The sequence below is a fragment of the Chlorocebus sabaeus genome, chromosome 8 (genome assembly GCF_047675955.1).
Source record: "Chlorocebus sabaeus isolate Y175 chromosome 8, mChlSab1.0.hap1, whole genome shotgun sequence".
NCBI lineage: Eukaryota > Metazoa > Chordata > Mammalia > Primates > Cercopithecidae > Chlorocebus > Chlorocebus sabaeus.
Window position 1 is genome coordinate 17,669,709 of NC_132911.1, and position 72,089 is coordinate 17,741,797.

Below are 72,089 nucleotides of genomic sequence, written 5' to 3' on the forward strand. Positions count from 1 at the left end.
TAAGAAACAGAGACAGAGCTTGTTGATATATGTGTGAGTCATCCTTGTGTGGTTCCGTGTGTGATGAATGGCTCACTAGTGCCCTGGGGTCACTAAGAAGAGAGAAAAAGATGATTAGAAGAAACTGAACATTTTGCAATAAAATAAATTGCTGTCAATAGCCGAGCAAGTGTATGACTAGATAAGCCACAGGAATGTCTGTTTCCCAGGGTGAGGGAAAAGCTGTGAGGTAAGGCTGTTCAGTGACTGGACCTACATCCACTATGATTGATTAGAACATTCTCAGCAAGCCGTATTTCCTCTGGACACATTCGGTCCCTACCCTTGCTGATGAAGATTAAACACATCATTATTTTAGCTTTCCACTCATTCACTGATATCCCTTCCAGAAGTCACCTTACCCCTTGGTTTCCTCCTCCTTAAAGTTCCTACTGTTTTCTAGCTACCTTCATAAAGATATTCAAGGATGCCTGGAAAATTCTTAAGTTCTCAGAGGAAGGTACCACAGGTCAAATCCCATTAAAAACACATACAGAAAAGTATTACATTTTCTCCATCGTAATGGACCTTCAACTTAACAAATAATTGCAAATCTGGAGGAGTCCTTATGCCCTGGAGAACTCAGCTTTAGAGGGCGGTTATTACAGTTTTTCCCTGTAATAATATTATTTATTTATTTGTTAAGCAGAGGTAGCAAGCAAGAGAATAGCAAGCATCAGATAAGGAGTTGGGAAACCCAGGGTTTTTCTTACCTCTGTAACTCTGGGTAAACCTCAGCACACATGCCTAAGCCCCATCTTTTACAAAAAAGGGTTATCTTTATAACCCTTCTACCTCCCAAATGCTAACTCTCATGCTTATATAGCACTAAGAAGAATGGGGGAAAACATACACAGTCCTCAAGGGGTTTATGGTCTCCTCACACCTTTGGGCAACAGAATCTCCGAACAAGTATGTGCAGAGCTACACTGACCTTCTTATATTCCTGCTGCCTGGTTTTATTAAGTCCAATATTTCTGCATCATATTTATGATTCATTTTTCTGTACAGAGTAAGTTTTAGTTTTCTTAAATATTTATTTATAATTGACAAATAACAGTTCACATTTATGGGGTACAGTGTGATGTTTTAATCTACATATACATTGTAGAAAGAGTCAATCAAGGTAATTAACATATCCATCACCGTTCTTAATTTTTTTGGTGTGATCAGAATGTTAAAAATGTATTCTTTTTAGAAATTATGAAATACACATTATTATTATGGCCAAAATGCAGTGCAATCAATCCCTAAATCTTATTCCTCCAGTCTAACAGAGATTTTGTACCCTTTGATCAACATCTTTCCTTTCCCCATCCCTCCTCTCCCCTAGCTGCTGGTAATCACCTCTATACTTTTTGTTTATAAGAGATCAAACATTTTTTTTGATTCCATAAACAAGTTAGATGATATAGCATTTGGGTTTCCATGCCTGGCTTATTTCACTTAGCACAATGTTCTCCAGCTCCATCCATATTGTCACAAATCACAAAATTTCCATCTTTTTCAGGGCTATATAGTATTCCATTGTGTAATATAGTGTGTTTTCTTTATTCACACTACCATTGATGGACACTTAAGTTGCTTTCACATCTTAGCTATTGTGAATAATGCTGAAATGAACATGGGAGCACAGACATCTCTTCAATATACCAACTTCAATTCCTTTAAATATATATTCAGGGTGGAATTGCTGGGTCATATGGTAATTCTGTTTTTAGTTTTTTGAGGAAACTTCATACGTTTTTCCAAAATGATTGTACTAATTTATGTTCCCAACATAGGAATAGGAAATAAGGGTTTCCTATTCTCCAGATCCTTGCCAACACTTTCCATTCCTCTTTTGGATAATAGCCATTTTAACAGGTGTGAGACGATATCTCATTGTGGTTTCAATTTACATTTCCCTGATGATTAAAGATGCTGAGCATTTTTTCATGTATCTGTTAGTCATTCCTTTCTGTTCTTTTGGGAAATTCTTGTTCAGATCCTTTATGCATTTTTAATCATGTTTTTTGTTTTCTTGCTATTGAGTTGTTTGAGTTCCTTATATATGTATGGTTTGTGAATATTTTCTCCCCATCCGTGGGTTGTCTGTTACTTCTGTTAATTGCTTCTTTTGCTGTGCAGAAGCTTTTAAGTTGAAAGTGATCCCAATTTGCCCACTTTTGCTCTTGTGGCCTGTGCTTTTGGAGTCCTATCCAAGAAATCTTGCCTATACCAATGTCATGGAGAGTATCCCCAATTTTCTTCCAGTCGTGTCACAGTTTCAGGTCTTATGTTTAAGCATTTTATTCATTTTGAGTTGACTTTTGCATGTGAGTGTGAGATAAGTATATCCACATGCAGAAGAATGCCATTTATTAAAATGACTGTGTTTTCCCAATTTTGTGTTCTTGGCACATGTGTCGAATATCAATTGACCATAAATACTTGGAGTTATTTCTGGGCGTTCTATTGTGTTTCATTGGTTGAGGTGCCTGTGTGTATGCCAGCGCCATGCTGGTGTTTTTTTTTTTTTTTTTTTTTGAACAATAGATTCATAATATTTTTGAAATCAGGAAGTGTGATGCCTTCTACTTTGTTCTTTTTGCTCAAGATTGTTTTGGCTATTCAGGGTCTTTGTGGTTCCATATGAATGTTAGGATTTTTTTTCTATTTTTAGAAAAAATAACATTGGAATTTTAAAAGGAGTTGTACTGAGTCTGTAAATCATTGCTTTGGGTATTATGGACATTTTAACAATTCTAATTTTTTCAATCCATAAACACAGAATATCCTTCCATTTATTGTCATCTTCAATTTCTTTAATCAATGTTTTATAGCTTTTAGTGCAGAGATCTTTCACCTCCTTGGTTAAATTTATTCTTAAGTATTTTTTCTGATGCTATTGTAAATGAGATTATTTTTAAAATTTCTTTTCCAGATAATTTGTTGTTAGTGTATAGAAACATTACTGACTTTTGCATGTTGATTTTATAACTTACACCTTATTGAATTGATTGCTTTTAACAGTTTTTTTTTTTTTGGTGAAATCTTTAGGGTTTTCTATATGTAAGATTATATCAACAGACAGTTTCATTTATTCCTTCCTCACCTGTCTCTTCCCAATGAATAAGAATTAACACTCAGAATTACAGTATCTTTTCTTGTTCCCTCTTTTACCTATCCCACCATATTCCAAGAATAGTAAATATTAAAAGATGTTGAATAGGTTTTGGAATACATAATGAATTAACTCAGATTTGATCTTTGATATTAACACAAAGCTTTATTTATATTGTTACAGGAGCATTATTCAGACTTATCTTCTAAATCCTAAAATTTTGTGTTTAAAAATTGTACAATTTATACACAGTTGCTTCTGACATAAGAATAATGAGAAAATTGCTTTATTTTTTAAGTCCCGAATTGCCAGCTTATATTTATTTGGTGTCATAGTCATTACCCATGAATACTATTAGGTATTACAAGAAATTCCATTGTATATAATAATGGGTTAGTGTTTTTACCTCATTTTAGAAATGAGGATATATGTGTTAATAATAAATGCAGTGGGAGGAAAGACGTTTGTATCCCACTGTCCTAAAGCCAAACAATAATGTTTATATCGACCTTTCAGATTTGGTCATCATTTTCCTTAGCTGGAATCAGATGAATAGAAGTCTTAGTTTTAAGTTTTAGATTACTGAGGTTGCAACTTTATCAACATGTGTACCGTTGTCCAGGAGAATCCAAAAGGCAGCTTAGAAGATGGATGTTTCTAATTAGCTGAGTGACTTTGGGCACCTTTTATTTAATATCGCCTTAAGGACCCTTCCAGTTTTGAGGTTATCTTAGCCTTTGATTTTCACAGTATTGAACACATGGGATAAGATTCAGTGAGAAACAAGTGAGTCAGCTATTAACTTTCTCTCTTCTTACATCCTCCCTGGATTTTCTAACAAACGGTGCAATTAATCTAATGCAGCTTAAAAGGCATTATTAGGTCACAGAAGTGGAGTCATGGGACAGGGGGAGGGAGATGGGAAATGGCAAGTACTAGTTGACACTGCAGGGAAGAAATAAAACCACTAGAGGCAAACTTAAGAACAGGAGATGCAAGAACTCACACTGTATGTTTTTAGGAACCTCTGCTTAACACCTGTTTTACATATTCTCCTGGATTTCTAGCCACTTGATAGAAAATAATCAGTGGTGACTTCTTGGACAGCATTCCTTCTGGTCAAGCTGGTCTTCAGAATATTAAGCTACTGAACATAAGTCAAAAGAGAATAAAAGTTTAGTGTGGATTTTCCTGTATATTAAAATGTGTGGCTTTGATATATACTATTTTATTTCTGGGCTGAGTTAGTATCAACTTGGTAACGAAAGAGATGATATCTCTTCACTCACAGAACCTGGACTGAGGTTCTATTTCTGGGTCTTCACTGGAAGTTTTGCTACTTTGACTAGGATTTGTAGAAGCAGAGAATTGCAGTGCTCAGTGAGGTGTCAGCTGTAGCTGAAGAGCTAATGAATCAAGTTTTCCTGGTGAAAATTATCACTGTTCTTTCTATTTAAGTGACAGATGAATAGAATTGTAAGGTTTTCAGTAAATCCATAATGTGGACCAATTGAGTCGTATTCCTTTGAGAGAGGAAGGAGTAAATAAAGTATCAGGACTGTGACCAGTTTCCCTAACAGCTGGGTGTTAGGAGAAGGAATGCCGAGTTTTGAATAGAGACTTCTATGGGCTCCATTCAGAGTTTCCTCTTTGTTCAAATTCTAGAGTTTAGCTTATAAGCTTTTCAAATCTGTCACCACTTACTACTCTAGACTTGTCTTTTCACCTTACACCTCCACCTCACTAAACATCTCAATGTTATCCTCCAAACACTACAAATCCTTCTTTATAGAACACCTTTCCTCAACATTTTCAACATTTCCTTCTTGTTCCTGGGGGCCTTTAATTAGTCAAAATTTATCCCTCTGTATTCCACCGTGTGCCCAGCCTTTTCTCTTCCTCTTCCTCACTCTCTCCTGGCCATTTGTTCTTACATCTCTCCATCTATTGCACAGTATTTGCCTGATACTTGGTGTGTGTTCCTTGCCTAAAACACTGGGAAAATCTCCATGGCGGGGACTGAGCCTTAGTTGTTTGGCACACCTAGTCCCAGGACACTCTTCATATCCTCAACGTGGTAATACTACATAATCATTCGTTTGATAATAGCAGCAGAGAAGGTGAAAAGGTAGATAGGGAAGAGAGACAAAGAATGAAATACCTGATTTTAGGGAATTGGTCTGAGGTAGAATTGAAATTTTGGAGCATTTTCTATGGCAACTCAAACATCCTCTTGAGAACCTTGGTTTTGAAGCACCAGCCTGGAAGTGGCAGGCATCACTTTCACCTTTTTGCAGTTGTCTCAGTGTCAGTGATGTGCTACAGCAGAAGGCTAAGAAATGGGCATACTGAAATGTGCACAGAAATAAGGGCAGAAATGATTTTGGTGCATGACTAGTGGTCCCTGCTGGAGTCTGCAGACCCCAGAAAAATCGTACATGCATTCTGAAATGCCTGTAAGGGCTCAAGTTTCAGAGGCGTGGGAGAAAGAATCAGAGCATGAAGCATACTTCTTCAATCACAGTGCCAGGGCCCTAGGGATAGATCTACACATGTGCTATCACAAACCCAATCAAAGCAAATATTTATTTTGCACCGATATGCACGGCATTGTGTTAGCCTCAGGAAGGACACACAGAAATACAAGGAAGGCACTGTTCCTGCCTGCTTCTAATGTTTTGCAGTCTGGGAAGATTACATCTTAAGCAACCTTACAAGATATACAAAGAATAATAGAGGAGATGTCACAAGGCAACGATAACGAATGGCCCAAATTCCAGACGAGGAAGAGGGTGGGCATAGTAAGAAGTCAGAGGAGGGAGTGTTCTATGCAGTAGGGGTCAGGTAAGATTTAAAGAAAAGTACTGAGGCATGAAAGACATGGTATGTAGGTAAGCAAGGAAGAAGGAGAATTGGGGGAGCCAAAGGGAACTCACTGAGACCCCAAAAGTCATTGAGGACCGCCAGTTGCAAGGCTCTGGACCAAGCCTGGGTGGGCTTCATGAGTGGACTTGATTCTGACATTAGGGTAGTGTTGAGTTAGGAAAATTAGTGCTAGAGTTGGATTTCACACTTAGATGAAGGGAAAATGAATTTTGGCAAGGGGGATGCTATTTGACTAGGGTCTGAGGGGTTGAGACATAGTTTTTGCAGTCCGAAAGTACAGACTGAGCAAAGGCAAGCAGGCATGAAGCCTGGATTTGGGAAGGAGAAACAAAGATCTATTGAGCACCTGCTCTGCTCCAGTATTTTTTTTGAGGATATTTGAATCTATGTTCATGAAGAATGCTTGCCTATAATTTTATTTTCTTGCAGTGCCCTTATTTGACTTTGATATTAGAATAATGCTGGCCTCATAAAATGAGTTTGAGTTCCACTGCAGAATATGGTGACAACTTACATTAAGATATATTATAGTATAAAATAGCTAGAAGAGAGGCTTATTGAATGTTCTTACTTTAAAGAAATAATAAATGCATGAGGAAATGGTAAGACTAAATATCCTTATTTGATCATTATACAACACATATATATTGAAACATCAAATTATACCTCACAAATATATGTTATCATAATGTATCAGTTTTTAAAAATGAGGTGGCTGGGAGTAGTGGATTTATTTCCAGGTTCTATGTTCTGCTCCATTAGTCTATGTGTCTGTTCTTATGCCAATACCATGCTGATTTGGTTGCTATAGTTTTATAGTGTAATTTGAGACAGATAATATACTTCTAGTTTTATTCTTTCTGTTCTAGATTGCTTTACCTATTCAGGGTTTTTTGTAGTTCCATACAAATTTTAGAATTTTTTTCTATTTCTGTGAAGAATGTGATTGGTATTTTGATAGGAATTGCATTGAATCTGTACTTACTTTCAGTAGTATGGCCATTTTAAGAATATTAATTTTTCAAATCCATGAGCATGGGATATCTTTCCATTTTTTGTGCCCTCTTCAGTTTCCTTCATCAATGTTTTATATTTTCCTTGTGGAGATTTTTCATTTCTTTGGTTAAATTTATACCTAAAAATTTAGAAAGTAGCTATTCAGTAGGATTCAATGGAATTGCTTTTTAAATTTCTTTTTAAGATTCTTTGCAATTGGCTATTGGCTAAGTACAGATTCAGTGCAATCCCTATCAAAATAACAATGACATTCTTCACAGAAATAGAAAAAAAATAGAGATTCTATGGATTTTTAAATGTTGATTTTGCATCTTGCAACTTGAGTGACTTTATCAATTTGAACATCTTTTTGTGGAGTCCTTATGTTTTTCTAAATATAACACCATGTGATCTGCAAACAAGGATAGTCTGACTTCTTTCTTTCCAACTGAGATGCCCTTTATTTCTTTCTCTTGTCTGATTACACTGGCTACAACTTCTAGTACTATTAATATGTGTAAAAGTGGTAAAAGTGGTGAAAGTGGGTATACTTGTCTCGTTCCAGATCTTAGGGGATAGGCTTTAATTTTTCTCCATTTGGTTTTGATGTTAGCTGCGGGTTGTCATAAATAGCCTTCATCGTTGTGAGATATTTTCCTTCCACATCCAGTTTGTTGAGAGATTTTGCCATGAAGGGATGCTGTATTTTATTAAATGTCTCTGCTTCAGTCAGCCAGTGTTCACCAGGACTTGATTTCCTCCAGTTGGGGCAGTGGATTCTCCTCTGTCCCAGAGAAGGTCTGCATTCTCCCTCCCTGGGTTTGGAATCAGGCACTGTGGGGGCTCTGCCTGTGCTGTGTTGTGCTGCGGCAGGCCTGACTCTAACTTCCAATACAAATTCCCATACTCACTTCCCATTCCCTTCCCCAAGCAGGAATTGTCTCTCTCCTCTCTATGGTGCCTGGGATTGAGGAGAGATGGTTTAGGCAATGAGTGATTATCCTTCTTACCTTCTTCACTGCGTATCTTTTCTTGTTATTATGATAAACCTGATTTTTTATCTGTGATACCTCACCTGATTTCTTTAGTTCTTTTGAAGGTGCCTTCTTGCAAGGATAGTTGTTCCATTTGATGTTCCTGTGGGGGGGATGATTGACAGAGGGCCTGTTCAGCTATTTTGCTCCCCATATTTGAAACTCAGCATTTCTATAGTATTCCAATGTATCAGTCTTTTTAAAATAATTACTGCCTTTTGTGTCTTATACATACTATTAGTACATTTTGTGTACAAATTTTCTTATAGCCCAATGTCATGAAGATTTTCTGCATTGCTGTTTATTGGAAGCTTTATTGTTTTACCTTTTACTTTTAGTTCTACAATCCACCCAGGATTCATTTTTGCTTATGGTTGGAGCTATAGATTGCTTCATTTTTAAAAAGAAACTCTTTTCACTGCTTTGCAGTGTCATATTTGTCATGAATTTGGTGTCCAAATGAATGGGTCATTTCTGAGCTATTATTTCCTTAGCCTATTTTTCAATCTTGATTTCTAGAGCTAAATAAGTCATGTTATCTAGCAGAGCAATTCTCCCCACATTGTTCTAAGATTGTCTTACTATTTTTTACTATTTGCATTTTAATATGCATGTTAAAATTAACTCATCAATTTTGACTCAAAAACTTGGGATTTAGATGGGGATTTCATTGAACATATTGATAAATTTAGGAATAAATGACATGTTTTCATTAATTTCGATCTAATCTTCATTTATTTAGGACTTTTAAAATGTCTGTAAATAATGTCTACTCATTTTCTGCATAAACATCTCATGCATCTATCATTAGATTTATTACTATTGATTTGATGTTGTTTATGCTATTATAAGTAGTCTGTTTTAAATTAATTTTTGTCTTAGTCTATTTTGTGCTGCTATAACAGAATAACACAGATGGAGTAATTCATAAACAGAAATGTATTGGCTCATAGTTCTGAGGACTGGGAAGTCTAAGGTCAGTGCACCAGCAGGTATGATACCTGGTGAGGTCATTCTCCCAACATGCACCTTGCATGCTGTATCCCCCAGAGGGGAGAGGAACACTGAATCCTCATGTGGTAGAAGGTGAAAAGGACTGAGAGAGAGCCCACTCTTGAAAGCCCTTTTTACAACTGCATTAATCCATTCATGAGGGCTCTGCCATCATGATGTAAACACCTCCCATCAAGCCCCACCTCTCAATACTGTTTGCATTGTGAGTTTCAACATCACTTGGGGAGGGGACAAACATTCAAACCATTTTAAACCACAGCATTCTGCCTTTGGCCCCCCAAACTCATGTCCTTCTCGCATAGAAAATACATTAATTCTTTCTCAATAGCTCCAGTAAGTCCAAAGTCCAGAGTCCCATCTGAATGGAAGAAAATTTGCAGAATTAGGAGTTTCTAGGCAGATATTCAGAAGAACCTGGCAGAAGAAGTTCCTTACCCACGTAGTGTCTTAAAGGCCATTAGAGATAAGCAGCCTGAGGAGTCAGAAGAAGCATCCTAGATTAATGGTTCATCATTTTCTGTGTTCCCTTACAGAACGGAAGATACGGGTGAGACTGACGCATGATTCATCCTGAGACAAATCCCCTCCCACAAAAAACCTGTGAAATCAAACTATTTACATGTTTCCAGAATACAGTGGTGGGACAGGCACAGGATAGACATTCCCATTCTAAAAGGGAGAAATAGGCAAGAAGAAAGGGGTGACAGGTTTCAAGTCCCAAAGCCAATAGGGCCTTACATCTTAAGGATTGGAAAAAAATCTTGACTCTATGGCCTGCCTTTCAGACACACTTGGGTGGGGATCCCAAGGTCTCAGACAACCCTGCACCTATGACTTTTCTGGGCTCAGCCCACACAGCATCTCTCATGAGTTGGAGTCTCATGCCTGTGCTTTCCCAGGCTGGCAATGTATACCGGTGGCTCTATACTTTCAGGGTCCTGGGGTGGGGTGGGGGGTCCCTGTTCCCATTGTTTCACTAGGCATTACCTTAGTGAAGACTCTCTGTGGTGTCTCCACCCCTGTGACAAGTCTCTGCCTGGGCCCCATGACTTGTCAAAACATCCTTTGAAGTCTAGTTGAAGAAAATCATGCCTCCTCAGCTCTGGCACTATGTGAGCCTGCAGAATTAGAACTGCAGAGATGCCTCGAAGGTTTACAATCTGCCTTCTGGAAGACTAGGTGTGGCCAAGGAGAGTTGCATTAGAATGGATGGGTCAGAGTCCAGAGACAACCCTGATAAAGAGCAGCCGGTGGAGGGTACCCTGGGCCCATCATCCAAAACCATTCTGTCCACAAGGCCCTAAAGCTCTGGGCCTGTGATTAGAGGGGCAGCCTTGAAGATCTCCAAATACCTTTGGGGGTCATTCTCCCATTTTCTTGATGAATAACATTTGGCTTTCTTTTATCCATTTAATCTACAAATTACTGGAATTAATCAGTGTAATTAGCAAGGTTGTTGAATGTGAGGTCAATACATAATAAACAAGAATAGTTTTATATCTTAACAGTATTTTAAATAATGCTATTATTTGAATGCCCCTTCCCAAATTCATGTTGAAACAATCTCCCATGCAACAGTAGTGGGAGGTAGGGCCTAATAAGATGTGTTTAGGTCATGAAGGCTCTCTATGAATGGATTAATGCTGTTGCACATAGAGCTTTCAAGAGCGAGCTTTCTTTCTCGGCCCTTCCACTTTCTGCCATATGTGAATCCTGCATTCTACTTCCCTCTAGAACATTTCACCAGTTTTTGTATGCACTCATTTTTTTTAATGCACGCTTGTGCAAAATTCTATGACATTTTATCAAATGTCCAGTAATATTTGAATAGTAAGCTTACCTCAAATTCCTAGAACAAATTCAACTTGGTTGCGGGCTACTATCTTTTTTAGAAGTTGCTGGCAAATCTAAAGACTGGTTAAACAAATGTTTAAGTGTTATTTTTTTCAGGTTTCAGGAGTGCTTGTTTCAGTTTCAGAAGTGATTGTTCTGTAATTTTTCTTTCTAGAATGTCTTTATCAAGTTTGTATACCAACATTAGATTAACTTCATGAAAGAAGTTAGGAGAAGAGTTCTTACTTTTTCTATTCTCTTGAAAAGTTTATAAAAGTTTTTAAAAATATTTAGTAGAATTCACCAGCATTCACCAGAATTCACCATCTAGGCCAGAAGTTCTCTTTGTATGAAATTTTAAAATTATAGATTCAATTCCTTTAATAGTTTCAGGATTATTTTAAATTTCTATTTTTCTTCTGACAGTTTTATGCATTGTGTTTTTTTCAGCAATGTGTGAAGTTTACCAAAATTTTCAAATTTATTGCCATAATACTGGTCATAATATGGTGTAATTTTCTTTTTTACTGCTTCTGAGTCTATGACAATATTCCCCTTTTCAATCCTATATTGTTGGTCTTTGTGTGCTCCCTCTCTGTATCTGTCTTTTGGTCAGTCTCACCAGGGTTTATCCATTTTACTAGTCTTTAAAAAACCAAATTTTAACATTGTTGTTTGTTTTCTTTTTCATAATTTACACTATATTTATTCTTTTCATTCATTCTTCTTTGAAAATTCCTTGGGTTTAATTCACAAATTTTTAATTAATTTCTCGAGCTAGATATTTTTAGATCACTATTTTTCAACCTTTCTACTTTTCTTATGTATGTCTAAAATTCATATAAACGCATATAAATTATTCCTGTAAGTATTGCTTGGGCTATGTCCCAAAAATCTGATATGTTACATTTTGTTATACTTTCAAAATATTTTCTATTTTTATCATGGTTTCTTCTTTGATCCTTGGCTTAGTTATCAGTGTCTTTCTAAATTTACAAATATTGAGAAAGCTTTAGTCCTCTTTTTGTTATTGGTTTCTAGTTTAATTGCACTGTAGTCAAAGCACACGATAGGTCTGATTTCAACCCTTTGGAATTGGTTAACACTTGCATTACATGTTTGGGAACATTACGTATTTTAATTTTTTGGGGTGAAATTTTCTACATATGTTCATAAGAGTCAAGTTTGTTAGCCATGTTTTAAAAAAATCTATTCATACTGATTTTTCATGCATTAGTTTTATTAGCTAGTAGAAGATAGGCATTGAAATTTTCCGTTATGATTATAGGTTTGTCTATTTCTTTTTATAGTTCTTCTTTATTTATATTGATGTTTGTAAATTGAGAATTTTATAATTCCAGATGAATTAATCCTTTATTATATGACTACACATTTAGAATTTTATAATTACAAATGAATTAATGTCATTATGAAGTGCTCCTCTTAATTCTCATAAAGCTTTTATCTTAATGACTAGCTTGTATGATACTGGTGTAGCTACACCATTTTTCTTTTTTCTCATCATTATTAGTGTTTGCACTCTTCTCCTTTCAAGCCTCCTGTTTTCTTATGTTTAATATTGCTACACATATGTAAATAGCATATAGTTGTTTTTGAAATATCCAATTTGACAATATAAATTTTGTAAATGCTTTAACGTAATTGCTGATATTTTAGGTTTATATCTACTGTCTTATTGTATTTTTATTTTCTCATATATACTTGATTCATTTTTGCTTTTTTTTTAAGAACAGTTGGATATTTTATATCATTCCTTTAATTTTCTCAATTGTTTGGGAGTTTTTCCTATTTTCTCATCCTTTCAGTGTCTGCTTTAGAGATTGCAACATGCCCCTTGCCTTAACAAACTTAGTAGTAATTGCTAAAAATTGACAAATGGGAACTAATTAAACTAAAGGGCTTCTGCACAGCAAAACCTACAGAATAAGAGTCAATATTTTCAAACTATGCTTCTGACAAACGTCCAATATCCAGAATCTATAAAGAACTTAAATTTACAAGCAAAAACCAAAAAACCCCATTACAAAGTGGGCAAAGGACATGAACAGACACTTTTCAAAAGAAAAAACACGTGCGGCCAACAAGCATATTTAAAAAAGCTCAACATCACTGATCATTAGAGAACTGTAAGTCAAAACCACAGCGAGAGGAGGGAAGGGGCAGCAGGTGCCATGTCTGGCCACAAAGATGGCAAGAAGAAGCCTTTGAAAAGCCCAAGAAGCAGGCCAAGGAGATGGACGAGGAAGATAAGGCTTTCAAGCAGAAACAAAAAGAGGAGTAGAAGAAACTCAAGGAGCTCAAAGTGCAGGCCGCAGGGAAGGGGCTCTTGGCCAGACGTGGGATTACGAAATCTGGCAAAAAGTAAACTGTTCCTTGTGCCTGAGGAGATGGTGACCCTTGACTTCATTTGTATTTAAACATATCTATTCCCTGCCATAACGTCTTTTGCCACCTATAGCTGAAATGAAGTGTTGTCTTGGAACTGTTGTACATTTAAGAATAAACTTTTGTAAAAAAAAAAAAAAAACAAAAAAAAAAAAAACAAAAAAAACCCACAGTGATATACAATCTGACACCAGTCAGAATGGTTATTATCAAAAAATTCAAAAGTAACAGATGCTGGCGAGGCTGTGGAGAAAATGAAACACTTATACACTGCTGGTAGGAGCGTAAATTAGTTCAGCCAGTGTGGAAAACAGCGTGATGCTTTCGCAAAGACCTAAAAACAGCATTTCCATTGACCCGGCAATCCCACTACTGGGTATATACCCAAAGGAATACAAATCATTCTACCATAAAGACACTTCCATGCGTATGTTCATTGTCGCACTGTTCACAATAGCAAAGACATGGAATTAACCTAAATGCTCATCAATGGTAGACTGGCTTTTAAAAACGTGTATGTGGTACATATACACCCTGGAATACTATGCAACCACAAACAAGAATGAGATCATGTCTTCTGCAGCAACATGGATGGACATGGAGACCATTATTCTTAGCAAACTAACACAGGAACAGAAAACCAAATACCGCATGTTCTCACTTATAAGTGGGAACTAAATGATGAGAACACATGGATGCAAAGAAGGGAACAACACACACTGGAGCCTACTTGACGGCAGAGGGTGGGAGAAAAAAAAGGGATCGGGAAAAATGTCTATAGGGTACCACGCTTATTACCTGGGTGATGAAATAATCTGTACCCCAAACCCGTGTGACATGAGTTTACTTATATAACAAACCTGCACATATCCCCCGGAACCTAAAAGTTTAAAACATCCTGAAAAAATTGCTACTTCTAATTCATTTATTCCCTCCCAATTTGTATGCTATTGTCTTGTATTTTAAACACACACACACACACACACACACACACACACACACACACACACACACACAGAATTTTATGCCACGCGAGTCAGCATTATTGTTTTGTGGTCCCATTTTTACAGAGCTACGTTGTCTTCTTTTTAAAAGTTAAAATTCATCTTTACATAATACATATTCGTTCTAGAAATATATACTTTTACTCTTTGTACCTGAACAAAACAGAATGATATAAATAGAGGATGCTACACAGCATAATAGAAAGTCTATATGTGTGTGATTTCACAAGTAAACAATTACACACATCCCTGAAAACATTATCTCTGTAAGATAGCAACATTTTTAATTCTGATGCCCGCCCATGCCCACCTTCCGGAGTCCATTCGTTAAACAGCTTTATTTCAACTTTGACTTCCTCCAGTTATCTCTGATACTAATGAGAAAATTTTTCTGTGACTTTTATCAAGGTAAAATTCCTTTTAAGAAATAATCATTCATGTGTTTAAGATATTCCAGTGTGGAGGAGGAGGGCAAAATACACATGTATAGATGAACAAGTCTTACTTATAATTTTATTAGCTTTAAGTCAAAAAAAGTTGATTTTTATCAACTTTTATTAAAACTGGGAAGTGGGCACATGGCATTTGGTTATACATATCTTTATTTTTGTGTATATTTGAATTTTTCTTTAATATAAAGTAAAAAATCATGTTTTTTTTTAGTTTTTAGCTTTTTTAAATGAAACCTAATTGTTTAATTGATATGTAATAGATATACCTACTTTTAGAAAAACATTAGGCCGAGTGTGGTGGCTCATGCCTGTAATCCCAGCACTTGGGAGACTGAGGAAGATGGATCATGAGGTCAGGAGTTCAAGACCAGCCTGGCCAACATGGTGAAACCCCATCTCTCCTAAAACTACAAAAATTAGCCGGGTGTGGTAGTGCACACCTGTAATCCCAGCTACTCAGGCGGAGGTTGCTGTGAGCCCAGATTGTCCCACTGAACTCCAGCCTGGGTGACAGAGAGACTCTGTCTCAAAAAAAAAAAAAAAAAAAAAAAAAGATCAGTGTATTTTTTGTGTATCACGTCCACAGAGAAGTTGCCCCTTACTTCGAGATCTCAGTAAGAAATATTTACTACAACAAATAAAAGGCATTATTCACTCATCAAAGTTGTCAGAGAATTTGCTGCAGTTGTTTTCCTTGGGTAGCATTAGGGGTTCCTTGAGGATTTAAAGCTTGAAAAACACATGTTTTATGGCAGCAATTTTATTCACTTTATTATTTTTTCCAACTTTTCCCTTGCTTCCTCTCATAATAATTTTATTGATCAGGCACTGTGCTGGATACTTTACGTTTGTAATCTGCTTTAATCATTCCTGCAAGGTAGCTGGTGTCAGCAACCCTCATTTGGAGGGTAGTAGAAGATGGGAAAAGAGAGCAGTACTCTCTGGGGGAAGCATAGCAGATAACAGTGTAGTTTGAAAAAAGCATGTGTAATGATAAAATAAAAATGGGCAAAAACCCCATAATGCTAGAATACAAGCAACATAGAGTTGACCAAATCTCCACTACTAGCAGCAATATCCTAAAGACATATTTTTCTACCCCAGACATTAGCATCTCAAGGGGAGTGGGAAGTGATTATCTGAAAAGTTGATCAGTTTTTATAGGTAGAAGGCTTTTGTTTACTTGTTTTGTGATGTGGTTGTTTCTTGCCTTTTCTCTCCGAATTCCCTTGCAGTACACGCTGGTTACACTGTGTTCCTGTAGCATGATGACTGTGAAGCTTAGAAGCAACTTCATGGAGTTCTTTGGTTGCTGTTTAGGAGCAGCATTCATTTATGTAGTATTGACATTTTATTATTATTTTGTGACAAGAGTCTTATTCTGTTGCCCAGGCTGGAGTGCAACGGCATGATCTCGGATCACTACAGCCTCCATCTCCCAGGTTCAAACGATTCTCCTGCCTCAGCCTCCTGAGTAGCTGGGACTACATGTGTGTGTCACCACACCTGGCTAATCTTTGTATTTTTAGTAGAGATGGGTTTTCACCACGTTGGCCAGGCTGGTCTCGAACGCCTGACTTCAAGCGATCTGTCCACCTCGGCCTCCCAAAGTGCTGGGATTACAGGTGTGAGCCACCATGCCTGGCCTGCTATTGACATTTTATATTCTAATATACGTGTTGTAATTTAATTCAGCTCTTTTAAGAACCTGATGAGTGACATGATCTTAATCCCATTATACATAGAATAAAATGGAGATGCTGGAGGTAACTTGCCCACAATTATTATCCAGGCTGCTGTTGTAAGTTTAATTAAGTGCTTCAGAACTTTTTCTGTTCACTCCTATGTGAAAGTGTGTGTCCTTGGGCTGTATGTCTCAGGCAGAGCATAATTTCAGAGGCGGCGGCATTCACCGATAAAGTCCTGGGCAGCTTTGAACACAGTCTAGAGTATTTACATTGTGGCCGCACACAGTGTGACATCATTCTAGTGACCATCTTTGAACTAGATGAGAAGAGTGTTTCCTCCTTACCCTACATGCATGCATTTTCATGTTTGTTGGCCCAGGCATCAAACCTTCCTGAGGACTGACTCTGAAAACCGATTTAATACTTCTTTCAGCTGCCTTCCTCTTTCAGCTGTGGACCTAGAAGCCATGAGCAGCTGCTCTCCAGGACCTGGTGGTGATACTCACTGCTGAAATAGCATATGGAGCACTGATGCAGGAGGCCAGGTTTATGCCTTCTCTCTTGGACAAAGAAAGCAAGCTGGCCCTGACATTCAGTTGTCATACTTTAAGAATCAAAAATAAATAAGTAAATATATAGATAGGTAATAAATGGGGCCAGGCACGGTGACTCATGCCTGTAATCCCAGCACTTTGGGAGGCCGAGGTGGATGGATCACCTAAGATTAGGAATTCGAGACCAGCCTGGCCAAACAGCGAAACCCCATCTCTACTAAAAATACAAAAATTAGTGGTGGTGGCACATGCCTGTAATCCCAGCTATTCGGGAGGCTGAGGCAGGAGAATCTCTTGAACCAGGAGGCAGAGTCTGCAGTGAGCTGAGATTGCACCACTGTGCTCCAGCTGGGTGACAGAGCAAGACTGTCTCAAAAAAAAAAAAAAAAAAAACAGATAGGCAATAATATACCCTGTGTAATAATACATATTTTAAAGCTATGGATCAAATATTAAAGGCTTCCGCATTCATATGGTATCCTTAATCAAGATCAGGCTCAAGTGAGCATTTCTGACCTGTATGTAATTAAATGCTAACTGATTATGTCTATAGTATAAGAACACAACAAAATAATAGGTTTTATAGATTGCCTATGATTTTCAATTAGTGGTGTTTTTAGTTTAATAAAACCTCTGAAGTTTTTTATAAAAACTTTTATATATAAAAGCCTGTTTCTTTTTTTTTTTTTAGATTTTTGCATTTCACAAGAGAAAATTCCATTTTTAAGATTTTCCAGATGTTAAGATCTAATGAATTAGATTTTTTTTTTTTTTTTTTTTTTTTTTTTTTTTTTTTTTTTTTTTGAGACAGGGTTTCTCACTCTGTCACCCAGGTTGGAGTGCAGTAGTGCGATCACGGCTCACTGCAGCCTTGACCTCCTGGGCTCAAGCAATCCTCCACCTCAGCCACTCAAGTAGCTGGTACCACAGGTGTGTGCTACCACATCTGGCTAATTTTTAAATTTTTTTTGTAGAGACGGAGTTTCCCTATATTGGTCAGGCTGTTCACAAACTCCTGGGCTCAAGTGATCCTCACACCTCCACCTCCTGCAGGCGAGGCAGAAGATTGCTTGAGCCTGGGAGGCAGGGGTTGCAATGAGCTGAGATCGTACCACTGCACTTCAACCCAGGTGACAGAGTGACACTCTAAAAAAAATTTATATATATATAATATATATATCAGATACTTTTCAAAAACATACAGAACCAGGTCTTTAAAGAGATAGTCCTTCTATCATGTAATTCCTGTATATAACTGGATATTGTAATAATGCTACCTGTAAACCTGCTTTTTCTTTCTTTCTTTTTTTTTTTTGAGACGGACTTTTGCTCTTGGGGTCCCCCAGGCTGGAGTGCAATGGTACGATCTCAGCTCACTGCAACCTCTGCCTCCTGGGTGTAAGTGATTCTCCTGCCTTAGACTCCTGAGTAGCTGGGATACAGGTGCCAGCCACCATGCCCAGCTAATTTTTGTATTTCTAGTAGAGACAGGGTTTCACCATGTTGGCCAGGCTGGTCTCGAACTCCTGACCTCAGGTGATCTGCCTGCCTCGGCTTCCCACAGTGCTGGGATTACAAGCATGAGCCGTGGCGCCTGGCCTAAACCTGCTATTTTAAAAAATGAAAATATACATGATTGTATGCATCTGCATAACGTCTTCTTTCAAACCTGTGGATCCTGTGGCTTAAGTAGACATCCTAACTGTTACTGGTTTGATGTATAGCTCCCTGGAGCCAGATCTTGACTGGGGTATGATTAGGGCTGAATGGAATTGGAACAACTGGACTGTGAGCCTGCTTTGTGTTCACTGGAGGTGGGGGAGTGCTGACCCACTGGTGTGGCACAGCAGAGCAATGCTGAGGCTTTTCATATAACACGATTATTAACCAGTAGTGCATAGAGCTGCACTGGACATTTTCTTTGAAGAGTGACTACTTTAGTGATGTGTCTGTAGGGGAGAGGGTGAGGTAGCATAGCCTCAATGATTTAAATCGTTTTAGTCAGGTATATGATCTCTGCCTATGATGCCAATCAGGACTTCTCAGATTTTCTTCTCACCCTGATGTTTAGCACCAGGACCAAGTCATATCCGTTGAATCCACTGGTGATGGTGGAGGTTTGTTATCTCCATGTAGAGAGTTTAATGGCCCTGTAGACACAATATGAAGCATGGCCCTTGAGCAGGGGACAGAAGACTGAAGGCTGTCTGGGCACAGTGGCTCACACATGTAATCTCAGCACTTTGGGAGGATGAGGCAGGTAATCACTTGAGGTCAGGAGTTCGAGACCAGCCTGGCCAACATGGTAAAACTCTGTCTCTACTAAAAATACAAAAATTAGCCAGGCATGGTAGCAGGTACCTGTAATCCCAGCTACTTGGGAGGCTGAGGCAGGAGAATCGCTTGAGCCCCGGGGACAGAAGTTTAAGTAAGCTGAGACACGCCAGTGCACTCCAGCCTGGGCAAGAGAGTGAGACTCTGTCTCAAAAGAAAAAAGAATGTTAAGGCAGAGGCAGCAGGAATGTGTGCGTTTCTCTTGTTGGATTCCTTGTCGTCTTCCCTCCTAGCTAAGGAGCTGCATGGGACTAATCGTGCTGGTTTCTAGTAGATGGATACCTGTGTGTTCTCAGATGGAGCAGAGATCAGACCCTCTTCTCACTAATATGTCATCCAAATTGCTAGCAGTTTCGGCAGTGGTCCAGAAAATGGTCAAATCTCTGTTTGATGAGTAAGGTCAAGGAGTTTGCCTTTGGAGTTACTGGGGATCATCTCAAGACCAGGAGCCCCTGCACAGGAGACACAAGCATCCTGTGAACATGGAGGACAACACCTGGCTTCAAATTATGCTTAGCCATGTATGCAGAATCCCTCTAAGATTTCTGTTTCAAATTCGCAGGCCACCACACTAGCCCTAAGGGCATAGGTACTCCTGGTTAGTGAGAGTGAAGGCGGTAGAGTTCAAAAGCATTGATTGCTTTCAGAACTGCAGTCCCTAAACAACATTCAAATAGCGCTAAGGAGCCTCATTCTAAAGTGAGAAAGTGACTATGTAATTTACCTGGTAATTAGATATGCTCAGAAGTAACTTCTGACTTTTCCCATCAATTTCTAGGCTCCCTTAACACCTGTAATAGCTGGACAAAGGAAGAAAGTTGTGCTGCCCTTCGTGGAAGTTTGGACCCATCCCCAGAGAACTGTGTATGCTTCCTGCTTCAAAATAATACGTGTAATCCCATGGGGGCTGACTGGTAGACTTACTTTTTTTTTTTCTGATTCAAAATGCCATTCCTGTATATTATTACAAATTTGGAAAGTCCATAAAGATATAAAGAAATTTTAAAGCTCCACACAATCCCACTACTAAGAGTTAGGGTCTAAAATATTGTGGTCTGTCCTCCTGAATTTTTTTCTAGGCATAAATGAACTAGGATCAGCTGCTCTCAGAGCCCATAAACCCAGGTTCACTTTCAAAGTAGTGTTCAGGAACTCCTCCTTGGTTTTTACCTGTTGGGGACCAGATCTTTTCGACCCACCAGTTAAACACACACACACATAAATGCATACACTCAGCAGTTCTTGGTGTTAAATTAAAAAAAAAAAAAAAAAAAAAAAAAAAAAAGACCCTGACGACTTGCAGAATTGACATATCACAAAAATGTACAATGTACTTTTATGGGGTACACAGAGGTCAAGTTTGTCTTATAAAGAGATGGGGGATATAAGGATTAATTTACAGAAAAAAGGCTTTGGAAACTTTTAATAAATATATAGCAATTTTAAAACATTACACTTCATACGACTTTTATTATTATTTTTTAATAGAGACGAGGTCTCACTATGTTGCCCAGGCTGGTCTCGAACTCCTGATCTCAAGTGATCCTCCTGCCTCGGACCTCCAAAGTGCTAGGATTGCAGGTGTGAGCCAACACACCCAGCGAACTTCATACAACTTTTAAGGACAGAAATTATGAAATGTAATTAAAGTTCTGAATAGATGCCCCAAGAATAATGAGATCTTAAAGTCTCTTTCACCTGAGCCTTCAAAGGCATGAAGTACAATGACTAAAGTAGGGATGAACAAGTGAGGAAAAAAGAAAAAAAAAAAAAAACTAAGTTGTGCCTCTATAAAAGCCATCCACCAAACACAGGACAAACATGACAGTAGATGATGACAGAGCAACACTTCAGTACAAAAAGAGATGCTTTATAGGATCTCAAACTATCTCCACTCAATATTTTTCATGAGGATGCTGTACTTATTACCGATACATCTGACTTTGTTACTTCTTTGCATTTCTGCTGCATCTCAATCTGATAAAGAGATGAATTCTTGAAGCTGTTAGTATTTTTTCTCTCTCTTCTGGGAAGGTTAGAAAGATGGCAATGTTAAATGCATAAATAACCAGCACGAAGGGAAGGTGCACAATTACATTTAGAAACACTTGACTATCCTAGCTTTTTATTATTTTAAGAAAGAGGAAGGTTATTAAAGGAAATTTTAGAACTACAGAAAATCAATAATAATAAAACTATTATCTGTATGTGATGTGAGAGTGTACAAGCAATATAATAAATTTCCATTTAATTCTTGTATTAGTCCGTTCTCACACTGCTGTAAAGAATACTACCCGGCCTGGCGCGGTGGCTCACGCCTGTAATCCCAGCACTTTGGGAGGCCGAGATGGGTGGATCACGAGGTCCGGAGATCGAGACCATCCTGGCTAACACGGTGAAACCCCGTCTCTACTAAAAATACAAAAAAGTTAGCAGGGCGTGGTGGTGGCGCCTGTAGTCCCAGCAACTCGGGAGGCTGAGGCAGGAGAAGGGCGTGAACCCGGGAGGCGGAGCTTGCAGTGAGCTGAGATCCGGCCACTGCCCTCCAGCCTGGGCGACAGAGCGAGATTCAGTCTCAAAAAAAAAAAAAAGAAAAGAAAAGAAAAGAAAAGAATACTACCCGAGACTGGGAAATTATGAAGGAAAGAGGGTTCATTGTCTCTACAGCTCCGCAGGCTTAACAGGAAGCATGGCTAGGAGGTCTCAGGAAACTTACAATCATGGCAGAAGGCAAAGGGGAAGCAGGCACCTTCCACCTGATGGTTTTAAAGCCATCAGCTCTCATGAGAACTCACTCACTATTATGAGAATAGCATGGGGGGAACCACCCCATGATCCATGAACCACCCCCGCGATCCAATCACCTCCTACCTGGTCCCTCCACTGGCATGTGGAGATTACAATTTGAGGTGAGATTGGGTTGGGGACACGGAACCAAACCATAGCAATTATTAAGCAATTTTGTGACACAGATTCTTTTTATTATTCCCACTTTATAATTTACTAAATTCACTGAAGTACATAAAGACACCATACAGCCATCGGGGGTAACTCAGTAGACTTCTTAGTCTAATTCTGTGATCCCCAACCAGGAGTGATCTCTCCACCTCTAGCAGACACTGGCAGTGTCTGGAGACATTGTTGGTTGTTACCACTAGGTAGTGCTATTGCCATCTAGTGGGTGAGACCAGGGATACTGCTAAACAATGCACACGACAGCCCCTCATAACAAAGGCTCATCCAGCCGGAGTGTCAGTAGTGCTGAGATTCAGAAACACTGGTATGTTCTACACTTTCGTGAGGGTCCTGATAAAAGTGTTAAAACTTGGTGTGGCGGTTTGTCTAAACCTCATTCTTTCTCTCATTGTTCTTGCTGTTAGAACCTCATTTTATTCAGGGAAGGTCACCCTATTCTCTGTTTAGGAGTAAATATTGATTAGACTAGACTAATCATGGTAATCCCATTTCCTGTCAGCAGCTGATTTTCAGGGATGGACATGGAACCTGGTTCTGACCAATAAGACACGAAGGGGGATCTGCTAGAGGGATGGGTTCTGGAAAGTATGTTCATGCTTTCTTTTCTTTTGAGATGTTGAAATTATTTTAGGAAGAACTAAAATCATTTATATATGCATGATGAGACAACAAGGGATGACAAAATAATTTAGAAAAAATATAGTTACTAAAATTGCTAGCAAAGGCAAAAAATAAATAAAAAAGTAAACCCAAAACAAATTTTAGAGATACCATGCCTTATAGAACTTCTAGAAGTGATAGATTTTAAATTTATGGACCATTTCCTTGAATTGAAGTTAACAGCAGAGAATTTCCAATCTAGGAAAAAAATCTACTTTTCTTCCTTCAAAATCAAAGAAATCAATGAAGTGAAACATGAAAGATTCATGTGAGGTGCCCTCTACTGAAAGCATAAATTTTGACGCAATCAGAGAAAAACATTATGAGAGAGGATGATCATTAAGTTAGTATCTTCCAGTTACCTACACTTGTCCCTCAGGGTAAGTCACTGAGTTATGAATGCGGTTTGTTCAACTACAATAGTCCTTCCCACCCACATAAGATTCTTAAATCCCCTTCTATCAGAGAATTACTCTTATAGTAAATTAGGATTCCTAAAGGGAATATCAAGAGCTCTCAGTAGTATTGAGGTTAAATCACTCTTTCCAGCAATAAACGTTATTTCTGAAAAGTAAAACTGAAATTGAACTTGTGTCAGTTAAGAGTCATTGCAAAGTTTTAAACTGTGCTCAGTGTTTAAAGGTTTTATTTTTCCCCAGTAGGATTAAGGTATAATTGACAAAAAAAAAATTGTACATATTTAAGGTGTACCATGTGATGTTTTGACACATATATGCGCTGTGAAATGATTATCATAATAAAGCTAATTAGCACATCCATCACCTCATGTGGTAACCATTTCTTTTTGTAGTGAGAGCACCACACAGTGAAATGGTCACTTGTGTGGGCTGCCTGTTTGGTGATGGAAGCTCAGCTCACAGCAGATGTGAAAGTAAAACAACTTGCTTAGGATTTACAATCAGAGAAAAAAGCTTTTCTGAGCTCTATCATCAGAAGTCAGCTTAATTAAAAGCTGATATTCATGATATAGTGTTTTCTTTTCTTCTTTTCTTTTCCTCTTTCTTTTTTTTTTTTTTTTTAAAGGCCTTCTACTTTTAGTCAACTGAAATCTCCTTTAAGACTTTTTTTTTTTTTTTTTTTTTTTTTTTTTTTTTTTTTTTTTGGTGAGGTGGCTCACGACTGTAATTGCAGAACTTTGGGAAGCCGAGGCAGGTGGATTACTTGAGGTCAGGAGTTCCAGACCAGCCTGGCCAACGTAGTGAAACCCCGTCTCTACTAAAAATACAAACATTAGCTAGGTGTGGTGGCACACATCTGTAGTCTCAGCTAGTTGGGAGGCTGAGAGAGGAGAATCGTTTGAACCCAGGAGGTGGAGGTTGCAGTGAGCCGAGACTGCAACATTGCACTCCAGCCTGGGCGACAGAACAAGACTGTCTCAAAAAAAAAAAGTTTTTTATGTTTGGTGCCTTTCTTGTTGGCGTGATTTTTGCCTTTGTAACTTGTTCTTCCATTTCCTTCCATGCCTGTTCTTCCTTCCTTTTGCCATCTTTGATATCACATGAAAAAAATCTAGGGGAGACTTGTAGAGACCTTGAAGTTGCACTGGGCCCTGGGGAAGCTGCGGTGTGGAGCGGGGGCATGCAGGCTGGTGCGTAGGCATGGGGGCCGCCATGTTGGAGCTCCTTGCAGGTTAGATATAGTGTGCCAGCACAGAAGCTATGATGCAGCCCCCAGGGCACCTGAGGCGGCCCTACAAGCAGGTGTGGCCAGGCTGGGGCCCTGGGAGAGGCCAGCAGACCGAGGGGTGCTCAGGTTGGATTGGCCCTATTTGATGGGCTAGACCACCCTGCAAGGTTCAGGACTGACAGTTCTCCAAGGGCTAAAGTCTCCTATGAGAGCAAGTTGAGCCTAGGGTGATGGCCATCCCTGGCCATGCTCTGCTACAGATGCTCCCGGACCAAACCCTCTGGGCTCTACATCAGCTGGTTTGCAGCCCCCTACCTCTTCTCTAAGCAGCTCTCCCTGCCAACTTGTGTCTCTGGTGGCTGAAGGGTCTCCTTCTGCTGGAGTTCCAGAGACCCGTGGTGAAAGCCAGTTGCTCCATCCCAGTTCAACTCACCTGTTTCCCTGGAGCTGCTAGGGCACAGGAACAAGACCAGGTATGCAGTAGCCCCGTGTAGGGTTCCCAGATTTCCTCCTCTCAGTCCAGCTTCTGTGTGTTCCCTCTGTTCACTCTCAGTGCCTTCCCTCTGAAGATCTGCCAGGAGTATACCAGTCATCTTGGTCCCTTGGTGGCAGCTGTTTTACCTGGCTGCATCTGGTCAGCCATTTTGCCCCTACTCAAAAACTTCTTACTGTTAACATGGGAAAAACTGAATGCTCTTCTTCTAAGATCTTTACAAGGCAAAGATGCCCACTCTTGCCATTTCTATTGAATATAGGACTGGATGTATGAGCAAGAGCAATTAGTCCAGAAAAAAAAGATAAAAAGTACATAAGCCCTTTTTTCATATGTGTGTTGGCCACATAAATGTCTTCTTCTGAGAAGTGTCTGTTCATGTCCTTTGCCCACTTTTTAATGGGGTTGCTTTTTTCCTTGTAAACTTAAGTTCCTTATAGACGCTGGATATTAGACCTTGGATGGATGGATTGCAAAAATTTTCTCCCATTCTGTAGGTTATTTGTTCACTCTGACGATAGTTTCTTTTGTTGTTTTGAAGCTCTTTTGTTTAATTAGATCCCATTTGTCAATTTTTGCTTTTGTTGCAATTGCTTTTGATGTTTTCATCATGAAATCTTTGCCCATGTCTATTTCCTGGATGGTGCTGCCTAGATTTTCTTCAAGGGTTTTTATAGTTTTGGGTTTTATATTTAAGTTTTTAATCCATCTTGACTTAATTTTTGTATAAGGCTTAAAGAAGGAGTCTAGTTTCAATTTTCTGTGTATGGCTAGCCAGTTCTCCTAGCATCATTTATTAAATAGGGAATCATTTCTCCATTGCATCTTTTTGTCAGGTTTGTTGCAGATTAGATGGTTGTAGATGTGTGGTCTTATTTTTGAGTTCTCTATTCTGTTCCATTGGTCTATATGTCTGTTTTTGTATCAGTACCATGCTGTTTTTGTTACTGTAACCTTGTAGTATGATTTGAAGTTGGGTAGTGTGATGCCTCCAGCTTTGTTCTTTTTGCTTAGGATTGTCTTAGCTATCCAGGCTCTTTTTTTGGTTCCACATGAATTTTAAAATAGTTTATTTTTCTAATTCTTTGAAGAATGTCAGTGGTAGCTTGATGAGAATAGCATAGAAATTATAAATTACTTTGGGCAGTATGACCATTTTCACAATATTGATTTTTCCTATCCATGAGCTCAACATCACTGATCATTAGAGAAACGCAAGTCATAACCACAGTGAGATATCCATCTCATGCCAGTCAGAATGGTGATCATTAAAACATCAAGAAAAACAGATGCCAGTGAGGCTGTAGAGAGATAGGAATGCCTTTCCACCGTTGATGGGAATGTAAGTTAGTTCAATCATTGTGGAAAATGGTGTGGCAATTCCTCAAAGTCCTAGAATCAGAAATACCATTTGACCCAGCAATCTCATTCCTGGGTATATACCCGAAGGAATATAAATCATTCTGTTATAAAGATACATGCATGTATATGTTTATTGCAGCATTATTCACAATAGCAAAGACATGGAATCAACCCAAATGCCCATCACCGACAAACAAAGAAAATGCGGTACATATAGACCATGGAATACTATGCAACTATAAAAACGAATGAGATCATGTCCTTTGCAGGGACATGGGTGGAGTTGAAAGCCATTATCTTCAGCAAACTAACACAGGAGCAGAAAACCAAACACTGCATGTTCTGACTCATAAGTGGGAGCTGAACAATGAGAACACATGGACATAGGGAGGGGAACATCACACACTAGGGCCTGTCAGGGTGACGAGGGTGAGGGCGCAGGGAGGGGAGAGCATCAGGAAAAACAGCTAATACATGATGGGCTTAATACTTAGATGATGGGTTGATAGGTGCAGCAAACTACCATGGCACACATTTACCTATATAACAAACCTGCACATCCTACACATGTACCCCAGGACTTAAAATAAAAAACCAAAAAACAAAAAAAACAAACAAACAAATAAAAAAAAAGAGGTAAAAAATAAGCCTAAAAGGAAAAAGTAAATTTTTTTCTATTTGCTGATGACATTATCCTACATATAGAAAACTCAAAACACTTCAAAAATTTGTTAGAATAAATCCAGTAAAGTAGCAGGATACAGAATCAACATATAAAAATCAGTTGCATTTCTTTACACCAATAATGATCTATGTGAAAAAGAAATCAGGAAAACACAACGCATCACAATAGCATCAAAAAGAATAAAATAGAGGGTGGAACAAGGTGGCCAAATAGAACCCTCCCGTACTCGTTCCCCTGCAGGGACGTCAAGTTCAACAAGTATCCTCACGAGCCCAGGCAGCACAGTGCACAGTAGACAGAATCTACCTCCTTAGGAAGTAAAAGGAACGTTAGTGTGGGATTTTGCACTGAAGCCTAGCGCTGACCCCACTGCAGTGGAACACAGCACTGGGCAGAGCCTCCACGGCCCTTGATTCTACGCTGGAGGCCACAGAGGGAGCATTTAGACCCACCCCGGGTCAGAGGGGAATCTGCTACCTCAGCAGGAGGAATCCAAGTTCCCGTCCACTTCACAACCACCTAGCTAAAGTGGCTTTCGACCAGACCCTAAAACAAGGATTTGCATTCAGGTAGATTTGGGAGAAGATTTAAGGACGCACCAGTGCAAGAGTGGGACAGTGAGACCAGGGCAGTTTGAGAATAGATAAAGGGTGCATTATTGGCAAGTTACCTGTGAACAAAGGGAGCATAATTCCACTGGGCAACACCAGGAGGCAGTGTTATACAAGCGTAAGAGTAATTCCGCCTGACCAGGTATAGCACAAAGATATTTAGCCTCCGACTCCCATCATCCTGGGCTGAGTAGTGGTCCCAGCCCCTTAGTTTTCGAGTCTATCTAGCTTGCCTGAGGACATGCCAAGAGAAAGCCTTCCCATAGAGTCCCGAGTTCACGCGGCAGGACGCCAGAGGCATGTACCACAACAGTAGGTGCCAAAAACACAGCACAAGGCAACACTCACTGGTGGAATGTCCTCAAAACAAAGAAATGATAAATGTTTGAAGTGATAGATGTACTAATTATCATGATTTGATCATTACGCAACGTATACATGTATCAGAACATCACATTGTACCCTGTAAACATATACATTATGTGTGAATAAAGAAACAAAAATTATATTGTATAGAGAAAAATGCATAAGAAACAGCAAGAGGTGTAGATCAATAACATGAATGTAAATAAAGTACACCAGCATAAACAAAGCCATATGACATATATCACCCTCATGCCCCAGACATGGAGCTATTTCAGACACATTACCCAGTGCTTTCAGGTAGAGAGGCCAGTGGGAATGAGGATGATGGATGAATGGAAGAAAAAGTTTTAAAAGAGGCCTAATGGGAATTGATGAAGAAAGTAAGCCATAAACTGGGAGCATGATTAAAGCCTTCCATCTTCCTCTTTTGCCTCCTGTAGGTTACCAGTTCTGCTTTTCCTGGACCTGTTCCAAGCTCTTGCGTTCCACATCACACATGGGACATCTGGTGTCAGGCTCCCAGAGAGCAGGAACCAGGTGAAATACAAGGGCACAGTCCTGTCAGCCAGTGGCATGGGGATAATCGGACAGTACAACTCTCCACACTTTTTTAATGGAAAGATATGAATAAGGGGTCCACAGGAGCGACCTGAGGCCCTGCAACTACATTTCCCAGGGCTCCCTGGGGTAACCCTAAGGTGACTCTGGGGGCGGGGCCACTTGGACATCCAATGAGAGCACTTTCCCCTGCAGACTTTGAAAGTGAGAGCACTTCCTCATAGACGTTGGATGTGGGAGGACTGCATTCAGTCTGGTTCCTGGTTGCCGGCTGAAATAACCTGGTAAGTGGAACTCTGTAAGGGTCTTGCAGCGTACTTTGAAATTGGGGTTTAATCCTATGTCAAGTGTGAGTACAGGAGATTAGACTCTACATGATGTCCACATTTCAAGTATAAGGTTGTTCAGAAAGTCTGACTGGCACATACTTGGAAGCTAATGCTGTCACTACTCCACATCATAGTACTGACAGTTACAGGTCCTTGATTCAAACTGTTGGGTTTAGAGTCACAGCCGCTTTATAGCTGCGAGAACTTGGCCTAGTCACTTAGTTTCCCTAAAACTCAGTTTCTTTTTCAGTAAAATGGAGCTATGAGTACTGCTTACTTAAAGAAGTTGTGAGGATTAAATACATGTATTAAAAGATAGCCGATGTGTTTAAGGCAACGTTCTCAACAGGATTTCCCTCTTTGGTTACTTGTAACCATGATGCTGACCCTCCTCTGTCCCCAGTGGTGTCCCAAAGGACCCAGTTAGTCCTACAGGCAGCAAGCTCGTAACAATTCCTGCTTCTCTTGCGCTGGCTGAAAAAAAAGCCCCTAACGATCCCGGATGTCCAGAAAGATTGATTTCTGTTGTTTGCAGTGCCTATGGGAATTCCAGAGGGAAGTTTTTGTTTTTTTGAGACAGAACCTTGCCCAGTTGCCCAGGCTGGAGTGCAGTGGCATGATCTCAGCTCACTGCAACCTCCTCCTCCTGAGTTCAAGTGATTCTCCTACCTCAGCCTCCTGGGTCGCTGGGATTACAGGCACCCGCCACTGTGCCTGGCTAATTTTTGTATTTTTAGCAGAGATGGGGTTAATTTCTGCATTTTTAGTGGAGATGGGGTTTCACCATCTTGGCTAGGCTGGTCTGAAACTCCTGACCTCAAGTGATCCACCCGCCTTGGCCTCCTAATGTGCTAGGATTACAGGTATGAGCCGCCATACCAGGGATGAAGTTTTATCACGGCTGAAGGATGCTTAGTGGAGAGGGTCTCCAGGAGGCATGAATGACAAAAAAAAAATTAACTCCTTCACTGTCAGACTGACAGCATCACCCGCTGAACATGGACTTGCAGAATTCCACAGAAGAGAGGAGACTGGCCCAGCCAGCCAGCCTCAGGAGCTGAGGGCCCGATGGGCTTTCTATCCTGGATGCTGCTCCCATGCCCTGACACGATGCCCACTACGATGGTATACCTGTTTGTACTTTTCTAATTAAAAAACAAACAAACAAAAAATCAGACATACTGTTTGCTCTTGAATGCTTGAAACTCAGAACAGGTGACCACACCTTCCTCCTCAAAAGGAACTTTTTAACTGCCAACTTTCTACCTGCACGCTGCCCAGAGACTTATTTTGTTTGGCCTTTGCCGTCTTCAGCAGTGGGAGCTGTTTTTCTCTCTAGATTTGTTTTCCTGGCCTGCTGCAAGTACCCCCCACTACCTGCCTGGCCCCAGTCGGCATTAACTGGGAGCAGTGAGTGGCCTTGTGGACATGAACAACTGTTGAATGATGGTCTTGAGGCGTGGCTACTCCAGCAACCCCTATTCTTCCGGAGACTCAATAGGCTGGCTTTGGCGGGGAGCTAGGTTGTAGTGTCAATTTAGTGGGATTCCATGCCCTTCTTCCATGGTGGTAGAGACAAAAGAGAAAGAATAAGAAAAGAAAAGCCACTCATTGGCTCTCCTTATAATTCTTCTAATTATTAATGCCAGAAATCTATGCGCACGTGTAGATGATTTTATCTCAGTCCACAATTGTACTTGTGCTAATTGTAGCCTTAAGGCATAACATCTCATAGGCAGGCTACCTCTGTGTTAATCTGCTTTTAATTCTTCTATGTTGGGCTCTTGTTGATAACTTTTTTAAGAGAAAGAATAAAGGTTTCTTTAGCGATAAAGAAAAAGAAAACCACTGCTGTATATTTAACATATATAGATTCTAGGGACCTGGAATTGAACAATGAGATCTGCGAATCAACCTGCTCTCCAGGGGTACCACATCCGATAATGTGATTTATTATTGAAGTGCCAAGTCACATAGGGATAAGTCACAATAGTTGGTCAACTGTTGAATATTGATCATTCAACTCAACAACATTCATGAACTCTGCAGAAAAACACAAGCATTTTGCCCAACATCCAGGGACCTCTAGAAGTTGCCTCATTCTGTGTATCTTACCTTTCTTTTACACAGCTCTCCAAAATGTCCACCAAGGTGACTTAAGTCAGGTTCCCCCAAACCAGAAACCAAGACAAGAATCCATGTATGAGAAACTGAAGAAAGTGCTGGGAGAGCCCCAGCTGCAGCCTGGATGTGAACTGCAACTCTGAAGTGCGTCCAGACGCAAGGCAAGGGCACTAGGCTTTTCAGACCTCCTACTAAGTCATTGATCCAGCACTGCCCTGGCAGGACATAAATCCCTGGCACTTCTAGCTCTCTGCAAAGGAGGGCAAAGCAGCTTCAGGAGCCCTTGGGAGTGCTCCAAAGAGAGTCTAGGGTACAGGTCCTAAAGTAGAAGAACACAGAAGGCCGGCCAGGGGCACTGCGAGATGGTAAAAGAGATCTGAAGGGATCTAGGTAAGTTATTGAAAGTATTCTTCCTGCGCTAACCCCAGTCCTGAATCCTTGCCAGCCAGCCCCGTGTTCCCTCTTAGGTACCCTGAGTAGGCTCTATTTTATGCCCTTCCATACCTACAGTGGAAACCAATAGGTTGGTTGGTTGGTTTGTTTTCAGACAGAGTCTCATTCTGTTGCTCAGGCTGGAGTGCAGTGGCACGATCTCAGCTCACTGCAACCTCCACCTCCCAGGTTCAGGTGGTTCTCCTGCCTCAGCCTCTCGAATAGCTGGGACTACAGGCAAGTGCCACCACACCTGGCTTTTTTTTTTTTTAAATTTTTTTATTAGAGATGGGGTTTCAGTGTGTTGGCCATGCTGGTCTTGAACTCCTGACCTCAAGTGATCCACTCGCCTCGGCCTCACAGTCCTGGGATTACAGGTGTGAGCCATTGTGCCCAGACCCAATAGGTCTAAGGGGTCTCATTTGAGTCGTCATATATATATATGTGTTTTTTTTCAATTTTTTTGTCTAAAAAACTTTAGACAGGGAATGCACTCTCCAGTTCTCTTCAAGCGCTACCCCCCTCATTTTATTATACCTAGATAGGTCTTGCCTTTACATTTCAATAATTTAACCAATATGTTCCATTAAAAATCTTTTAATTGGGGGCCATCAGACTGGGTGACTCCTGTGGTTTCATTTTCATTCTTTTTACTGTTTACCAGTAAACAGTAGAAAACTAGAGACTTCACCAATCAGAAACTGTCAACTAACCTCTAACTAGGGACTTTTCACTCTAACCAACCAAATAGCTTTTCCTTGTCTCACTCCTGCAAACAGTTTATAAACGTTTCTCTCCTGCCCTCCCCTTTCCTCAGCAGAGCATTGAGCCACCCGTGGTCTGGTGCTGCCTGACTCATGAATTGCTGTCTAATAAACTTAAAAAAACGTTATACCTAAGAAATGATCTTTTAACAATTCCAGTGTTGACAGTGCTGGATTGGACTCTCCTAGACTTTGGTCTTTCTTAATCTTCAGATTTAATTTTTAACTTCATATTTCTATCTCCATATAAGCCAAAATGACTCATTCAAAAGCCATAACTCTCATAACTTTTCTACTCTTTGTTCTGTATTGAAAGGAGTCAGTGTTCACCAGCACTCCCTTACTGTGACCCCTCTACTTCTCGGTTTTCATATTCATCTGCTTGTTCACTGGCCATGAAACAGAAACTATCAGGACACCTCAGTTATTGCATTTCTCAAGCTTTTTTATGTTTGATATTACCTTTATATTCATGTTGCCTTTATGATCAAGTGAAATACTAGCCAGAATATTTGGAGCACATACTTTCCCTTCAATAATTTGAAGATATACTTCTATTACTTCACCAATGGATATTTCTGTGTGACATTCTCTCGCTGGCCTGATGTTTTCTCTTTCATGAAATATTTTCTTTCTCTGCCAGATGCTTGAGTAGTTGTCTTTAATTTTGACTTTTAATAATTTAACAAAAATATATTCCAGGGGCAAACATGTTGTATCGAACTTTTCCAGAATTTTGTCTTTTGTTTTTCAGCTTCAATGTTTTCATCATTTCAGGAAAATATTTATCTTTACATACATTTTTCTTTTTTTTAACTTTCAAATCCAGGGGTACAGGTACAGGTTTGTTATATAGGTAAACTTGTGTCATGGGGCTTTGTTGTACAGATTTTATCACCCGGGTGTTAAGCCCAGTACCCGTTAGTAGTTCTTCCTGATCCTCTCCCTCCTCCCACCCTCCAACCTGTGAAAGGCCCCAGTGTGTGCTCTTTCCTTCTTTGTGTTAATTAATTCTCATCATTTAGCTCCCACTTATAAGTGAGAACATGCAGTATTTCATTTCCTGCTCCTATGTTAGTTTGCTAAGGATAATAGCTTCCAGCTCCATCCATGTTTTCATGAAAGACACGATCTTGTTCTTTTTAGTGGCTGCATCGTATTCCATGGTGTATAAGTACCACATTTTCTTGATCCAATCTGTCACTGATGGGCATTTAGGTTGATTCTGTGTCTTTGCTATTGTGAATAGAGCCATACATTTTTCTATTGCACTTTTTGCGTTCTCCACTTCAGAAGCACCAAATGTCTTTGCATTGGCTTGTCCTTGACTGCTTTCTATTAGATTCTATCTTCATTGCTTTATCATTTAATTAGCCTTTAGTATGAATATCAAGCTTTCCTTCCACATAAGCAATGTGATATGACATTGTATCTATCTAGTTCCTTTCTGTTCATCATTAATTATATAGTCTGTTGATCATTAATTAGTTCCATTTCTGTCCTTAATGAGTATTCTAAGGTATGAAATCTTTCCTTTCATAAAACTATTATTTACCACTTTATTTTTAGCTGTTTGTTATTGAGTTTATTTTACATGGTCCATAGCCTCAGATACCTTTACAAAAATTTTTTTTCAGTTTATTTTTCTTCTTAAATTGGTTGTGGTTTTTTTGTATATAACTTCTGCATGTTATGTCTTTTCTTCTAATCTCAATTTCATAGTATTTTCATTTTGTTTGTTTTCATCATTTTTATGTGTATATAGCTCTGTTTCCAACTTTTTTTTGTTGCTTGAATCTGGTACAGCTGGTGAGATGTCCAACTGGGGTTGGCGTAGACTTGTGAATCGAGGAAAATGACGAGATGAATCTCAATCATTTTAGGAGATTTATTTGCCCAAGTTAAGGATGTGGGCCTGGGAGAGAGATCTGTGCCTTTCTCTGAAGATGATTTTGAGGGCTACAAATTTAAAGGGGAAAGGATGGGGTATCAAGAAGCACAGTTTTCATGTAAGAGCGGGGTTGGGAGGAAAATGGTCATTCATGGCTTTGTCTGACTCCGTGAATGTGCATTTTTTGCATAGGACGACATAAACAAAAGAGGCAGAGGAAAAATGCAGGGACTCTGCATTTTATGTAACATACCTGGTGGCTCAGATGCTACTCTCTTAGCTGTGGGTTCAACCAATTGGTTACCCTGACTCTGTGGTGTCTAATTTTGAGTGACCTGGGATTTTTATAATTGTCAAATGTTTTGGTTTTAGAATAGCTTGTAACAGCTCTGATACTTGCTGTCCATTTTCTATGGGTTGCCCTGAGGAGGTTAAATACCCTCTCTCTTTCCATAGCATCCCAAAGGCACGAGCAACCCCAAAAGCATAGCAGCTGTCAGTGTAAATGTGTGCAGCCTTCTCTTTTGTCACTTGACAAACTCGAGTCAGGGCAGTCAGTCTGGCCACTTGAGCCAATCTGGCTTGGGGAAGAGGACCAGCTTCAGTTACCTCTAGTAAGGAAACCGCCGCATATCCTGCTCTAAAATTTCCATTTTATCCTCTTAAATAAGATCCATCTGTATACCATTCTATCTCAGCATTATCCAATGGCATCTCTTGGAGGTCTGTCCTGGGGGTGAGAAGTGGGTCAGTCATCAGAACACAGTCATGAGGGGAGTTGTCGGAAGGGCCCAGCAAGAGAGTGGCTGGATTAAGATTATAGAGCAGGAAATAGTAATATTGGGAGATGATAAAAGCAAAATTTCATAAGAGGCTAACCAGTTGACAGACAGATATTGGGTATGACGAGAATTTAGAAGGGTCTCAATAGGATGTGGCACAAAAATGGTAAGGGGGGAACCCATAATTATTTCTTCAACAGACTTGTACCGAAGGGCGATGGCTGTTATTACTCGTACACAAGGAGGCGGCCCTCGAGCCACAGCGTCCAGCTGCTGGCTATAATAGCCTACAGGTCTCTGATGATCACCATGTTCCTGTGTCAGTATCCTGGATGCAGTACCTTCAGTTTCACATACAAAAAGGGAGAAAGGCAATCTGTAGTTTGGGTGCCGTGAGGCTGGGGAATTAGTTAGAATTTCCTTTATTTGTGATATAGCCGATTGTCCCTCTGGAGTCCACATGATGAGATCAGGTTGTTCATTTTTTAGGTATGCATATAGAGGGTGAGCCATAAAGGAGAAATGTGGTATCCAGTTTCTACAACAGCCTGCCAGTCCCCAAAAATCCTCTAAGTTGTTTCTTGGTGATGGGCATTGGGAAAGCTAAAATTTTTCTCACTTTATCAGGGTTAATACTCAGTCCTTTGACCGAGATAATATGCCCCAAATACTTAACTTGCAGTAAGCACAGCTGAAGTTTGTCTTTGGACTCTGTACCCTTGCTGGCTGAGTAAACATAGACTATCTTCCTGGGAGGAAGATTCTGGGCCTGGACAAAGGAGAAGGTCATCCACGTACTGAATGAGTGTTGAGCCCTGGGGAAAAATTAAATCCTCTAAATCAGTTTTTAGTATTTGGGAAAAGTAAGTGGGACTTTCTGTATACCCTTGGGGCATTACAGCCCACATATATTGCCATTCTTTCCAAGTAAAAGCAGACAAATACGGGCTGTCTGGATCTACAGGAATACTGAAAAAGGCACTGCAGAGAGTCACCACTGAGAAATACTGGCTGGTAGTGAGTATAGCTGATAGAACGGTATGTGGGTCAGGGACTACTGGGTGACTGGCTATTACAATATTGCTTATTGCCCTCAAGTCCTGCACAAATCTCCATTTTCTCCTGCTCGGTTTCTTTACAGGGAATATAGGGCTGTTGCAGGGGCTTGTGCAGGGAATAATGAGCCCCTTTTTAGATAACCTTGCGTAATAGGGGCAATTCCATTTACGACTTTCTGTCATAGAGGGTATTGTTTAAGGTTGCGTAGGGGTTTCTTTGGGTTTATCTCTACCTTTATTGGAGTGGCTGAGAATACTTTCCCTATGTCTGTATTGACTGAGACCGTAACTGGGAGGGGACATCCTTGAGCAAGCATCCTCTTCTGGTGTTAGCAGGAAGACTGGGGAAGCTAAAAGCAGTTTTCCTGTTTCCCACTCTTTATCCCAGTGTTTTCTCTTCTCCCCTATTACTTCCTTCTGTGTCTCCATTTCATTTTCCCGGCCACAAGATGATGTTTCAACATTACTAGTACTAAATTGTGGTACGTCATCCGGACATTTTATAATTCAGTATTTTTGGTCTCTCGGCCCCAATTCTAAAAAAAAGTTCACTTTTTGATGAAAAAGAGATTTGGGCATTATGGATGTTGAGGAGATCACAGCTCAGAAGACTGACAGGGGCCCCAGGGCATCTAAGAAATGTATGGTACCTACTGAGCATGTCATATACTCTTAGAGCCTGCGGCAGGGGAGCTGAACCAGGTGGAATGGTAAGGTAGAGGTTTGGACTTAAAACAAGAGATCATTTTATTAGACACAGCCACCATGGTAATTCTGTCATTACTCTGAGGAATGGGGTTTCTAAATAAGGTGGGATTGATCAGAGATATAGTTGTGTCTGTGTCAATTAAGGCAGCTGTAAGCTCATGGTTTATTATTATATTAATGTCTCCCAATTTATTTGTCACGGCGAAGTTTTAACAGCTCACTAGGAGTTTCCTTGTGGGCAAAATATGGGGGAGGTGTGTGGCTTTTCATCTTGTAGCCATCTTATTCAGGAACCAAGAAAGGGGGAGGCAGATTTACATGACGCACTTACCAGCTTGACTTTTCCCTTTGGCTAAATGAGTTTGGGGGTCCCACAATTTAATTTCCTTTCACAGACTCCTCATTTTTTTTTAGTGGAGGTGAGGGGAGGTGACCAAGAGATGCTCTGATGGCGGATCTTCTGTATGTAGATGGTTCTTCTTTCTTTTGAGTAGCATCATACATTAAGGGCCTTACCTTGTTTATCTGCCTCAACACACCCAATTATAGTTGTACCTAGAGGAAGACCAGGTGCTGGCACTACGTCCTCGTCTTTGATGTGTTTGGTGTATGTCATGGCAGTGATTGGGGGCGTGGAGCCTGGTTCAGCCTTCCTTGCTGATCTCATGGCAGTTCATCAGCTGGTGGGTTGTCTCTGGAGGCTATGGAAGCCCCGCTCCTGGTGGCTTTCCCAGCTTCCAGGTTTTTAAGCCAGAAGGCTCTAGCCCCATCAGCGTTGCTCCCATCTCCATAGTTATAGTTTCCACACACTTTCTTATACAACTCAAATGTTCGCTTTACTGTGCAGTCCATTCCCTCTGTTTTGTGATTTTTAGGAAATCTTCATAATTTATGGTCTACAAAACTATTATTTTGTTTTCAAGGAAGTCATGTTATATATTTCTAACTGTCTTTTCTCTTATTTCTAGAATTCAAGCCAGGAAGAAGCAGCATTCTGTCTTCTGGATTAAAACTGAAGCTCAACCTACTTTCAGCTTACTAAGAAAGGTATTAAGCACCTTTCTGAGAGCTCTCAGTAGGCTTCCTAAGCACGTTCATTCTGTCTCCTTTAAATCTTATATTTATGATCAAGATGAAAGGGAGGGAGGGACGTATCACTGCACATTTACAAGTGGATATATAAAGCTAATAGTATTTTCAGTGAGCTCTTTTCCTGAGCTACTTTCCAAGTGTTTGCAGCATTCCACCTTGAAGCACAGCATTAGTAATGCACAATTTCTTATGTTCAGCCACAGAATGTTCAAGTGTGATTTGGTTACAACATACTGCTCTATCCAGGCCTCTAACTTGTTTCAAATGGACTTGCAGTTGTTAAATTCTAAATCAACACCTTATCTTAAAAATTAAGAAAAGGAGGGGAAGGATGGAGGGAAGGGAACAGAGAGAGTACAAGAGAGAAAGAAAGAAAAAAGAGGAAAACAAATGCTTGTAAACAAGATATACCAAATAAAAGAGATATAAAGAAATTTCTTAATAGAAGGAATGATATTCTAAGCAAGAATCAAATGTCCAGGTATGTATAAACTGCCTTCTTCCTTTTGGATCAGCTTCTCTCTCTTCTTTACATACTCAGTACAAATTCTAGGTTAGGGGGCACAGAGGGGTTGGCAAAGTCTGACTAAATACAACTTGTTCTCTCTCTGAGTGGTAGAACTTTAGAGCTTGACCAAATGTTAAGAAAGGGTGCTGGTGGAAGTTAGGATGAGAAGAAATGCAATCTAATACATTTAGGAGAAATGATGTTGTTGACGTCAAGGACAGAGAAAGTTGGAAACTGGCAATATGGGGAGGATAGCTGGGTCAGAAAGGAAAAATAGGAGAATATAGAAGAAATGTTATGACAAGGGAAAATAAGAGATGCTTCACTTATTATCATTCAACTGGGGGCAGCTCCCTTTTACAAGGTCATCCTCAGGCCATACCACATTACAAAAGAGTTATACTTGAGGTCTGTACAGCACTGTTACAATCAAAGTCTAAAAACATTAAGACTCCATGATGGCAGGTTTAAAAAACCTTTTCTAAAAGATGTAACAAAATAAGGGGCATTTTTTTTTTTTTTTTGGTTCACATTACCTGAAAGTTAAAAGATAGCTTTTGGCTTCATTGAGGTGTTTCCTCATTCTGCCTTCTCTTGTTTTTCATTTCTTGGTAAACCTGGTGAACCCTTTGTTAGTGTTGTTCTTCAGTAGGTTCTCACCAATAGCTTTGAATGAATACCCCACCAGCTTCTACTCACCAATAGCTTTGAATGAATACCCCACCAGCTTCTACCTTGTAGCAGAATGTACACGCTGAGGTTTCAGCAACAGTTCCTCAATGAAGTCTCAGCTCTACGTAAGGCATATGTTGTCCATGAGTTGAGCACTGGTCCTAGAGCATATGTGTTCAAATTGGTTCCACCTAGTTCATGTGACTGTCCATAAGTCGCAATATGGGCAGCCTATTCTCTATGCAGTAGCCAGAAAGATCACTTTGATTGTAGCAAACATTGCTCAATTACAACCTTTCTCTCAGGCCTCTCTCATTTACATTTCTCACTTCACTTAGAGTAAAAGCCAAAATGCCAGTCTTAGCTCCAAGGCTGCAGTTGCCTGTCAGATCTCATCTCAATCCACTCTCCTTCTCACTCACGTGCTCCAGCTGCCCTGGCTTCCTGAACGTTTTCTGAACGCTCAAGGCATTTTCCAGCTTAGGGCCTTGTTATTTTCTGTTCTCCTGCTTGGAACAATCCTCCTCACGCATATCCTTAGGCCTTATTCTCTGGCATCCTTCAAATCATAGTGAGTTTTTTTTTTTTTTTTTTATTTAACCAACTAATTTGAAATTGGAGCTCTCCCTGTGCACTTACTAAATCCTTTCTTTAGTTTTCCCAGGGCACTTATTACAATCTAACAGACTGCATGTTTTATCCACGTATTCAGTTTCCTATGTATGTCACTCCAACTCCCACTATAATATAAGATTTTTGAGAGTAAACAAGCACTAGATCAGTAGGAAACACATTATAGCTATTCAGTAAACTGTTTCTTGAGTTAATCAATCAATGGATGAGTGAATCAATACAGTTCTTTGAGTGGGAAAGTTTGTATAAGCCTCAGCTAAAAGGGAAATTGAGTAGGTCAGGTACCACAGATACTATACACTGTATTGCATGATTCTCCTGCCTGCATCAGAAGATGTTTATAAGCCTATTTTAATGAATACCAATTGGAATCTCTCTTTTATTAATCACCAAGAGAACCATGAGCAAGCTGTTTATCATTTGACTCATCATTTAGTCTTGATTTCCAACTTCTCACACTTGAAATAAGACATAATACATTTCTTACAGGATTCTGGGACTACTAACTGAACTTACGTGTGTAAAAGGAATTTATATAATAAAAGCACTAGAAATATTATGCTTATAACCATTGTGTTTTTACATATTTAAAATATAGCCATAATTAGCCTACTCAAATCCAAGTGTGAAAGAAATATGATTTGCTTTTGTTTTGTTTTCCTTGCTTAGGGGATCATGGACATTGAAGCATATCTTGAAAGAATTGGCTATAAGAAGTCCAGGAACAAATTGGACTTGGAAACATTAACTGACATTCTTCAGCACCAGATCCGAGCTGTTCCCTTTGAGAACCTTAACATCCATTGTGGGGAAGCTATGGACTTAGGCTTAGAGGCCATTTTTGATCAAGTCGTGAGAAGAAATCGAGGTGGGTGGTGTCTCCAGGTCAATCATCTTCTGTACTGGGCTCTGACCACTATGGGTTTTGAGACCACGATGTTGGGAGGGTATGTTTACAGCACTCCAGCCAAAAAGTACAGCACTGGCATGATTCACCTTCTCCTGCAGGTGACCATTGATGGCAGGAAGTACATTGTCGATGCTGGGTTTGGACGCTCATACCAGATGTGGCAGCCTTTGGAGTTAATTTCTGGGAAGGATCAACCTCAGGTGCCTTGCATCTTCCGCTTGACGGAAGAGAATGGATTCTGGTATCTAGACCAAATCAGAAGAGACCAGTACATTCCAAATGAAGAATTTCTTAATTCTGATCTCCTAGAAGACAGCAAATACCGAAAAATCTACTCCTTTACTCTCAAGCCTCGAACAATCGAAGATTTTGAGTCTATGAATACATACCTGCAGACTTCTCCAGCATCTGTGTTTACTAGCAAATCATTTTGTTCTTTGCAGACCCCAGATGGGGTTCACTGTTTAGTGGGCTGCACCCTCACCTATAGGAGATTCAATTACAAGGACAATACAGATCTGATAGAGTTCAAGACTCTGAATGAGGAACAAATAGAAAAAGTGCTGAAAAATATATTTAATATTTCCTTGGAGAGAAAGCTTGTGCCCAAACATGGTGATAGATTTTTTACTATTTAGAATAAGGAGTAGGCTGGGCACGGTGGCTCACGCCTGTAATCCCAGCACTTTGGGGGGCCGAGGTGGGCGGATCACGAGGTCAAGAGATCGAGACCATCCTGGCTAACATGGTGAAACCCCGTCTCTACTAAAAACAAAAAAAAAATTAGCTGGGCGTGGTGGCGGGCACCTGTAGTCTCAGCTACTCAGGAGGCTGAGGCAGAAGAATGGTGTGAACCTGGGAGGTGGAGCTTGAGTGAGCTGAGATCGCGTCACTGCACTCCAGCCTGGACGACCAAGTGAGACTCCATCTCAAAAAAAAAAAAAAAAAAAAAAAAAAAAAAATAAGGAGTAAAACAATCTTGTGTATTTGTCACCCAGCTCACCAGTTATCAACTGATGACCTATCATGTATCTTCTGTACCCTTACATTATTTTGAAGAAAATCCTAGACATCAAATCATTTCACCTATAAAAATGTCAGCATATATAATTAAACAGCTTTTTAAAGAAACATAACCACAAACCTTTTCAAATAATAAAAATAAAGGTATTTTAAAGATGGCCTGTGGCTATCTTGGAAATCGGTGATTTATGCTAGAAAGCTTTTAATGTTGGTTTATTGTTGAATTCCTAGAAAAGTTTTATTGGTAGATGAGTAAAATATTGTGAAAAAATTTATTGTCTATAAAGTATATTCAAACATTGTTGGCTAATATAATTTGAATTAAAATGGTTTTGTTGGAGGACTTACGATATTATGGGGCTACATAATTTTTCCCGAATGTTCTCTTCCTCTGATCTTTCTTGTCTCTTAAATTATTTTACTTCCTTGTGCTCTTTGCCATATGAGAATGAACATGAGCTTTTCTTGTGTAGATCTGAGTTGAAATCCTGTGGACACTGGGTGAATTACTTTTTGTATCTGTAGCTCTGACTCCTTAGGCATAAAATGGGAATAATGCTTTTGCAGTTCAGTGGCAGAACTAAACTCCCAACACATATTTGTTATATGGATCAATTAATAATGTCAGTCATGTTTTTGGTGCTAAGTCATTATTTAATAAAAGTTATTCTTCTATCTTGCTTGCCCCCCCACCCCCCTCACCCCTGTCATCTGCCTGCTTCTTTCTTGATTAAATATTGGTAAGATATTAGATGCTCAAGATCTAAGAGTGCCTCAGAATCTGAATCTTTGCATATCTATAATTCATCTGTTTGTGGATTCCAGTATCAGGACTATAGTTTAACGTGCAGACTTGATCTTACACTATTCTTCCTCTTCAACTTGTGATCATTGTAATAAGGTTAAGAGAAAGGCAGGGACTAGAATGAAGAAATTTTAGTTAAGAGAACAAGGTATGTTGTAACATGGGTATTTTATGTGGCAATATAACGGTTGGGAGTTGCTGGTGTGGGTGGATATCTTACGAAGAGGTAGAAATGAGACATGGCCTCAGTGGGAAGGAAGGATGAAAGATATATTTTGGTATTTGATGGCTTGCCATCTTCCTTACTGTACTGGCCTTTTTCAACTCTGCTGCTATCTGGCAGCAATGCCAGGTCACTTCTTGTACTCTTGGGCAGAAATGAGTTTTTCACTTTCTGACCAGGACCATGCCTATGGAGTAGATGTTGACAAGAAACACTGAGCAGATCAAAATGTGGCTCAAGGAGAATGGCACAGTTTTGTTCAAATGAATCAAGGAAGTCTTATCGCACAAGAGTATCCTGGAACTGAATGCAATTGACTTTTTAGAAATATATATCACATATGGAAAAAAAAATGACCTGGAATATGTTGAAAGACATGTATATAATATTTAGCATCTAGATTGATGACTTCTGCCCTGACTATGCAATGTTAACTTTTCTCAAGTGAAATCTAAATGAGTGAAGGAGAATAATCTTGCCAATTCACTTGGTCAGAGATCTTAAGATGACTCCTAATTACTTGTGTTTGTCCAAACTATTGTCTCTGTTTTTGGTGGCCCCTTGGAGATTAGAATGTGCCATGTCCTGTCAAGACCCCAAGACAAGTAAGGTAGAATCCAAACACTTTGTATATAGCCGGAAATGTGGGGGTGTTGGATGTATATTTCAGTTTCTTCTATCATGATGGTGAAGCTGAGTGTGAACCTTTATCTCCCATTCTCTGCACTAAGCCAGGGAGATAATCTGTGACAAATGCCGCTACTGGTGTTTAGGTTGTACTCTCGTGGGGAGAGAGCTACTAGAAGTTGGCTCAATTGTATATTTGCCAGTTTGTTTCCGGTGTCTAGGGCCACTCAGAAATGCACAGCCCCATTGACTCCCAGGCTAGGTCATTAAAGAGACAGTCCCTTCTATGAGCACTACACAAGTTGTGGCAGTTGGTGTGTGGATCAACTACCTCTAAAAAATATGGGTAGACTTGGAATAATCACTGGAGTGAGCTAGAGGAAAGGCTCAGGAGGTGATATCCTTCAGCTCAGGCTTTTGGAGGGTTACTGTTTGTCTACCCCATTAGCTCACCAACGCAAATTCAGTGGAAGTCAAGCTGCCAAGTAGCCACTTAAAAAATGTGCAATAGGCTGGGTATGGTGACTCATGCCTGTAATTCTAGCACTTTGGGAGGTCGAGGCGGGTGGATCACCTGAGGTCAGGAGTTCGGGACCAGCCTGGTCAACGTAGTGAAGCCCGTCTCTATTAAAAATACAAAAATTAGCCATGTGTGGTGGTGGGTGACTGTAATCCCAGCTACTCAGGAGGCTGAGGCAGGAAAATTGCTTGAACCCAGGAGGGGGAGGTTGCTGTGAGCCAAGATCACACCACTGCACTCCAGCCTAAGCGACAAGAGCAAGACTCTGTCCGGAAAAAAAAAAAAAAAAAAAAAAAAAAAAAGTGCAATAAACCCCTTCTGGAGAAAAAAATTGGGCTGTGCATTCCAGCTTTTTTGTGTGTGCACTACACCCAGAAAGCATACTCTATGGAAACCCCATCTTTGTTCTGTGACCTAGAGAAACACACATGCCTAGTCTCCTTTACTGTTAGTGCCAGGAGGCTTAGGATGCTGTCCTTCATGTGGAAGCTGTAAAAGTTGGGGCATAAGGAAAATAACTGCCAATTGAAAATACTATTTTCAATTGTATTCTTCAAATCTATTCTTCAAACATGAAGGGGAGATAAAACCCAAAGCTAAAGAAGTAATCACCACCAGACTTGTCTTACAAGAAATGCTAAAGGGATTTCTTCATCTGAAAGGAAAGGACGCTAACATGCAACAAGAAAATATGTGAAGGTATGAAACTCACGGGTGAGAGTAAGTACACAGACAGATTTATAATACTCTAAGAGTGCAATTGTGGTGTGTAAACCACAATATCTTTAGTATGAAGACTAAAAGACAAAGCTACCAAAACTAATGACAACAATTTGTTAGGAGATGGGCAACATAAAATGATGTAAATTGTGCCAACAAAAAGTCAAAATACGGGAGGCATGGAGTAAAAGTGCAGAGTTTTAAACTTTTTTTATATTGGCTTCCATTCTTTGTGCTGAATGTTAAGTTTCCATCAGTTTAAAGTAACTTGTTATAGCTTTAAGATTTTTTGTAAGCCTCATAGTAACTACAAAACGAAAGGTTGTCATAGACATACTAAAAATAAAAAGAAAGTAATTAAAACACACTCCCAGAGAAAATCACTTAACCACAAAGGAAGTTGGGAAGGAAGGAAGAACAGAATTAAAAACAATCAAAGCTGGGCATGATGGCATGTACCGACAGTCCTAGATACTCAGGAGGCTGAGGCAGGAGGATCACTTAAGCCCAGGAGTTAAAGGATTCAGTTAGCTATGACCACATCAATGCATTCAAAACTTGTTGACAGACAGCGACCTTGTCAAAATAAAATAATATAAAATAAAATAAAAACAAAAAACTAGGCGTGGTGGCTCATTCTTGTAATCTCAGCAGTTTGGGAGGCTAAGGTGGGCAGCTCACTTGAGCCCAGGAGTTCAAGACCAGCCTGGGCACCATGGCAAAACCCCATCTCTACTATAAATACAAAAATCAGCCAAGTGTAGTGGCACATTCCTGTAATCCCAGCTACTTGGGAGGCTTAGGCATGAGAATTACCTGGGAGGCAGAGGTTGCAGTGAGCTGAGATTGTACCATTGCACTCCAGACTGGGCAAGAGAGTGAGACACTGTTTCAAATAAATAGGTAAGTAAATAAATAAAACAGCCAAAAAACAAGTAACAAAATGGCACAAGTATGTCTTTATCTAGCAATAATAACAATGCATGTAAATGGAAAAAATTAAAAGATGTAGAATAGCTGAATAGATTTTAAAAAAATACTCAATTATATGCTGTCTACAAGAAACTCATGTAGCCTATAAAGGCACATGTAAACTGAAAGTAAAGAGATGGAAAAAGACACTCAATGCAAATGGAAACCAAAAATGAGCAGGAATAGCTATATTTATATCAGATAAAACAGACTTCCAGTCAAAATTGTAAAATGAGGCAAAAAGGTTACTACGTAATGATAAAGGGATCAATTCAGCAAGATGGCAAGATGATATAACAATAATAAATATATATGCACCCAACATGAAGTAGCCAAGTACATAAACATTAATAAATCTAAAGGGAGAAGTAGACAGCAATAAATAATATTAGGGAACTTTAACAACCCACTTTCTACAATGGACAAGTCATCCAGACAGAAAATCAACAAAGAAACAAAGGAGTTAAACGGCATTCTAGACCAAAAGGACATAACTGAGATTTGTAAAACACTTTATCCAACTGCTACAAAACACACAATCTTTTCACTAGTACACGGAACACTGTCCAGGATATACTATATGTTAGGCCACACAATGATGTCAACAAATTTTTGAAGTTGAACTCATATCAAGTATCTTTTCTAACTGCCATGAAATAAAACTGGGAATCAATAACAAGAGGGATTTGGGAAAGCATACAAATACATAAAAATTAAACAGCATGCTCCTAAACAACCAATAGGTCAATGAATAAATTAAGAATGAAAATTAAACATTTTGTGACTCAAATGAAAATGGAAGCACATCGTATCAAAACCTGTGAGATTCTTAATACAGCAAAAGCAGCATTAAGACAAAGTTTATAGTAATACATGCCTATCAAAAAGGTAGAAAAGTTTTCTATAAACAGCCTAATAATGTACTTTAAGAAACTAGGAAAACAAGAATAAACTAAACCCAAAATAGTAGAAGAAAAGGAATAATAAATATTAGTGCAGAAAAAAAAAAAAAAAACAGTAGAAATGATCCACTAAATGAAAAGCTGGATTTTTGAAAAGATAAATAAAGTCAACAAACCTTCATATGGATAAAAAAAAATACAACTGATGCCACAGAAATACAGTACATTATTGTAAACTATTATGAACAAGTATATGCCAACACATTTCAAAACCTAGAATAAATGGACAAATTCCTGGACACTTACAACCTACCAAATTGAACCATGAAGAAACAGAAGACCTCAACAGATTTATAATGAGTTATGAGATCAAGCAGTAATAAAAAATTCCCCATCAAAGAAAAGCCCAGGACTTGATGGCTTCATGCTAAATCTACCAAACATTTAAAGAAGAACTAACACCAGTTTTACTCTAACTCTTCAGAAAAAATGAAGAGAATGAAATCTAAATTAATTCTCTGAGCGCAGTATTACCCTGAAACCAAAACCAGAAAAGGACACAGCGAAAAAAGAAACCTACATGCCAATATTCCTGATGAACACAGATGAAAAAAATTTTCTACAAGATACTAGCAAACTGAATTCAATAACACATGTAAAACATCATCACCACGATCAAGCGGGATTCCTCCTAGAGATGCAAATACGGGTTAATAAATGCAAATCAATAAAGGTGATACATCACATGAACATAATCAAGAGAAATCATATGATTATTTCAATAGATGCTGGGAAAGCATTTCATAAAATTCAACATCCCTTAGTGATAAAAATTCTCAGCAAATTGGGTATGGAAGGAACAAAGCTTAAAACAATAAAGAATATATATATATATAACCCAAATACAGAGCTAACATCATACTGAACAGGGAAAAATTGAAAGCCTTTCCTCTACGATTAGAAAAAAGATAAGTATGCCCATTTTCAGCAATTTTATTCAATGTAATACTGGAAGTTTTAGAGGAGTTAGACAAGAGAAAGAAATAAAGAGCATCCAAATTGGAAAGAATTCAAATTATCCTTCTTTATAAATGACGTGATCTTATGTTTAGAAAAAGTCAAACACTCTAGCAAAAAATGGTTTGAACTGATAAATGAATTCACTAAAGTTGCAGGATATAAAACAAACATACAAAAATTATTAGCATTTCTAGATGCAAATAGTGAACAAACTGAAAAAGAAATCACGGAAGCTATTCCATTTATAATAGTTACACAAAAACAAAAACCTAGTCACAAATTTAACTTAAAATGAAACATCTCTCATTGAAAACTATAAAATATTGATGAAATACATTGAACAGGACACAGCAAATAAAAAGATATCCATGCTCATTGATTGGAAAAATTAATGTTGTTAAAATGTATACATCATCCAAAGTGACCTGCAGGTTAAATGCAATCCCTATCAAAATTCTAATGGCATTCTTCACAGGAATAGAAACAGATTCTAAAATTTGTATAGAGCTACTAAAGACCCTGAACAGCAAAAGCAATTTTGAGCAAAAAAATCAAACCTAGAGGCATCACACTATCTCACTTCAAAATGTATTATAAAGCTTTAATAACCATAATAGCAGGGTACTGCCATTAAAACAGACACACAGACCAATGGTATAGAATCCAGAATCCAGAAATAACCCTAGGCATTTACAGCCAATTTATTTTTGACAAAGGCATTAAGAACATACATTGGGGAAAGAACAGTCTCTTCAATAAATGGTGCTGGGAAAATCGCTACATTTTTATGCTGAGAAAAGAACCTAGAGTAATTTAATTTTTTGATTTAATTTTAATTACAAAATTAAAACGGATTAAAGACTTAAGTATAAGAACTGACACCATGAAACTACTAGAAGAAACTATAGGAGAAATGCTTTAGTACACCGGTCTGTGCAAAGATTTTTTTGGGTAAATTCAAAAATACAGGAAATCAAAGCAAAAATAACAAATGGGATTATATCACACTAAATGGCTTCTGCAAATCAAGGGAAACAAGCAACAAACTGAAGAGACAACCCACAGGATAGGAGAAAATATTTGTAAACTATACATTTGACAAGAGATTAATAGCCAAAATATATAAGGAGCTCAAACAACTCAATAGCAAACAAACCTACAAATGATCTTATTTTAAAAATGAGCAAATGATCTGAACAGACATTTCTCGGAAGAAGATTTACGAATGTCCCACAGGTATATAAAAAAAAATGCTTGTCTAAACATGGTGGCTCACTCCTGTAATCCCAATGCTTTCGAGGGCCAAGGTGAGAGGATCACGTGAGGTCAGGAGTTCAAGACTGGCCCGGGCAACCTAGCAAGATCTGCATCTCTACTTAAAAAAACTAAAAAATAAAAAATAAAAAAAAATTACAGAATTAGCCAGGCATCTTGGCACACGCCCATAGTCAAACTACTCAGGATGTTGAGGTGGCAGGATCACTTGAGCCTAGGTGTTTGAGGTTGCAATGAGCTATGATCATGCCACTGCACTCCAGCCTGGGTAACAGAGCGAAACTCTATTAAAAAACAAAACAAAACAAAAAACAAAAACAGAAAGGAATAAAAGAAAAATACTAAACATTGCTAATCATCAAGGAAATGCAAATCAAAACCACAATGAGTTATCTCACGCCAGTTAAAATGGCTATTAATAAAAATAAACAAAAAATAAGAAATGCTGATAAGGCTATGGAGAAGGGGAAATGCTAGTACACTGTGGTGGGAATGTAGATTAGTAGATCCACTTTGGAAAATAGTATGGAGGTTCCTTCAAAAACCAAGAAAAGGACTATGATATGCTCCAGTAATCCTACTTCTGGGTATATATCTAGAAGAAAGGAAATCAATTACTGAAGCGGTATGTGTACTCTCATGTTTACTGCAGCACTGTTCACAATAGCCAAGATATTGCTTTAACCTATGTGTCCATCCATGGATTAATGGATAAATAAAAGGTGGTATATATACACAATGGAGTATTATACAACCATGAAAAAAATGAAATCCTCTTGTTTGGAGTAGTATGGATGGAACCGGAGGACATCATGTTCAGTAAAATAAGCTAGGCACAGACAGACAAATATTACATGTTCTCAAATGTGGTTACTAAAAAAGTGGATTTCATGGAGGTAAAGAGCAGAATGGTGGTTTACCAGGGCTGGGAAGGGCATGGAGGAGGTGGGGATGTAAAGAGGGTGACTAATGTGTACCAAAATAGTCAGATGAAATAATTTTTAGTATTCTACAGCACAGTAGTTTGACTATAGTAAACAATAATTTATTGTGTATTTCAAAATAGCTAGAAGAGATGTAGAATGTTCCCAACACAAAGAAGTGCTAAATGTTTGAGGGGATGAATGTGCAAATTATACTGACTTGATTAATACACATTCTATGCATGTAACAAAATATCACATGTACCCTATACATATACAATTGTTATGTATCAATAGAAAAGAATAAAATAATAAAGAAATTTAACTAAAAAAAAAGAAAGACCTATACATTGAAAAGTATAAAACATTGATACATGAAATTACGGAAGACACAAATAAATGAAAGTGTGTCCCATATTTGTGGAGAGGAATTAATATTTTTTAAATAGCCATACTACCCCAAAGCATATATTAATTCAATCCTTATCAAAATTCCAATTCTATTTTTCACAGAAACTTTAACAAATTCAAAAATTCACTTGAAACCACCAAATGCCCCAAATAGCCAAAGTAATCTTGAGAAAGTAGAACAAAGTTGTAGGCATCACACTTCCTGATTTCAAGTTATATTACAAAATTATACTAATTAAAATTGTATGGTATTGGAATAAAAACAGACTCATACAGTAAAGGAACAGAATAGACAGCTCAGAAATAAACCCAAACATGTATGGTCAGCTAATTTTTGACTTGCCTCTAAGAAGATACAATGAGGAAAGTATAGCTACTTAGAAAATATTGTTAGATAAATTGGATGTCCACAGGCAAAAGAATGAAAGTGGACCCTTATCTCACATAGATACACCAAAATCAGCTCTCAGTGGATAAAACATCACACATAAAACCAGAATTGTAAAACTTCTAGAATAAAACATAAGAGAAAACCTCCTTGATGTTGGCCTAGCAATCACTTTTTGGATATCACACCAAAAGCTCAGGATACAAAAGCAAGAATAGATAAATGGAATTACATCAAACTAAGAAGCACCTGCACAGCAAAGAAAACTATCAACAAAATAGAAAGGCAATGTGTAGACTGGAAGAGAATATATTTGCAAACCATTTACTTGATAAGGGGTTAATATCCAAAGTAAAAGAGCAATTCATACAACTCAACAGGAAAACAAAACAAAACAAAAACAAAAACCAAAAAACAAAACCAAACAAAACAAAAAACAGATTAAAAAATGACCTGAATAGACATTTTCCCAAAGAACACACACAAATGCCTAACAACCCTATGAACAAATGCTCTGCATCATTAGTCCTCAGGGAAATATAAATTAAAACCACAGTGAGCTAACTACTCACACCTGTTAGAATGACTATTTTCAAAAAGGCAAGAGGGAACAAGTGTTTTCCATGATGTGGAGAAAAGGGAACTTTTTTATACAATGTTGGCAGGAATGGAAATTCCTGCAGCCATTACAGGAAACAGTATGGAGGTTCGTCAAAGAAATAAAAATAGAACTATCATATGATTCAACAATCTGTCTGCTCGTTATATACCCAAAGGAAATGAATTTAGCCCCTTGTACTAACATCTGTGCTTTCATGTTTATTGTGGCATTATTCACAATAGCCCACATATTAAGTCAGCCTATCAGCTGACAGATTAATGGACAAAGGAATTGTGGTATATATATACAATGGAATATTAGTCAGCCTTAAAAAAGCAGCAGATACGGCCATTTGCAACCACACAGATGAAACATGAGATCAGTATGCTAAATTAAATAAGCTAGACACAGGAAAACACCACATGATCTCATAAGCAGAATCTAAAAAATATTCAAATACACAGGAACAGAGTAAAATTTTGTTTAACAAGGGAAGGGAGGGGGGAAAAATAGAAACATATAGGTCAAAGGGTACAATCCTGCAGTTATTATAGGATGAGATCTAATGCACACTATGATAATTACAGCCAGGTATGGTGGCTCACACATATAATCCCAGCCCTTTGGGAGGCTGAGGCAAGAGGATCACTTGAGGTCAGGAGTTCAAGACCAGCCTGGACAATAGAGTAAAACTCCATCTCTAAAATAAAAACTTTAAAAAAATTAGTTGGGTGTAGTGGTGTTCACCTGTGGTCCTAGCTGCTTAAAAGGCTGAGCCCATGAATTTGAGGCTGCAGTGAGCCATGATGGTGTCACTGCACTTCCGCCTGGGTGACAGAGTGAGACCTTGTCTTGAAAAAACACAAAAATTTAAAACCACACAAAATTATAGTTAATGTTGTATTGTACACTGAAAATTTCCTAAGGGAGATTTAAAGGACTAGATCTATTAGTTCTTTAGTAATCATAACCATAGGAATCATTTCACTATGTTTAGGTTTATCAAAACATGTTGTATACCTTAAGTATTTTCAATACATTTGAAAGTAAAATTTAAATAAAACAATTACTGGGAAAGGGGAGCAATGCAACCTTCATGCACTGCTGGTGAAAACTGTACAATCACTTTGGAAAACATCTCGGTAGGATCTACTAAAGCTGAGTATCCGCCTCCCACTCTATGCCACAGCATTTCTACTCTTGGATATATGGCACGTGTCAACCAATAGACACATATAAGAATATTCAGCCTGGTGCAGTGGCTCATGCCTGTAATCCCAGCATTTTGGGAGGCTGAGACAGGTGGATCACCTGAGGTCAGGAGTTCGAGACCAGCCTTACCAACATGGAGAAATCCCGTTTCTACTAAAAATACAAAATTATCTGGGCGTGGCGGTGCATGCCTATAATCCCAGCTACTTGGGAGGCTGAGGTAGGAGAATTGCTTGAACTCGGGAGGCGAAGACTGTGGTGAGCCAAGATCGTGCCATTGCACTCCACCCTGGGCAACAAGAGTGAAACTCTTTCTCAAAAAAAAAAAAAAAAAACAAAAAAAAAAAACCCAAAAGAATATTCATAGCAGCACTATTTATAATTGATCCAAACTGGAAACAATCCACATGTACATTAACAGCAGAGGGCATAAATAAAATGTGGTATATTTGTTCAACAGAATATTATATAGCAAAGAGAATGAACAAATTACAACAGAATGATGTGAAAAAGAAGCTAGACACCAAACTGTATGTATCACTCAATTCCATTTACAGATAGGTGACAACCATACAAATCATGATTATACTGAGGATGGTGGCTACTGACTGGAAAGAGGCACAGAAAAAGTTTCTGGGGTACTGGTGATGTTCTCTCTTGATATCAGAGTTCTGAAGATATGCTCATTTTCTTAAAATGTATCAAACTTTATACCTGTGACTTGAGTACTTTTGTGTACGTTATGCTTGAACAAGAGGTTCATTAAAAAATTAAGGACCAGGTTCCAGCATTCCATGAGATAATGGGGAGTGGGGTTATTGGAAGAAATAGGAGGAAAAGTGCCTACCTTAGGAAAAGGGAAAGAGAGAACAAATATAAAAATCAAATAAAGTAATTCTGAATTTATTTATTGGTCAATAGGGAAATATTCCATTTACAAACATTTATTTTACAATCAGAACCCAAATGTCTCCAAGTTGAAAATGTGGTCACTTCAGCAGTAATAGTCCACATTTCTCAGCTCTTATCTCTACCCTCTAATATTCCTATGCCTGGAAAAAACTCTAACTTAAAGTATTTATGGGAATCCCTACGGGTATCTAACAATGTTACCAAGAATTTTCCCTGCTCTTCGGCAGTGCTGCCACTGGTTACCACTTCATTCCTCAGCAATAACACAGTCCCAGGTAATCGTGCATGTATCTAAACCCCTTGTTGCCACTAACTCTTCTGATTTTGTTGATGCAATGGAAATTTTTGAGGCCAAAGCTTCATGGTATTTTGTGAGAAGAGTATGTTTTGCAGCTTTTCTGTCATTATACTCAGAGAGACAGGAACCAAGGCTACACTACCTTGCACCTGTAGAACTAAACAAAGACCAACCCGATGATAAAAGCAAAGACGATTTGTTCTGAATCTGTGATAGCTAGACAGGGAAACACATTTCCCAAGTGATCAAGGCAGCAAAAATATACAGCTGTGGCTTTTACTGAGGTAGAAGCAAAAGTGAGCAAACAAGAAGAAACATAATTTGAAGCAAACCGACATGAGCTTGATAGAAGGAAACTAAGACCTGGAATAATGGCTTTTGTAAAAACCTGATAAATATATTCGGTTGGTGCCAAAGTAACTGGCAACACTGCAATGAACTTCGACACCAACCTAATAAAAAATTAAATAGACCTACAATGTAATGAAAAAAGAACAGCACACCTGTTATGTGTTCTAGGATTGGCCGTTCAGACAGTGTTTATAGAGAATCTCTTTGTACTAAGATTTTCACTTGTAGACAAATACATACCAGGTACAAAGCAAAGAGATGAAAACACCTAGGCTTTCCCAGAAACATGGGTGATTTTTACCATTTCTGGGCTTCAGTTTTTTCCTCTGTAAAATAGAAATAATATATGTGGAAATAAGGATCGCCAAAACCAGAACGGGCAGAGGCTCTTTATTCCTAGCTTGCAAGGGAGTCAGCCACCATCACTTGCACTGCGTCAGAGCCCGAAGCCAGGCAGAAGAGTGGGAGAGCTTTCCAGTGGGAAGAGGGAAGGCATCAGTATGCCTTGTATGAAATCCGCTGGCATGGGAAAGCTGCAGGCGGGCTAAGTAGAAATGGGGCGTCCTGTGCAATTTGTTATGTTTGGCTTTCTCCGATTGGTGCAAAGTTGGAAGTGGGGAAAAAATTAGGGAGGATGTCAGTTATGAATCAAGTCCTGGCCATTCTGAGCCAAATGTTACAGAATATATTATTAGTTTGGCATCCTCGATTGTCACTAGAGATAGTAATTTAGTCTTCTCTAAGCCTAACTTAGAGCAGCCCGGCTTCTGGTTTTGTTTTGGTTTGGTTTTCTTTTTTTACAATTTGTAAAATTAGCTTCTTTGTATTTTTTTTTTTTTTTATTTTTAAGTTCTGGGATACATGTGCAGCAAATGCAGGATTGTGTCATAGGTATATGTGTGCCATGGTGGTTTGCTGCCCCTATCTACCTGTCATCTAAGTTTTAAGCCCCACATGCATTAGTCATTTGTCCTGATGCACTCCCTCCCCTCGCCCCCTACCACTTGACAGACTCTGGTATGCGATGTTCCCCTCCCTGTGTCCATGTGTTCTCATTGTTCAATTCCCATGTGTGAGTGAGAACATGTGGTATTTGGTTTTCCATTCCTGTGTTAGTTTGCTGAGGATGATGGCTTCCAGCTTCATCCATGTCCCTGCAAAGGACATGATCTCATTCCTTTTTATGGTTGCATAGTATTCCACAGTGTAAATGTACCACATTCAGTCTATTCTTGATGGGCATTTGGGTTGGTTCCTTTTTTTTTTTTTTTTTTTTTTTTTACTGTCAATAAGTAATTGGTTACCTGGGCAGGTTGGTATAGGTTGTGAGTCAAAGTTCTATTTTTATATATGATCTGGACATTTCTGTTTGTATATTCAGTTTCTCTCACACTCTAATGTTCAACAGATACTTACATTAAAATATTTGATGTAGTCTAATTATCAATTTACGGTTTATACTTTTTGAATCTTATATCTATCCATATATTCATACATCTATCCAATTTATTCTATTGTTTTTTTCTAGAAGTTTATGGGTTGGCTCTTATACTTAGGTCTATACAATGTTTTGACTTAAATTTTGTGTACAGTTTGAGCATAGAGTATAAGAAAAAAGGTTGGTTGGTTGATTGGCTATTTATATATATATATTTTTGAGATGGAGTCTCACTCTGTCACCCAGACTGGAGTGCAGCAGTGTGATCTTGGCTCACTACAACCTCTGCCTCCCAGGTTCAAGCGATTCTCCTGCCTCAGCCTCCCAAGTAGCTGGGATTACAGGTGTCTGCCACCATGCCCAGCTTTTTTTTTTTTTTTTGTATTTTTAGTAGAGATGGGGTTTCACCATGTTGGCCAGGCTGGTTTTGAACTCCTGACCTCAAGTGATCTGCCCACCTCAGCCTCCCAAAGCGCTAGGATTGCAGGCATGAGTCACTGCACCCAGCCAGATAATTTTTCCAGCACCCTCTGTTGAGAAGGATGTCTGTTCTCTGTTGAATTACACTGGCATTTTACAAAGAAAACTGTGGGCATATTTGTGGGCATGTTTGTTCCTATTTGTTTCATTGATCTATATGTCTATACATATGCCACTACTACACTGTATTGATGCCTGTAGGTTTACAGTAACACTTGAAATATGGTAATGTGAAATCGATAAATTTGTTATTTTTCTAAATTATTTTGGCTATTCAAGGTTCTTTGCATTTTCGCATAAGTTTTAGAACTTATTTTCAATTTTCTACAAAAATATCCACTAGGTTTTGAGACTGTATTGAATCTAGAGGTAAATTCGAAGAGAATGATATCTTAACAATGTTGAGTATTCCAGTCTTTGAACACAGTGTATCTCACCATGTCTTTAGTTCTTCTTTCCTCCTAGCAATGGTTTGTAGTTTTTACTGTATGCTCTAATATATTTTGTTCATCTTCTAATGCTGCAAGTTGTATTATCTATAGTTTCAATGTCCAATTGTTTGTTGCTAGTGTATAGAAATAAAATTAATTTTTTATATTCACCTTGTATCTTGTGACCTTCATAAATGAACTTATTAGATTACATATTCTTCAGAATTTTTTATAAAGATGACTATTTTGTCTGTGAAGTTACTTTTTCCTTTCCAGATGTATGTCTCTTATTTACTTTCCTTACCCTACTGCACTGTCTAGACACTCCACTACAATGCTGCATATAAATGGGGAAAGTGGACACCCTTCTCTTATTTCTGATCTTAGGGGAAACGAATTCAGGCTTTCATCACTGGGTATGACGTTAGCCACAGATTTTTCATAGATGCCTGTTATCATGTTGAGAACATTCCTTTATATTCCAGGTTTCCTGAAATTTTTTTAAAAAATCATGAATGGGTGTTGAATTTTATCAAATGCTTTTTCTATATCTGTTGACATGATCATAAGCTTGACTTATTACGTTTGTCTTGTTATTGTATTAGTTAGTTTCAAGGAAGTATTTTAAAGCAGCAGTCCCCACCTTTTTCACAGTAGGGAACAGTTTCACAGAAGACAAGTTTTCCATGGACGGGGTTAGGGTAGGTGGGGCGGGGTGGCGGGGGATGGTTTTGGGATGAAACTGTTCCATCTCAGATCATCAGGCATTAGATTCTCATAAACTAGATCCCTTGCATGTGCAGTTCACAGTAAGGTTCGTGCTCCTATGAGAATTGCTGGTGCTGATCTGACAGGAGGCGGAGCTCAGGGGGTCAGGCTCACTCCCCTGAAGTTCACCTCCTGCTGTGCAGCCCGGACCTAAAATGTTCCTAACAGGCCACGACTGGTAGTGGTCCACGGGTTGGGTTGGGGACCCCTGTTTTAAAGCATATGGGTAGGATCCATGTTAAGTCAGAGATATTGGATTTATGAAAAATAAGTGACAATTCAAAAATTGAGGTGCCTAAGGAAAAAAATAAAAAACGTCTTTAATGGCTTGCATAGAAATGCTTTCCCGAATTACAGCAGCATTCTCCTCTGCCCCTAAAGCCTCACAAGTCTGATTTCTGCCTGGACATCATCCCTGAGCTGATTGCTACCCTCCTCCCACTGCATTAGAAGCCTTTCTTACTACTCTCTCTACTTTCTCACGGTACTTTGCCCTCCTTGAATCATTTCATTATTTGTAAATACTTGTTTAATATCCATGAACACAGTGACCTCATCAGTTCTATCCTCCACCATATCTTAATGTTTGACAAAGTAATTAGCCACACCTACTCACAGTGGCGGTAATATGGGTATGAATTGCTGCCAGGAGGATTATTTAAAACTAAATATATATGATGTGATTTAATGGCCATGTCAATCCCAGCCTGTGGCTATTTATATGTGGATACTTATATGTGGAGCCTAAAAAGGTTTAACTCTCAGAAACAGCGTAAAATGGTGATTACCAGAGACTTTAGGGAATGGGGAGATGTTAGTCAAAGAACACAGAATTTCAATTACACAGGAGGAATAAATTCAAGAGATTTATTGTGTATCAGGGTGACCACAGTTAATGATAATAAATTCGACACTTGAAAATTGCTAAGAAACAAGATTATAAGTGCTCTCACCACAAAAATCTGGAATGTAAGGTAATGTATATGTTAAATAGCTTGATTTAGTCATTCCACAATGTATACACATAACAAAACATGTTGTACACCATAAATACCATATATGCATTTTTCACTTGTCAATTTAAAAACAAGAATGACTCACATTGCCACTAAATTACAATGTCTAGGGTGGTACAAGTCTTTCATTTTCATAGGAAAAATGGACCAAAGTGACTGATTTTACTAAAGCGAATAGGTAAAAAATATCAAAGCTGAAAGCATATAAGCCTCTTATAACATTAAATACAATTTTCTTGATTTTTCCTGGCTTAATCTGTCATGTGAGGGAAGAGGTCATAATTTTCAGAATGGAATTTCCAGAAGTGACTGTTTTATTACATTTTGAATAGATACAAGACATATCATATGATTGCATGTGTATAAAGCATAGCCATAAAATAAAAAGTGTAAAAAATAGAAAAATACCACTGCAGTATGTTTCAACTTTCCATTTAGGATTGGAACTGCTGGGTTAAAGGGGTACCCATCTCTGGCATTACTAGATATTGTCAAATTATTTTCCAAAGTAGTTGTACACATTCATACTCTCCACCAACTCTGTACAATGGTCCCTCTACTCCAATTTCTCAGATTTTTTTCACCTTTTCATTTGTAGTAGTCATATTACCTTGAGTGAGGTATGATAAGATCCAATGCATATCAAGAGAGACACGGGAAAAGTTTTAAGATTTTATTACATTCGTATTTTCCTGGAGAGAACACAGCACATAGCTTAATTGTGATTTCTCTGGAAAGGGTAGGATGAAGCAGGGCAAGTAGGTTTAAGATTGACTATGTTGGAAAGTGGTCCGCCTGTGACGTTGATTTCACTGTGACATATACAGTTTAAAGCCATCTAAGGGCTCCAAATGTGAGTGGGTAAATCATAATTTGCTTAGAGGTAGCTAATAGGCTTTTCGATGGATGTTAAAACATTAATTTGCAGAAGTAAAAAGTATGGCTATTAGTCTGGTGTTAGTAATATGGTGTGCATTTTACTTGAATTTGCATTTTAATGAGTACTGAACTGATGGAATATCTTTTCATATATTTATGAACACTGCTATTTCATTTGTGAGATGCTGACTCAAGTTTTTTTTTTACTGTTTTTATTGGGTTATATATTTTTATTTGTTGATTTAGATACAATCATATATGTTCTTTTTTTAATTTTTGAGATAGAGTCTCAATCTGTCACCCAGGCTGGAGGGCAGTGGCATGATCTTGGCTCACTGTAACCTCTGCCTCCCAGGTTCAAGTGATTATCTTGCCTCAGCCTCTGAAGTAGCTGGGATTACAGGTGCCTGCCACCACACCCAGTTAATTTTTAGTAGAGACAGGGTTTCACTATGTTGGCCAGGCTAGTCTCAAACTCCTGGCCTCAGGTGATCTCCCTGCCTTGGTCTCCCAAAATGCTAGGATTACAGGCGTGAGCTACCGTGCCCAGCCTGAACCCATGTAAGCCTTACAAGCACTTTCATGGGCTGCATTAAGATAAAGATGGGTGTCTCCCTCCTTCCCAGTGAAGTGAGGAATCTTAATGTTTGACAAAGTAGTCCTAGCCCACTGTATGTTCTTTTTTTTTTTTTTTTGAGACGGAGTCTCGCTCTGTCGCCCAGGCTGGAGTGCAGTGGCGCAATCTCGGCTCACTGCAAGCTCCGCCTCCCGAGTTCACGCCATTCTCCTGCCTCAGCCTCCCGAGTAGCTGGGACTACAGGCGCCCACCACTGCGCCCGGCTAATTTTTTCTATTTTTAGTAGAGACGGGGTTTCACCATGGTCTCGATCTCCTGACCTTGTGATCCGCCCGCCTCGGCCTCCCAAAGTGCTGGGATTACAGGCTTGAGCCACCGCGCCCGGCCTGTATGTTCTTAATAGTAGTTTTCCCAGTTGTATATTTTGTATATTTTGTAAGTGTCTTCTTCCATTTTGACATCAGTCTTTTTGCTTTTCTATAGGCATCTTTTGATAAAGTTTTAAAATATAATGTATTCAAATTTGACTGAGGCCATTCACATGTTTTCAAATTTGAATAATTTGCATCAATCTCTCTCTTTTTTTTTTTTTGAGATGGAGTCTTGCTCTTTTGCCCAGGCTGGAATGCAATGGCAAGATCTCAGCTCACTGCAACCTCCACCTCTCCGGTTCAAGCGATTCTTCTGCCTCAGTCTCCTGAGTAGCTGGGACTACAGGCACATGCCACCATGCCTGGCTAATTTTTGTAATTTTTGTAGAGATGGGGTTTCACCATGTTGGCCAGGATGGTCTCAATTTCCTGACCTTGTGATCCACCCACCTCAGACTCCCAAAGTGCTGGGACTACAGGCATGAGCCACTATGCCCGGCTTCATCAATTTTTTTTTTAAATTTTTTTAATGCTTTGCATTTTTTTCCCTTTTGAAAGATATCCTTGTTTAAGAACTCCATAAATATATTACATGTTATGGGTTTTAAAGTTTAAGATTTAATATTTAAGTCTTTGAATGCTCCTGAAATTTATTTTGGGGTATGGTGAGGAGCAGAAGCAATTTCCTTCTGTCCTCCTTCCCTCCCTTCTTTCCCTTTTCATTTCTGTAAACAACTTTTCCTGCATTAATCTTTTTGGATATTTTCCATTCCTCTTTGATCTGGAATGTCACTGTATTATAAAGCAGGGTCACACACACATGTATATATATATGTACACTCTATTTTGTCTGTTTTTTAACCCTTATGTAAATATTATACTTTATTGCTATAGCTTTTTAAGTCTTGAAATCGGGTAAAGCGAATCTTCACTTTGTTATCTGGAATCATTTTTATGTTGCCAGAAATATATCCTCTAAATTTTTTTTAGTGATAATCTGTTGGGTACACACAATCTCTGTTTTTGTGTGTGAAACAAATGTCTTCATTTCACTCTCACTTTTATAAAAAAAAAACAAAAAACAAAGGCCACTGGACTGAGTATTAGAGTTTGACTCCTAGCCTGACTCTGCTTTTTAAAAAAATATGCAATTCTGTTTAATCGATTTTTATGATTTTCATAGTTTTAATTGACAAGTCATAATTGTGTATATTTATGGAGTATGTGATATTTTGATATAGGTATACAATGTGAAATCATCAAATCAAGCTAATTAACATCTCCTTTGCCTATTATTTTTATTTCAGACATTTGAAATTTAATGTCTTAATTTGTAAGATACAATGCATGATTGTTGATTATAGTCATCCTGCTGTGCAAAAGATATCAAAACGTGTTCTATCTGAAATTTTGTACCCTTTGACCAACACCCCAACTCCTCCCTTCCCATTGCTCTGGTAACCGCCAGTCTACTCTCTACTTTTGAGAGTTCAACTTTGTTAGATTCCACATATAAGCAAGGTCAGGTGATTTTTATCTTTTGGTGCTTGGCTTATTTCATTTACCTGATTGTCCTCCAGGTTCATCCATGTGGTCACATGACAGAAATTCCTTCTTTTTAAAGACCGAATAGTATTTCATTGTGTACAGATACCACATTTAAAAAATCCATTCTTTTGTGAATAATGCTGCAATGATCATGGGAGCACATGTATTTCTTTTGACATATTGATTTCAATTCCTTTGGGTATGTACCCAGAACTGGGATTGCTGGATCAAGTTCAAAGTTTACTTTTTTTTTTAGGGACTTTCACACCACTCTCCATAATGGTTGCACATTCCCACCAAAAATATACGAGAGCTCTTTTTTCTCCACATCCTTGCCAACACTTACCTTTCATATTTTTGATAAAAGCCATTTTAACAGGTATGAGGTGATAGCTGTGATTTAATTTGCATTTCTGAACACTGAACATTTTAAAATACATCATTTGGCCATTTGTATGTCTTCTTTTGAGAGATGTTTGTTCAAGAACTGCCCCCTCCTTTTTTCTTTTCTTTTTTTTCCTTTTTCTTTTTTCTTTTTTTCTTTTTCTTGAGATGGAGTCTTGCTCTGTCACCGAGGCTGAAGTGCAGTGGTGTGATCTCGGCTCATTGCAACCTCTGCCTCCCAGGTTCAAGTGATTCTCCTGCCTCAGCCTCCCAAGTAACTGAGATGATAGCCCTTTTTAAAATTGGGTTATTTGTTGTCTTGCTATTGAACTTTTTGAGTACCTCCAATATTTTGGATATAAATCCCTTATCAAGTGTATGGTTTACAAACATTTTCTCTCATTCTATAAACTGTCTCTTTGTTTCTTTTGCTGTGCAGAAGATTTTTAGTTTGATGCCATCTCATTTGTGTATTTTTGCTTTTGTTACCTGTGCTTTTGAGGTTTATTTTAAAAACATGTTGCCCAGACCAATATTGTGGAGCTTTCCCCACTATTTTCTTTTACTAGTTTTACAGTTTCAGGTCTCTCTTTTTTTTTTTTTTTGAGACAGAGTCTCGCTGTCACCCAGGCAAGAGTGCAGTGGCGTGATCTCAGCTCACTGCAACCTCTGCCTCCTGGTCCAAGCAATTATCTTGCCTCAGCCTCTTGAGTAGCTGGGATTATAGGCACCCACTTTTTTTTTTTTTTAGTAGAGACAGGGTTATACCATGTTGGCCAGGCTGGTCTCAAACTCCTGACCTCAGGCAATCCGCCCACCTCGGCCTCCCGAAGTACCAGGATTACAGGTGTGAGTCACCTCAGCCAGTTTCAGGTCTCATATTTAAGTCTTTAATCCATTTTTGTATATGGTGTGAGACAAGGATCAAAAAAAATTTTTTGCATGTGTATATAACAGCTTTCCCAGCATAATTTATCAAACAGACTGTTCTTTCTCTATGGTGTGTTCTTTGAAACTTTGCCAAAAATCAATTGACCACAGATCTGTGAGGTGATTTCTAGGCTTTCTATCCTGCTGTATTGGTAGACATGTCTTGTGTCTATGCTAGGACCATGCTGATTTGATCTCAATTGCTTTATATTTTGAAAATGAGGAGTATGCTGCCTGCAGCTTTGTTCTTTCTGTTCAGGATTGTTTTGACTATTTGTGGACTTCTGCGTTTCCATATGAATGTCTGATGTTTTCCCTATTTCTGCTAAAAATAATATTGAAATTGTAATGGGATTGCACTGAATCTGTAGATTGCTTTGGGAAGTATGGATGTTTTTATAATGACATTTTATTTTTATTTCAGGAAGTTATAGATATGGCTCAACTTCCAGATTCAAGTGTTTCTGTGAAGATATCCGCTCTCAATCTAATTGTCTCTTGTTTTAGATTATCCTAAGTATACTTTTCAGATTTTATACTTTTGCCTCTGAAGTTCATTATGTCATGCCTACATATGGATTTCTTTTGTTCATTCTATTTAAGAATCAGTGAGCTTCTTGGATTTGACAATGGTAGATGCTTTACAAATTCCAGAGATTTTTCTGCCACTATCACTTCAAATATTGCTTCTCCTTTATTCTATCTTTGTTCACTAATGAAACTTCAATTAGAAATTTGATGAATCCTACCTCCTTAAAATACCAAGGTATGTTGGCCTTTCAAAAAATTCTGTCTTCCTGCTGTATTCCGGAAATTTATTTTGAAATAGTTTTCCTATCAATTCTTTTGTTAGCATGTTAAATCTGTTGTTTGGCCCATACCTCAAGTATTTGTTTCAAATATTATTTTATGTATTTGAGAATTTCTATTTTCTCAAATCTTATTTTTCATTTTATGGCCTTTGTTTCTTACTGTTGTTTCAATCTCTATTGTTTAAGATGTCAGACATTCTCTTTTGTATTTTGAGTCTGGTAATTCTAATACTAGACTCGAGAGGTCCAGTTCTACTCATCATGATTTCTATTGGCCCTCCCTCAAGGTGAAATTTCCCTAATGTGTGTTATTTGTGTGCATGCATGTGCACACACATGTGGGCATAGTGTCTGTCTCTTCTGTGCTCATTTTCCTTGGAACTTTACAAACAGACAGAGTCCTGAGTTCAAAGTACATTACTCCAGAGAGTGTTTATATTTACGTCGTGACATGTGACTGTGGGGTGCCAAGGAAGTTCTTGGGTTGTAGTTTTTCTGGACGATATAAGGTACATGAACTCAAGAAAAAGACTTATGAAAGGGATTAGAATTATCTGTACGTTTTCTTCCCTTTTTTAGGCAAAGTCTTGCTCTGTAGCTCAAGCTGAGGTGCAATGGCATGACTGTGGCTCACTGCAACCTCCACCTCCTGGGTTCAAGCAATCCTTCTGCCTCAGCCTCCCAAGTAGCTAGGACCACAGGTGTGCACCACCATACTCAGCTACATTTTTTAGTTTTTTGTAGAGATAGGGTTTCACTATATTGCTCAGTCTGGTCTCAAACTCTTGGGTTCCTGAGATCCTCACCCCTTGGCTTCTCCCTTCTTGGCTTACTGGGATTCCAGGTGTGAGCCACTGTGCCCAGCCTCTCCACAAAATTATTTTCTTTTTCTCTGCCAAAGTAGAGGAAGATTAGTCTCACTGCTCTACTCTTCTCAGGAGCATATTTCTAATTTGCTTCTACACCAGAGATGTAGCATTTGGAAACCCAGCCTTATGAGAGGGTTTTCTATTACTATCTGCACCTTGGATGTGCTCTAGGCTTATCTTCTGCTCCCCTCATTCCTCAGCCAGGACAGTAACAGAGTTTGGCTCAGGCCATCAGTGCTCAATGACTGTCCTTGACTCTTGCTTTCTCTTTGTTTTCCACTGGTGAACATTTCCTGTTTTCTTTTCTGCTCAGAAATTGCTTTTAAATTTATTTTTAAATAATGTTTTAATCCAGCCCTTAAAATTGCTTTTGGTGGAATGGTCGTTAAAAAAGTCTGGTCTAGTGTCCTGCTGGAAACAGAAGTCTGACCACGGCTTTCTTTTTTTTTAACCTGGTGTTGAGATGGGAGCTGGTCCTTGACTTTACCCAAATTATGAGCAACTGTTTCTTACTGGAGAAGTCAAGTGTAAGCATTAAAATAGACAGGTACTGGTTGTGAAAAACAGTATCATTTTTCCTTAGGTATACTTAAAACTTCATTTATGACCCCCCCCTCCAAAAATATCTACTGATGATATCATCCACTCTCTCCCACTTTAAAGTGATTAAGATGAATTGAGATTAATGTGAGGAACAAAACAGGAGTGTGACTGGCCGCGGGAGAAGCATGTTCTCAGTACAGTCTGTTCACTGTCCCTGAACTGCCAGATGTAATGAAGTGCTTGAATATTATTCATTTATTCTCCTGGCAAAACCAAGAAAATTATTATCTTGCCAGTGTAAGAAATGTCTACTTCTAATTTTTTAGATTTGTTCTTTGTTGTTTTGCTCGTACAGGGCTGCATGAGAAAGTCCTGCCACTGGTGATAGTAGACTGGTTCCATTTTTTTATGATAAATTAGACTTATGGTCCTATTGTTTGATACCTCTTTACTATTAGTTACTTCTTCATGATACCAAGGCTGTGTCTAATTTGCAAACTGGAATATTGGCTGCTGTTCTTTTGCTTCTTTCTGTTAAACCTACTGATTCTGCATGCCTGAACTTGTGGTCCTCCAATATGATAAAAGGGTCACATGTAGATGCCTGTAATATCTGTTTCTTTTGTTTTTGTTTGTTCATTTGTTTTTAATTTCTCTGTGAGTAGTAAGTACAGTTATGGGGACTAAATTACTGTGCACAATGGGAGGGATCTTAAACTGAAAAGCTTCCAAGGCTGTCAGCACACAATGCAAATGCCCAGGCAGGCCATGTGTGAGGCAGCAGGGCTATGTGGAGTCATGGGCAACAGGGCCTCGTCACCTTTAAGGGCATTAAAATAAAACTTTTAAGAAGCACTGTGAAGGTTTTGGAAGGTTAGAACATACTCTTGATTCAGTGTATGACCCCTTAATAATGAGGTCTTTAAATCCTATTTTTATTATTCCTGAAAGACACATGTGGTTGTCCAAGTGTTCTCCATGTACACAAAAAAGTCTGGGTGGGAATGTAACTGAAAGACCTTTTCAGGTAGAAAGAACAACCTTTTCCCTATCCCTTCAACTATCTAGGTTTGCATCAAAAATATAATCTCTTCTTGAGCAGTGGTTTGTAGTTCTTCTTGAAGAGGTCCTTCACATTGCTTATAAGTTGGATTCCTACGTATTTTATTCTCTTTGAAGCAATTGTGAATGGGAGTTCACTCGATGATAAAAGAGGACACAAACAAATGGAAGAACATTCCATGCTCATAGATAGGAAGAATCAATATTGTGAAAATGCCCATACCGCCCAAGGTAATTTATAGATTCAATGCTATCCCCATCAAGCTAACAATGACTGTCTTCGCAGAATTGGAAAAAACTACTTTAAAGTTCATATGGAACCAAAAAAGAGCCTGCATTGCCAAGAAGAACAAAGCTGGAGGCATCACACTACCTGACTTCAAACTATACTACAAGGCTACAGTAACCAAAACAGCATGGTACTGGTACCAAAACAGAGATATAGACCAATGGAACAGAATAGAGCCCTCAGAAATTATACCACACATCTACAACCATCTGATCTTTGACAAACCTGGCAAAAACAAGAAATGGGGAAGGGATTCCCTATTTAATAAATGGTGCTGGGAAAATTGGCTAGCCATAAGTAGAAAGCTGAAACTGGATCCCTTCCTTACTTCTTATATAAAAATTAATTCAAGATGGATTAGAGACTTAAATGTTAGACCTAAAACCATAAAAACCCTGGAAGAAAACCTAGGTAACACCATTCAGGACACAGGCATGGGCAAGGATTTCATGTCTAAAACACCAAAAGCAATGGCAACAAAAGCCAAAATTGACAAATGGGATCTAATGAAACTAAAGAGCTTCTGCACAGCAAAAGAAACTACCATCAGAGTCAATAGGCAACCTACAGAATGGGAGAAAATTTTTGCAATCTACTCATCTGACAAAGGGCTAATATCCAGAATCTACAAAGAACTCAAACAAATTTACAAGAAAAAATCAAACAACCCCATCAAAAAGTGGGCAAAGGATATGAACAGAAACTTCTCAAAAGACGACATTTATGCAGCCAACAGATACATGAAAAAATGCTCATCATCAATTGGCCATCAGAGAAATGCAAATCAAAACCACAATGAGATACCACCTCACACCAGTTAGAATGGCAATCATTAAAAAGGAAACAACAGGTGCTGGAGAGGATGTGGAGAAATAGGAACACTTTTACACTGTTGGTGGGACTGTAAACTTGTTCAACCACTGTGGAAGACAGTGTGGCAATTCCTCAAGGATCTAGAACTAGATATACAATTTGACCCAGCCATCCCATTACTGGGTATATACCCAAAGGATTATAAATCATGCTGTTATAAAGACACATGCACACGTAGGTTTACTGCGGCACTATTCACAATAGCAAAGACTTGGACCCAACCCAAATGTCCGTCAATGATAGACTGGATTAAGAAAATGTGGCAAATATATACCATGGAATATGACGCAGCCATAAAAAAGAATGAGTTCAGGTCCTTTGTAGGGACATGGATGAAACTGGAAACCATCATTCTGAGCAAACTATCGCAAGGACAGAAAGCCAAACACCACATGCTCTCACTCATAGGTGGGAAATGAACAATTAGAACACTTGGAGACAGGGTGGGGAACATCACACACCAGGGCCTGTCGTGGCATGGGGGGAGAGAGGAGGGATAGTATTAGGAGATATACCTAACGTAAATGAAGAGTTAATGGGTGCAGCACACCAACATGGCACATGTATACATATGTAACAAATCTGTATGTTGTGTACATGTCCCCTATAACTTAAAGTACATATAAAAAAGTATAGTCTCTCTGTTCTTCAAGATGCATCTTCTCGACATTCAGGATGTTCATCTTGTTCTGCAGTTAATTGGCTCCAGGCTCAGAGTTGCCAATGCAGATGAAGCATAACTTTTCACAGTTTTCCTCAAGAATAGCATGATTTACACATCTTTTTCTTCTTTTACAAAATGAGGTTACAGGATGAGTTGGACCAATACTCACCCTAATCATAAGACTCAGAAAAGGAAACTTTCCCTGCCTATCGTCCACTCTTTGGCTAAAGCTCTTGGTCCTCATGATTGGATATATAACCTGGCCTAAAAAGCAAACATGGCTCCTTGCAAAAAACATAAACCTAGATTTAATAGTTTCTTAGTGCATAGTCTACTATCACTGCATAATAAATTATCCCCAAACTCAGGAGCTTAAAACAACCAATATTTACTACCTCATGGTTCCCATGGGTCAGGAATAGTTTACCTGAAGAGCTCTGGCTCAATGTCTCTCCTGAGGTTGTAATCAAGATGTTGGGTGGGTGCTGGCGTTCATCTGAAAGCTCAGTTTGGGAAGGATTTGCGTCCAAACTCCCTCATATGGCTATTGACTGGCTTCAGTTGCTCTCTAGCTGTTGACTGGAGACCATTTCCTTAAACCCTCAAAATCAATGAAACAAAGTAATAAATTGTTCCTATTTTAAGCCACTTGTTACTCAGCAGCAGGCAATTAACAGTGCACCCCAATCTCTTGATGTGTTGTTTTCAAGTTGGTGCTTTAGCTAAACCAGTATCCTACCAGACTGGCAGAGTATGGCAAACCTCCACCTGACCAGTCATCCTGACAACCTCATGCTCAGTCTCTGCTACTCTCACAGTCAGTCAGATCTCAGGTCTGATTTTTAGTATAGTTTAAGTTTAAGCTTCAGAGGATTCATTAAGCACTGCTGTGAAGATCTTCTGGTTTCATGCAGCACAGTAAATTTATTCTTGGCAGAACGGAGACCATCACTCTCTCTCTTCACAGTTAACCACGAGGAATTAAGTCCTTGTTGCCCCCTGGCCAGAATGTGATCCATGTGAGAACTGCTCTCAGCCATTAAAAATCTATGGTCAAGCACCTATAGTATATCAACTAAAAATAAAACTCAAGGAATTAAAACATACTACCAAAGAAAATTGCTTAATCACAAAGGAAAATAGTAAGAAAGAAAGAAAGAAAAAAGAGAGGAGTTACGAAAAAATTAGAAAAATAAAAAAAATGACAGGAGTAAGTCCTCACCTATCAATAATTATGTTAGATGTAAATGAGTTAAGTTTTCCAATTAAAAGGCATAGAGTGGGCTGGGTGCGGTGGCTCAAGCTTGTAATCTCAGCACTTTGGGAGGCCAAGGTAGGTGGATCACCTGAGGTCGGCTGTTCAAGACCAGCCTGGCCAACATGGTGAAACCTTGTGTCTACTAAAAATACAAAAAGTAGCTGGATGTGGTGGCACACACCTGTAGTCCCAGCTCCTAGGGAAGCTAAGGCAGGAGAAGCACTTGAACACAGGAGGCAGAGGTTGCAGTGAGCTGAGATTGTGCCATTGCACTCCAGGCTGGGTGACAGAAGGAGACTCCATCTCAAAAAACAAAGCAAAACAAAAAAATTCAGAGTGGTTGGATGGGTTTTTTAAAAAAACAACTTTATGCTGCCTATAAGAAACTGAATTTACCTATAAGGACACAAATCAACTGACAGGGAAGAAATGGAAAAGATATTCCATGCCATGAAAATTTAAAAAGAGTAGGAATGGCTATACTCATATCAGATAAAATACACTTTAATACAAAAGAAGTACAAAGAGACAAAAGGATCATTAGGTAATGATAAAGGAATCAATTCAGCAAGAGCATATAACATAGTAAATATATATGCTCCCAACAAAAGAGCACCCTAATATGTAAAGCAAATATTAATACATCTAATGGGACAGATACACTGCAGTACAATAATACTAGGGGACTTCCAACACCCCACTTTCAGCAATGGAAAGATCATCCTGTAAGAAAGACAACAAAGAAACATTACAGTCAAACTATACTCTGGACCAAATTGACCTAAGTGACATTTGCAGAACGTTTCATCAAATATCTGCGGAATACACATTCTTCTCATCAGCATATGGAACACTGTCCAGGATACACCATATATTAGGTGGCAAAACAAGTTTTAACACATTTTAGAAAGTCAAAGATCACATCAAGTATCTTTTCTGTTCACAATGAAATAAAACTAGAAATCAATAAGTAGAGGAACTTTGAAAACTATACAAATACATAAAAATTAAAGTATTTGCTCCTGAACAAACAATGGGTCAAAGAAGTTGAAAAGCAATTTTTAAAATTTCTTAAACAAAAATGGAAATACAACATACAAAACCCTATGAGACACAGCAAAAACAGTACTAAGATGAAAGTTTATAGCAATAAATGCCTACATGAAAAAAATAAGACTTCAAATAAACAACCTGAAAATGCACCTCAAGGAACTAGAAAAGCATGAACAAACCAAATTCAAAATTAGTAGAAGAAAAGAAATAATACCAGAACAGAAATAAATGAAATTGAGACTAAAATAATAATACAAAGGATCAACAAAATAAAAAGTTAGTTTTTGGAAAAGAATGAAATTGACAAACTTTTTACCTAGAGTACACAAAAACAGAAGACCCAAATAAACAAAATCATATTTGAAAAAGACATAACAACTGATACCACAGAAACACAGAGAATCATTAGAGACTACTGGAAACAACTATATACAAACAAATTGAGAAACCCAGAAGAAATGAATAAATTCCTGGACACATAAGACCTATCAAGATTGAAGCATGAGGACACAGAAAATCTGAACAGAACAATAATGAGTAATCAGGTTGAAGTTGTAATTAGAAATCTCCCATAAAAACAAACAAACAAATGAACAAACAAACAAACAAAAAACCAGCCCAGGAATTGATGGCTTCACTGCTGAATCCTACCATACATTTAAATAAGAACTAACACTAATTCTCCTCAAACTATTCAAAAAAATTGAAGTGAATTGAAGTGAAGGGAATACTTCCAAACTCACTATACAAGGCCAACATTACCCTGATACCAAAACTAGACAAGAACACAACAACAAAAAAGAAAACATCAGGTCAATATCCATGTTGAATGTAGTTGAGAAAATCCTCAACCAAATACTAGCAAACTGAATTCGACAACACATTAAAAAGATCATTCACGATGATTAGGTGAGATTCATCCCAGGGATGCAAACACAGCTTAAGGAACACACAAAAAGTGATATATTCCATCAACAGAATCAAAGAAAAAACCATAATCACTTCAACAGATGTTGAAAAGCATTTAAAAAATTCATATCCCTTCATGATAAAAACACAACTAACTGGGTATAGGAGGAACATACTTCAAAACAATCAGGGCTCTATATGACAAGCTTACAGCTAACATTATACTGGATAGGAAAAATGGAAAGCCTTTCTATTAAGATATGAAACAAGGCAAAGATGCCCACTTTCCTCCTTTTTATTCAACATGGTACTTGTATTCCTAGCCAGATAAATTAAGTCAGAGAAGGAAATCAAGGGCATCCACACTGGAAAGGAAGAGGTCAAATTACCCTTGTTTTCAGACAACATTATCTTATATGAAAAAAAGAAAATAAAGACTCCACCAAAAAACTCTTAGAACTGATAAACAAATTCACTAAAGTGGCAGAATACCAAGTCAACATATAAAAATTGTAATTCTATATGACAACAGTAAACAATTTGAAAAAGAAATCAAGAAATTTCATTTAAAATAGTTAAAAGAAAAGAAAATACATAATAATAAGTTTAACCAAAAAGTGAAAGATTCCTACAATGAAAACTGTAAAAAAAAAACTGATGAAAGAAATCAAAGAGGATACAAAAATGGAGTATCACATGCTCATGGATTGAAAAAATTATTTTTAAAATGTCTGTACTACACAGTGATCTGCGAATTCAATGCAATCAAAATTCCAATGACATTCTTCACAGAAATAGAACAAGCTATCATGCGCATCCCTGTGAAGAGACCACCAAACAGGCTTTGTGTGAGCAATAAAGCTTTTTAATCACCTGGGTGCAGGTGGGCTGAGTCCAAAAAGAGAGTCAGCGAAGTGAGATAAGGGTGGGGCCGTTTTATAGGATTTGGGTAGGTAAAGGAAAATTCCAGTCAAAGGGGGTTTGTTCTCTGGGGGGCAGGAGTGGGGGTCACAAGGTGCTCAGTGGTGGAGCTCTTTGAGCCAGGATGAACCAGGAAAAGGACTTTCACAAGGTAATGTCATCACTTAAGGCAAGGACCAGCCATTTTCACTTCTTTTGTGGTAGAAAGTCATCAGTTAACAGGT

At 38.6% G+C, this 72,089-nt stretch overlaps 1 protein-coding gene across 2 annotated transcripts; it reads left to right on the forward strand.

The window, feature by feature from the left end:
• The first annotated feature begins 28,897 nt into the window (after positions 1 to 28,897).
• On the forward strand, positions 28,898 to 41,786 carry LOC103215401 (arylamine N-acetyltransferase 1). 2 transcript variants are annotated; one of them, XM_007961778.3, is made up of 4 exons: positions 28,911 to 28,988; positions 31,164 to 31,547; positions 37,761 to 37,839; positions 40,367 to 41,786. In XM_007961778.3, exon 4 carries the CDS (start codon positions 40,373 to 40,375, stop codon positions 41,243 to 41,245), a length of 873 nt encoding a protein of 290 aa, XP_007959969.3. In that variant the 5' UTR covers positions 28,911 to 28,988; positions 31,164 to 31,547; positions 37,761 to 37,839; positions 40,367 to 40,372; the 3' UTR covers positions 41,246 to 41,786. The 2 variants fall into 2 exon arrangements, with proteins under 2 accessions (XP_007959971.3, XP_007959969.3); XM_007961780.3 differs by lacking the exon at positions 31,164 to 31,547 and having other exon boundaries at positions 28,898 to 28,988.
• The last annotated feature ends 30,303 nt before the right edge of the window (positions 41,787 to 72,089 follow it).

Coding starts and splice junctions, on each gene's coding strand:
- LOC103215401 (XM_007961780.3), top strand. CDS start 40,373: ATGGACATTGAAGCATATCTTGAAAGAATTGGCTATAAGAAGTCCAGG.